Raw genomic sequence first — 72,089 nt, 5'->3', positions numbered from 1 at the left:
GGGCAAAATTCTATGGTTCTTGTAACCCTAACCCTAGCCAGACATTAAAAGGATGCCGATTTAACTACCATTTAACAGCATTTTTCAGCTTCATGAAAATTTGCCTAAACCAGACAGAATATTAAAGAAGATACATCTCCTAGAAGTTTTAGAAACCGTTTTGATAGTTTGAGACTGATTTTTTTTGGTTTGAGGAAAAAAATCATCTTTGATGTTTGGAGGGCTTCTGTGACACCCTGCTGGAATGCACATTTGAAGCCCTAGTTAGGGTTAGGGTTAGCATTCCCACAACAGGTAGAAGTTTTTTACTGTCAGTGCTGCATTCCGGGCCCCCAGTTATCTTTAGGATGAGTGATAATTTGCTCCTATCTGCACTTTTAGTTTTCTGACAGTTTTGGTCACCTCTTTGTATATTACCCTATCCAGTGATTTTACCCTAAACTGAGCCAGATGAAAACTGTAAAGAATACCTGTTCTAATGGGAAACTCTCTTAATTTTGTCATTTAAAGTGCAGCTAAAAGTGCAACAGCGGGCAAAATTCTATGGTTCTTGTAACCCTAACCCTAGCCAGACATTAAAAGCATGCCGATTTAACTACCATTTAACAGCATTTTTCAGCTTCATGAAAATTTGCCTAAACCAGACAGAATATTAAAGAAGATACTTCCCCTAGAAGTTTTAGAAACCGTTTTGATAGTTTGAGACTGATTTTTTTTGGTTTGAGGAAAAAATTCATCTTTGATGTTTGGAGGGCTCCTGAGACACCCTGCTGGAATGCACATTTGAAGCCCTAGCTAGGGTTAGGGTTAGCATTCCCACAACAGGTAGAAGTTTTTTACTGTCAGTGCTGCATTCCGGTTCCCCAGTTATCTTTAGGATGAGTGATAATTTTCTCCTATCTGCACTTTTAGTTTTCTGACAGTTTTGGTCACCTTTTTGTATATTGCCCTATCCAGTGATTTTACCCTAAACTGAGCCAGATGAAAAGTGTAAAGAATACCTGTTCTAATGGGAAAACTCTCTTCATTTTGTCATTTAAAGTGCAGCTAAAAGTGCAAGAGCGGGCAAAATTCTATGGTTCTTGTAACCCTAACCCTAGCCAGTCATTAAAAACATGCCGATTTAACTACCATTTAAAAGCATTTTTCAGCTTCATGAAAATTTGCCTGAACAAGACAGATTATTAAAGAAGATACATTTCCTAGAGGTTTTAAAAACCGTTTTGATAGTTTGAGACTGAGTTTTTGGAGTTTGAGGAAAAAATTCAACTTTGATGTTTGGAGGGCTTCTGAGACACCCTGCTGGAATGCACATTTGAAACCCTAGCTAGGGTTAGGGTTAGCATTCTTACAACAGGTAGAAGTTTTTTACTGCCAGTGCTGCATTCCGGGTCCCCAGTTATCTTTAGGATGAGTGATAATTTGCTCCTATCTGCACTTTTAGTTTTCGGACAGTTTTGGTCACCTTTTTGTATATTGCCCTATGCAGTGATTTTATCCAAAACTGAGCAAGATGAAAAGTGTGAAGAATACCTATTCTAATGGGTAGACTCTCTTCATTTTGTCATTTAAAGTGCAGCTAAAAGTGCAACAGCGGGCAAAATTCTATGATTCTTGTAACCCTAACCCTAGCCAGGCATTAAAAACATGCCGATTTAACTACCATTTAACAACATTTTTCAGCTTCATGAAAATTTGCCTGAACAAGACAGATTATTAAAGAAGATACATTTCCTAGAGGTTTTAAAAACCGTTTTGATAGTTTGAGACTGATTTTTTTTGGTTTGAGGAAAAAATTCATCTTTGATGTTTGGAGGGCTTCTGAGACACCCTGCTGGAATGCACGTTTGAAACCCTAGTTAGGGTTAGGGTTAGCATTCCCACAACAGGTAGAAGTTTTTTACTGTTAGTGCTGCATTCCGGGCCCCCAGTTATCTTTAGGATGAGTGATAATTTGCTCCTATCTGCACTTTAAGTTTTCGGAAAGTTTTGGTCACTTTTTTGAATATTGTCCTATCCATTGATTTTATCCAAAACTGAGCCAGATGAAAAGTGTAAAGAATACCTGTTCTAATGGGTAAACTCTCTTCATTTTGTCATTTAAAGTGCAGCTAAAAGTGCAACAGCGGGCAAAATTCTAAGGTTCTTGTAACCCTAGCCCTAGCCAGGCATTAAAAGCGTGCCGATTTAACTACCATTTAACAACATTTTTCAGCTTCATGAAAATTTGCCTGAACAAGACAGATTATTAAAGAAGATACATTTCCTAAAGGTTTTTAAAACCGTTTTGATAGTTTGAGACTGATTTTTTTTGGTTTGAGGAAACAATTCATCTTTGATGTTTGGAGGGCTTCTGAGACACCCTGCTGGAATGCACATTTGAAACCCTAGTTAGGGTTACGGTTAGCTTTCCCACAACAGGTAGAAGTTTTTTACTGTCAGTGCTGCATTCCGGGTCCCCAGTTACCTTTAGGATGAGTTATAATTTTCTCCTATCTGCACTTTTAGTTTACTGACAGTTTTGGTCACCTTTTTGTATATTGCCCTATCCAGTGATTTTATGCAAAACTGAGCCAGATGAAAAGTGTGAAGAATACCTGTTCTAATGGGTAGACTCTCTTCATTTTGTCATTTAAAGTGCAGCTAAAAGTGCAACAGCGGGCAAAATTCTATGGTTCTTGTAACCCTAACCCTAGCCAGGCATTAAAAATATGCCGATTTAACTACCATATAACAGGATTTTTCAGCTTCATGAAAATTTCCCTGAACAAGACAGAATATTAAAGAAGATACATTTCCTAGAGGTTTTAAAAACCGTTTTGATAGTTTGAGACTGATTTTTTTTGGTTTGAGGAAAAAATTCATCTTTGATGTTTGGAGGGTTTCTGAGACACCCTGCTGGAATGCACATTTGAAACCCTAGCTAGGGTTAGGGTTAGCATTCCCACAACAGGTAGAAGTTTTTTACTGTCAGTGCTGCATTCCGGGTCCCCAGTTATCTTTAGGATGAGTGATAATTTGCTCCTATCTGCACTTTTAGTTTTCGGACAGATTTGGTCACCTTTTTGTATATTGCCCTATCCAGTGATTTTATCCAAAACTGAGCCAGTTGAAAAGTGTGAAGAATACCTGTTCTAATGGGTAAACTCTCTTTATTTTGTCATTTGAAGTGCAGCTAAAAGTGCAACAGCGGGCAAAATTCTATGGTTCTTGTAACCCTAACCCTAGCCAGACATTAAAAGCTTGCCGATTTAACTACCATTTAACAGCATTTTTCAGCTTCATGACAATTTGCCTAAACCAGACAGATTATTAAAGAAGATACTTTTCCTAGAGGTTTTAGAAACCGTTTTGATAGTTTGAGACTGATTTTTTGGAGTTTGAGGAAAAATTCAACTTTGATGTTTGGAGGGCTTCTGAGACACCCTGCTGGAATGCACTTTTGAAACCCTAGCTAGGGTTAGGGTTAGCATTCCCACAACAGGTAGAAGTTTTTTACTGTCAGTGCTGCATTCCGGGCCCCCAGTTATCTTAAGAATGAGTGATAATTTTCTCCTATCTGCACTTTTAGTTTTCGGACAGTTTTGGTCACTTTTTTGTATATTGCCCTATCCAGTGATTTTACCCTAAACTGAGCCAGATGAAAAGTGTAAAGAATACCTGTTCTAATGGGTAAACTCTCTTCATTTTATCATTTAAAGTGCAGCTAAAAGTGCAACAGCGGGCACAATTCTATGGTTCTTGTAACCCTAACCCTAGCCAGGCATTAAAAGCATTCCGATTTAACTACCATTTAACAGCATTTTTCAGCTTCATGAAAATTTGCCTAAACCAGACTGATTATTAAAGAAGATACTTTTCCTAGAGTTTTTAGAAACCGTTTTGATAGTTTGAGACTGATTTTTTTTGGTTTGAGGAAAAAAATCATCTTTGATGTTTGGAGGGCTTCTGAGACACCCTGCTGGAATGCACATTTGAAACCCTAGTTAGGGTTAGGGTTAGCATTCCCACAACAGGTAGAAGTTTTTTACTGTCAGTGCTGCATTCCGGGTCCCCAGTTATCTTTAGGATGAGTTATAATTTTCTCCTATCTGCACTTTTAGTTTTCGGCCAGTTTTGGTAACCTTTTTGTATATTGCCCTATCCAGTGATTTTATCCAAAACTGAGCCAGATGAAAAGTCTGAAGAATACCTGTTCTAATGGGCAAACTCTCATTATTTTGTCATTTAAAGTGCAGCTAAAAGTGCAACAACACGCAAAATTCTATGGTTCTTGAAACCCTAACCCTGGCCAGACATTAAAAGTATGCCGATTTAACTACCATTTAACAGCATTTTTCAGCTTCATGAAAATTTGCCTAAACCAGACAGAATATTAAAGAAGATACATTTCCTAGAGGTTTTAGAAACCGTTTTGATAGTTTGAGACTGATTTTTCTTGGTTTGAGGAAAAAAATCATCTTTGATGTTTGGAGGGCTTCTGAGACACCCTGCTGTAATGCACATCTGAAACCTTAGCTAGAGTTAGGGTTAGCATTCCCACAAATGGTAGAAGTTTTTTACTGTCAGTGCTGCATTCCAGGTCCCCAGTTATCTTTAGGATGAGTGATAATTTGCTTCTATCTGCACTTTTAGTTTTCTGACAGTTTTGGTCACATTTTTGTATATTGCCCTATCCAGTGATTTTATCCAAAACTGAGCCAGATGAAAAGTTTGAAGAATACCTGTTCTAATGGGTAAACTCTCTTTATTTTGTCATTTAAAGTGCAGCTAAAAGTGCAACAGCGGGCAAAATTCTATGGTTCTTGTAACCCTAACCCTAGCCAGACATTAAAAGCATGCCGATTTAACTACCATTTAACAGCATTTTTCAGCTTCATGAAAATTTGCCTAAACCAGACAGAATATTAAAGAAGATACATTTCCTAGAGGTTTTAGAAACCGTTTTGATAGTTTGAGACTGATTTTTTGGAGTTTGAGGAAAAAAATTATCTTTGATGTTTGGAGGGCTTCTGAGACACCCTGCTGGAATGCACATTTGAAACCCTAGCTAGGGTTAGGGTAAGCATTCCCACAACAGGTAGAAGTTTTTTACTGTCAGTGCTGCATTCCGGGTCCCCAGTTATCTTTAGGATGAGTGATAATTTGCTCCTATCTGCACTTTTAGTTTTCGGACAGTTTTGGTCACCTTTTTGTATATTGCCCTATCCAGTGATTTTATCCAAAACTGAGCCAGATGAAAAGTGTGAAGAATACCTGTTCTAATGGGTAAACTCTCTTTATTTTGTCATTTGAAGTGCAGCTAAAAGTGCAACATCGGGCAAAATTCTATGGTTCTTGTAACCCTAACACTGGTCAGTTATTAAAAGCGTGCCGATTTAACTACCATTTAACAGCATTTTTCAGCTTCATGAAAATTTGCCTAAACCAGACAGATTTTTAAAGAAGATACATCTTCTAAAGGTTTTAAAAACCGTTTTGATAGTTTGAGATTGAGTTTTTGGAGTTTGAGGAAAAATTCAACTTTGATGTTTGGAGGGCTTCTGAGACACCCTGCTGGAATGCACATTTGAAACCCTAGTTAGGGTTAGGGTTAGCATTCCCACAACAGGTAGAAGTTTTTTACTGTCAGTGCTGCATTCCGGGTCCCCAGTTATCTTTAGGATGAGTGATAATTTGCTTCTATCTGCACTTTTAGTTTTCTGACAGTTTTGGTCACCTTTTTGTATATTGCCCTATCCAGTGATTTTATCCAAAACTGAGCCAGATGAAAAGTTTGAAGAATACCTGTTCTAATGGGTAAACTCTCTTTATTTTGTCATTTAAAGTGCAGCTAAAAGTGCAACAGCGGGCAAAATTCTATGGTTCTTGTAACCCTAACCCTAGCCAGACATTAAAAGCATGCCGATTTAACTACCATTTAACAGCATTTTTCAGCTTCATGAAAATTTGCCTAAACCAGACAGAATATTAAAGAAGATACATTTCCTAGAGGTTTTAGAAACCGTTTTGATAGTTTGAGATTGAGTTTTTGGAGTTTGAGGAAAAATTCAACTTTGATGTTTGGAGGGCTTCTGAGACACCCTGCTGGAATGCACATTTGAAACCCTAGTTAGGGTTAGGGTTAGCATTCCCACAACAGGTAGAAGTTTTTTACTGTCAGTGCTGCATTCCGGGTCCCCAGTTATCTTTAGGATGAGTTATAATTTTCTCCTATATGCACTTTTAGTTTTCGGACAGTTTTGGTCACCTTTTTGTATATTGCCCTATCCAGTGATTTTATCCAAAACTGAGCCAGATGAAAAGTGTGAAGAATACCTGTTCTAATGGGCAAACTCTCATTATTTTGTCATTTAAAGTGCAGCTAAAAGTGCAACAACAGGCAAAATTCTATGGTTCTTGAAACCCTAACCCTGGCCAGACATTAAAAGCATGCCGATTTAACTACCATTTAACAGCATTTTTCAGCTTCATGAAAATTTGCCTAAACCAGACAGAATATTAAAGAAGATACATTTCCTAGAGGTTTTAGAAACCGTTTTGATAGTTTGAGACTGAGTTTTTTTGGTTTGAGGAAAAAAATCATCTTTGATGTTTGGAGGGCTTCTGAGACACCCTGCTGGAATGCACATTTGAAACCCTAGCTAGGGTTAGGGTTAGCATTCCCACAACAGGTAGAAGTTTTTTACTGTCAGTGCTGCATTCCGGGTCCCCAGTTATCTTTAGGATGAGTGATAATTTGCTCCTATCTGCACTTTTAGTTTTCGGACAGTTTTGGTCACCTTTTTGTATATTGCCCTATGCAGTGATTTTATCCAAAACTGAGCAAGATGAAAAGTGTGAAGAATACCTGTTCTAATGGGTAAACTCTCTTTATTTTGTCATTTGAAGTGCAGCTAAAAGTGCAACAGCGGGCAAAATTCTATGGTTCTTGTAACCCTAACACTGGTCAGTTATTAAAAGCGTGCCGATTTAACTACCATTTAACAGCATTTTTCAGCTTCATGAAAATTTGCCTAAACCAGACAGATTTTTAAAGAAGATACATCTCCTAAAGGTTTTAAAAACCGTTTTGATAGTTTGAGATTGAGTTTTTGGAGTTTGAGGAAAAATTCAACTTTGATGTTTGGAGGGCTTCTGAGACACCCTGCTGGAATGCACATTTGAAACCCTAGTTAGGGTTAGGGTTAGCATTCCCACAACAGGTAGAAGTTTTTTACTGTCAGTGCTGCATTCCGGGTCCCCAGTTATCTTTAGGATGAGTTATAATTTTCTCCTATATGCACTTTTAGTTTTCGGACAGTTTTGGTCACCTTTTTGTATATTGCCCTATCCAGTGATTTTATCCAAAACTGAGCCAGATGAAAAGTGTGAAGAATACCTGTTCTAATGGGCAAACTCTCATTATTTTGTCATTTAAAGTGCAGCTAAAAGTGCAACAACAGGCAAAATTCTATGGTTCTTGAAACCCTAACCCTGGCCAGACATTAAAAGCATGCCGATTTAACTACCATTTAACAGCATTTTTCAGCTTCATGAAAATTTGCCTAAACCAGACAGAATATTAAAGAAGATACATTTCCTAGAGGTTTTAGAAACCGTTATGATAGTTTGTGACTGATTTTTCTTGGTTTGAGGAAAAAAATCATCTTTGATGTTTGGAGGGCTTCTGAGACACCCTGCTGTAATGCACATCTGAAACCCTAGCTAGGGTTAGGGTTAGCATTCCCACAAATGGTAGAAGTTTTTTACTGTCAGTGCTGCAGTCCAGGTCCCCAGTTATCTTTAGGATGAGTGATAATTTGCTCCTATCTGCACTTTTAGTTTTCGGACAGTTTTGGTCACCTTTTTGTATATTGCCCTATCCAGTGATTTTATCCAAAACTGAGCCAGATGAAAAGTTTGAAGAATACCTGTTCTAATGGGTAAACTCTCTTTATTTTGTCATTTAAAGTGCAGCTAAAAGTGCAACAGCGGGCAAAATTCTATGGTTCTTGTAACCCTAACCCTAGCCAGACATTAAAAGCATGCCGATTTAACTACCATTTAACAGCATTTTTCAGCTTCATGACAATTTGCCTAAACCAGACAGATTATTAAAGAAGATACTTTTCCTAGAGGTTTTAGAAACCGTTTTGATAGTTTGAGACTGATTTTTTGGAGTTTGAGGAAAAATTCAACTTTGATGTTTGGAGGGCTTCTGAGACACCCTGCTGGAATGCACATTTGAAACCCTAGCTAGGGTTAGGGTTAGCATTCCCACAACAGGTAGAAGTTTTTTACTGTCAGTGCTGCATTCCGGGCCCCCAGTTATCTTAAGGATGAGTGATAATTTCCTCCTATCTGCACTTTTAGTTTTCGGACAGTTTTGGTCACTTTTTTGTATATTGCCCTATCCAGTGATTTTACCCTAAACTGAGCCAGATGAAAAGTGTAAAGAATACCTGTTCTAATGGGTAAACTCTCTTCATTTTATCATTTGAAGTGCAGCTAAAAGTGCAACAGCGGGCACAATTCTATGGTTCTTGTAACCCTAACGCTAGCCAGGCATTAAAAGCATTCCGATTTAACTACCATTTAACAGCATTTTTCAGCTTCATGAAAATTTGCCTAAACCAGACAGATTATTAAAGAAGATACTTTTCCTAGAGGTTTTAGAAACCGTTTTGATAGTTTGAGACTGATTTTTTTTGGTTTGAGGAAAAAAATCATCTTTGATGTTTGGAGGGCTTCTGAGACACCCTGCTGGAATGCACATTTGAAACCCTAGTTAGGGTTAGGGTTAGCATTCCCACAACAGGCAGAAGTTTTTTACTGTCAGTGCTGCATTCCGGGTCCCCAGTTATCTTTAGGATGAGTTATAATTTTCTCCTATCTGCACTTTAAGTTTTCGGAAAGTTTTAGTCACTTTTTTGAATATTGCCCTATCCAGTGATTTTATCCAAAACTGAGCCAGATGAAAAGTGTGAAGAATACCTGTTCTAATGGGCAAACTCTCATTATTTTGTCATTTAAAGTGCAGCTAAAAGTGCAACAACACGCAAAATTCTATGGTTCTTGAAACCCTAACCCTGGCCAGACATTAAAAGCATGCCGATTTAACTACCATTTAACAGCATTTTTCAGCTTCATGAAAATTTGCCTAAACCAGACAGAATATTAAAGAAGATACATTTCCTAGAGGTTTTAGAAACCGTTTTGATAGTTTGAGACTGATTTTTCTTGGTTTGAGGAAAAAAATCATCTTTGATGTTTGGAGGGCTTCTGAGACACCCTGCTGTAATGCACATCTGAAACCCTAGCTAGAGTTAGGGTTAGCATTCCCACAAATGGTAGAAGTTTTTTACTGTCAGTGCTGCATTCCAGGTCCCCAGTTATCTTTAGGATGAGTGATAATTTGCTTCTATCTGCACTTTTAGTTTTCTGACAGTTTTGGTCACCTTTTTGTATATTGCCCTATCCAGTGATTTTATCCAAAACTGAGCCAGATGAAAAGTTTGAAGAATACCTGTTCTAATGGGTAAACTCTCTTTATTTTGTCATTTAAAGTGCAGCTAAAAGTGCAACAGCGGGCAAAATTCTATGGTTCTTGTAACCCTAACCCTAGCCAGACATTAAAAGCTTGCCGATTTAACTACCATTTAACAGCATTTTTCAGCTTCATGACAATTTTCCTAAACCAGACAGATTATTAAAGAAGATACTTTTCCTAGAGGTTTTAGAAACCGTTTTGATAGTTTGAGACTGATTTTTTGGAGTTTGAGGAAAAATTCAACTTTGATGTTTGTAGGGCTTCTGAGACACCCTGCTGGAATGCACATTTGAAACCCTAGCTAGGGTTAGGGTTAGCATTCCCACAACAGGTAGAAGTTTTTTACTGTCAGTGCTGCATTCCGGGCCCCCAGTTATCTTAAGGATGAGTGATAATTTCCTCCTATCTGCACTTTTAGTTTTCGGACAGTTTTGGTCACTTTTTTGTATATTGCCCTATCCAGTGATTTTACCCTAAACTGAGCCAGATGAAAAGTGTAAAGAATACCTGTTCTAATGGGTAAACTCTCTTCATTTTATCATTTAAAGTGCAGCTAAAAGTGCAACAGCGGGCACAATTCTATGGTTCTTGTAACCCTAACCCTAGCCAGACATTAAAAGCATGCCGATTTAACTACCATTTAACAGCATTTTTCAGCTTCCTGAAAATTTGCCTAAACCAGACAGAATATTAAAGAAGATACATTTCCTAGAGGTTTTAGAAACCGTTTTGATAGTTTGAGACTGATTTTTTGGAGTTTGAGGAAAAAAATTATCTTTGATGTTTGGAGGGCTTCTGAGACACCCTGCTGGAATGCACATTTGAAACCCTAGCTAGGTTTAGGGTTAGCATTCCCACTACAGGTAGAAGTTTTTTACTGTCAGTGCTGCATTCCGGGTCCCCAGTTATCTTTAGGATGAGTGATAATTTCCTCCTATCTGCACTTTTAGTTTTCGGACAGTTTTGGTCACTTTTTTGTATATTGCCCTATCCAGTGATTTTACCCTAAACTGAGCCAGATGAAAAGTGTAAAGAATACCTGTTCTAATGGGTAAACTCTCTTCATTTTATCATTTGAAGTGCAGCTAAAAGTGCAACAGCGGGCACAATTCTATGGTTCTTGTAACCCTAACCCTAGCCAGGCATTAAAAGCATTCCGATTTAACTACCATTTAACAGCATTTTTCAGCTTCATGAAAATTTGCCTAAACCAGACAGATTATTAAAGAAGATACTTTTCCTAGAGGTTTTAGAAACCGTTTTGATAGTTTGAGACTGATTTTTTGGAGTTTGAGGAAAAAATCATCTTTGATGTTTGGAGGGCTTCTGAGACACCCTGCTGGAATGCACATTTGAAACCCTAGCTAGGGTTAGGGTTAGCATTCCCACAACAGGTAGAAGTTTTTTACTGTCAGTGCTGCATTCCGGGTCCCCAGTTATCTTTAGGATGAGTGATAATTTGCTCCTATCTGCACTTTTAGTTTTCGGACAGATTTGGTCACCTTTTTGTATATTGCCCTATCCAGTGATTTTATCCAAAACTGAGCCAGTTGAAAAGTGTGAAGAATACCTGTTCTAATGGGTAAACTCTCTTTATTTTGTCATTTGAAGTGCAGCTAAAAGTGCAACAGCGGGCAAAATTCTATGGTTCTTGTAACCCTAACCCTAGCCAGACATTAAAAGCTTGCCGATTTAACTACCAGTTAACAGCATTTTTCAGCTTCATGACAATTTGCCTAAACCAGACAGATTATTAAAGAAGATACTTTTCCTAGAGGTTTTAGAAACCGTTTTGATAGTTTGAGACTGATTTTTTGGAGTTTGAGGAAAAATTCAACTTTGATGTTTGGAGGGCTTCTGAGACACCCTGCTGGAATACACATTTGAAACCCTAGCTAGGGTTAGGGTTAGCATTCCCACAACAGGTAGAAGTTTTTTACTGTCAGTGCTGCATTCCGGGCCCCCAGTTATCTTAAGGATGAGTGATAATTTTCTCCTATCTGCACTTTTAGTTTTCGGACAGTTTTGGTCACTTTTTTGTATATTGCCCTATCCAGTGATTTTACCCTAAACTGAGCCAGATGAAAAGTGTAAAGAATACCTGTTCTAATGGGTAAACTCTCTTCATTTTATCATTTAAAGTGCAGCTAAAATTGCAACAGCGGGCACAATTCTATGGTTCTTGTAACCCTAACCCTAGCCAGGCATTAAAAGCATTCCGATTTAACTACCATTTAACAGCATTTTTCAGCTTCATGAAAATTTGCCTAAACCAGACTGATTATTAAAGAAGATACTTTTCCTAGAGGTTTTAGAAACCGTTTTGATAGTTTGAGACTGATTTTTTTTGGTTTGAGGAAAAAAATCATCTTTGATGTTTGGAGGGCTTCTGAGACACCCTGCTGGAATGCACATTTGAAACCCTAGTTAGGGTTAGGGTTAGCATTCCCACAACAGGTAGAAGTTTTTTACTGTCAGTGCTGCATTCCGGGTCCCCAGTTATCTTTAGGATGAGTTATAATTTTCTCCTATATGCACTTTTAGTTTTCGGACAGTTTTGGTCACCTTTTTGTATATTGCCCTATCCAGTGATTTTATCCAAAACTGAGCCAGATGAAAAGTGTGAAGAATACCTGTTCTAATGGGCAAACTCTCATTATTTTGTCATTTAAAGTGCAGCTAAAAGTGCAACAACAGGCAAAATTCTATGGTTCTTGAAACCCTAACCCTGGCCAGACATTAAAAGCATGCCGATTTAACTACCATTTAACAGCATTTTTCAGCTTCATGAAAATTTGCCTAAACCAGACAGAATATTAAAGAAGATACATTTCCTAGAGGTTTTAGAAACCGTTATGATAGTTTGTGACTGATTTTTCTTGGTTTGAGGAAAAAAATCATCTTTGATGTTTGGAGGGCTTCTGAGACACCCTGCTGTAATGCACATCTGAAACCCTAGCTAGGGTTAGGGTTAGCATTCCCACAACAGGTAGAAGTTTTTTACTGTCAGTGCTGCATTCCGGGTCCCCAGTTATCTTTAGGATGAGTGATAATTTGCTCCTATCTGCACTTTTAGTTTTCGGACAGTTTTGGTCACCTTTTTGTATATTGCCCTATCCAGTGATTTTATCCAAAACTGAGCCAGATGAAAAGTGTGAAGAATACCTGTTCTAATGGGTAAACTCTCTTTATTTTGTCATTTGAAGTGCAGCTAAAAGTGCAACAGCGGGCAAAATTCTATGGTTCTTGTAACCCTAACACTGGTCAGTTATTAAAAGCGTGCCGATTTAACTACCATTTAACAGCATTTTTCAGCTTCATGAAAATTTGCCTAAACCAGACAGATTTTTAAAGAAGATACATCTCCTAAAGGTTTTAAAAACCGTTTTGATAGTTTGAGATTGAGTTTTTGGAGTTTGAGGAAAAATTCAACTTTGATGTTTGGAGGGCTTCTGAGACACCCTGCTGGAATGCACATTTGAAACCCTAGTTAGGGTTAGGGTTAGCATTCCCACAACAGGTAGAAGTTTTTTACTGTCAGTGCTGCATTCCGGGTCCCCAGTTATCTTTAGGATGAGTTATAATTTTCTCCTATATGCACTTTTAGTTTTCGGACAGTTTTGGTCACCTTTTTGTATATTGCCCTATCCAGTGATTTTATCCAAAACTGAGCCAGATGAAAAGTGTGAAGAATACCTGTTCTAATGGGTAAACTCTCTTTATTTTGTCATTTGAAGTGCAGCTAAAAGTGCAACAGCGGGCAAAATTCTATGGTTCTTGAAACCCTAACCCTGGCCAGACATTAAAAGCATGCCAATTTAACTACCATTTAACAGCATTTTTCAGCTTCATGAAAATTTGCCTAAACCAGACAGAATATTAAAGAAGATACATTTCCTAGAGGTTTTAGAAACCGTTTTGATAGTTTGAGACTGATTTTTCTTGGTTTGAGGAAAAAAATCATCTTTGATGTTTGGAGGGCTTCTGAGACACCCTGCTGGAATGCACATTTGAAACCCTAGTTAGGGTTAGGGTTAGCATTCCCACAACAGGTAGAAGTTTTTTACTGTCAGTGCTGCATTCCGGGTCCCCAGTTATCTTTAGGATGAGTTATAATTTTCTCCTATATGCACTTTTAGTTTTCGGACAGTTTTGGTCACCTTTTTGTATATTGCCCTATCCAGTGATTTTATCCAAAACTGAGCCAGATGAAAAGTGTGAAGAATACCTGTTCTAATGGGCAAACTCTCATTATTTTGTCATTTAAAGTGCAGCTAAAAGTGCAACAACAGGCAAAATTCTATGGTTCTTGAAACCCTAACCCTGGCCAGACATTAAAAGCATGCCGATTTAACTACCATTTAACAGCATTTTTCAGCTTCATGAAAATTTGCCTAAACCAGACAGATTTTTAAAGAAGATACATCTCCTAAAGGTTTTAAAAACCGTTTTGATAGTTTGAGATTGAGTTTTTGGAGTTTGAGGAAAAATTCAACTTTGATGTTTGGAGGGCTTCTGAGACACCCTGCTGGAATGCACATTTGAAACCCTAGTTAGGGTTAGGGTTAGCATTCCCACAACAGGTAGAAGTTTTTTACTGTCAGTGCTGCATTCCGGGTCCCCAGTTATCTTTAGGATGAGTTATAATTTTCTCCTATATGCACTTTTAGTTTTCGGACAGTTTTGGTCACCTTTTTGTATATTGCCCTATCCAGTGATTTTATCCAAAACTGAGCCAGATGAAAAGTGTGAAGAATACCTGTTCTAATGGGCAAACTCTCATTATTTTGTCATTTAAAGTGCAGCTAAAAGTGCAACAACAGGCAAAATTCTATGGTTCTTGAAACCCTAACCCTGGCCAGACATTAAAAGCATGCCGATTTAACTACCATTTAACAGCATTTTTCAGCTTCATGAAAATTTGCCTAAACCAGACAGAATATTAAAGAAGATACATTTCCTAGAGGTTTTAGAAACCGTTATGATAGTTTGTGACTGACTTTTCTTGGTTTGAGGAAAAAAATCATCTTTGATGTTTGGAGGGCTTCTGAGACACCCTGCTGTAATGCACATCTGAAACCCTAGCTAGGGTTAGGGTTAGCATTCCCACAACAGGTAGAAGTTTTTTACTGTCAGTGCTGCATTCCGGGTCCCCAGTTATCTTTAGGATGAGTGATAATTTGCTCCTATCTGCACTTTTAGTTTTCGGACAGTTTTGGTCACCTTTTTGTATATTGCCCTATCCAGTGATTTTATCCAAAACTGAGCCAGATGAAAAGTGTGAAGAATACCTGTTCTAATGGGTAAACTCTCTTTATTTTGTCATTTGAAGTGCAGCTAAAAGTGCAACAGCGGGCAAAATTCTATGGTTCTTGTAACCCTAACACTGGTCAGTTATTAAAAGCGTGCCGATTTAACTACCATTTAACAGCATTTTTCAGCTTCATGAAAATTTGCCTAAACCAGACAGATTTTTAAAGAAGATACATCTCCTAAAGGTTTTAAAAACCGTTTTGATAGTTTGAGATTGAGTTTTTGGAGTTTGAGGAAAAATTCAACTTTGATGTTTGGAGGGCTTCTGAGACACCCTGCTGGAATGCACATTTGAAACCCTAGTTAGGGTTAGGGTTAGCATTCCCACAACAGGTAGAAGTTTTTTACTGTCAGTGCTGCATTCCGGGTCCCCAGTTATCTTTAGGATGAGTTATAATTTTCTCCTATATGCACTTTTAGTTTTCGGACAGTTTTGGTCACCTTTTTGTATATTGCCCTATCCAGTGATTTTATCCAAAACTGAGCCAGATGAAAAGTGTGAAGAATACCTGTTCTAATGGGTAAACTCTCTTTATTTTGTCATTTGAAGTGCAGCTAAAAGTGCAACAGCGGGCAAAATTCTATGGTTCTTGAAACCCTAACCCTGGCCAGACATTAAAAGCATGCCAATTTAACTACCATTTAACAGCATTTTTCAGCTTCATGAAAATTTGCCTAAACCAGACAGAATATTAAAGAAGATACATTTCCTAGAGGTTTTAGAAACCGTTTTGATAGTTTGAGACTGATTTTTCTTGGTTTGAGGAAAAAAATCATCTTTGATGTTTGGAGGGCTTCTGAGACACCCTGCTGGAATGCACATTTGAAACCCTAGTTAGGGTTAGGGTTAGCATTCCCACAACAGGTAGAAGTTTTTTACTGTCAGTGCTGCATTCCGGGTCCCCAGTTATCTTTAGGATGAGTTATAATTTTCTCCTATATGCACTTTTAGTTTTCGGACAGTTTTGGTCACCTTTTTGTATATTGCCCTATCCAGTGATTTTATCCAAAACTGAGCCAGATGAAAAGTGTGAAGAATACCTGTTCTAATGGGCAAACTCTCATTATTTTGTCATTTAAAGTGCAGCTAAAAGTGCAACAACAGGCAAAATTCTATGGTTCTTGAAACCCTAACCCTGGCCAGACATTAAAAGCATGCCGATTTAACTACCATTTAACAGCATTTTTCAGCTTCATGAAAATTTGCCTAAACCAGACAGAGTATTAAAGAAGATACATTTCCTAGAGGTTTTAGAAACCGTTTTGATAGTTTGTGACTGATTTTTCTTGGTTTGAGGAAAAAAATCATCTTTGATGTTTGGAGGGCTTCTGAGACACCCTGCTGTAATGCACATCTGAAACCCTAGCTAGGGTTAGGGTTAGCATTCCCACAAATGGTAGAAGTTTTTTAATGTCAGTGCTGCAGTCCTGGTCCCCAGTTATCTTTAGGATGAGTGATAATTTGCTCCTATCTGCACTTTTAGTTTTCGGACAGTTTTGGTCACCTTTTTGTATATTGCCCTATCCAGTGATTTTATCCAAAACTGAGCCAGATGAAAAGTTTGAAGAATACCTGTTCTAATGGGTAAACTCTCTTTATTTTGTCATTTAAAGTGCAGCTAAAAGTGCAACAGCGGGCAAAATTCTATGGCTCTTGTAACCCTAACCCTAGCCAGACATTAAAAGCATGCCGATTTAACTACCATTTAACAGCATTTTTCAGTTTCATGAAAATTTGCCTAAACCAGACAGAATATTAAAGAAGATACATTTCCTAGAGGTTTTAGAAACCGTTTTGATAGTTTGAGATTGAGTTTTTGGAGTTTGAGGAAAAATTCAACTTTGATGTTTGGAGGGTTTCTGAGACACCCTGCTGGAATGCACATTTGAAACCCTATTTAGGGTTAGGGTTAGCATTACCACAACAGGTACAAGTTTTTTACTGTCAGTGCTGCATTCCGGGTCCCCAGTTATCTTTAGGATGAGTTATAATTTTCTCCTATATGCACTTTTAGTTTTCGGACAGTTTTGGTCACCTTTTTGTATATTGCCCTATCCAGTGATTTTATCCAAAACTGAGCCAGATGAAAAGTGTGAAGAATACCTGTTCTAATGGGTAAACTCTCTTTATTTTGTCATTTGAAGTGCAGCTAAAAGTGCAACAGCGGGCAAAATTCTATGGTTCTTGAAACCCTAACCCTGGCCAGACATTAAAAGCATGCCGATTTAACTACCATTTAACAGCATTTTTCAGCTTCATGAAAATTTGCCTAAACCAGACAGAATATTAAAGAAGATACATTTCCTAGAGGTTTTAGAAACCGTTTTGATAGTTTGAGACTGATTTTTTGGAGTTTGAGGAAAAAAATCATCTTTGATGTTTGGAGGGCTTCTGAGACACCCTGCTGGAATGCACATTTGAAACCCTAGTTAGGGTTAGGGTTAGCATTCCCACAACAGGTAGAAGTTTTTTACTGTCAGTGCTGCATTCCGGGTCCCCAGTTATCTTTAGGATGAGTTATAATTTTCTCCTATATGCACTTTTAGTTTTCGGACAGTTTTGGTCACCTTTTTGTATATTGCCCTATCCAGTGATTTTATCCAAAACTGAGCCAGATGAAAAGTGTGAAGAATACCTGTTCTAATGGGCAAACTCTCATTATTTTGTCATTTAAAGTGCAGCTAAAAGTGCAACAAAAGGCAAAATTCTATGGTTCTTGAAACCCTAACCCTGGCCAGACATTAAAAGCATGCCGATTTAACTACCATTTAACAGCATTTTTCAGCTTCATGAAAATTTGCCTAAACCAGACAGAATATTAAAGAAGATACATTTCCTAGAGGTTTTAGAAACCGTTTTGATAGTTTGAGACTGATTTTTTGGAGTATGAGGAAAAAAATTATCTTTGATGTTTGGAGGGATTCTGAGACACCCTGCTGGAATGCACATTTGAAACCCTAGCTAGGGTTAGGGTTAGCATTCCCACAACAGGTAGAAGTTTTTTACTGTCAGTGCTGCATTCCGGATCCCCAGTTATCTTTAGGATGAGTGATAATTTGCTCCTATCTGCACTTTTAGTTTTCGGACAGTTTTGGTCACCTTTTTGTATATTGCCCTATGCAGTGATTTTATCCAAAACTGAGCCAGATGAAAAGTGTGAAGAATACCTGTTCTAATGGGTAAACTCTCTTCATTTTGTCATTTAAAGTGCAGCTAAAAGTGCAACAGCGGGCAAAATTCTATGGTTCTTGCAACCCTAACACTGGCCAGGCATTAAAAGCGTGCCGATTTAACTACCATTTAACAGCATTTTTCAGCTTCATGAAAATTTGCCTAAACCAGACAGATTTTTATAGAAGATACATGTCCTAAAGGTTTTAAAAACCGTTTTGATAGTTTGAGACTGAGTTTTTGGAGTTTGAGGAAAAAATTCATCTTTGATGTTTGGAGGGCTTCTGAGACACCCTGCTGGAATGCACATTTGAAACCCTAGTTAGGGTTAGGGTTAGCATTCCCACAACAGGTAGAAGTTTTTTACTGTCAGTGCTGCATTCCGGGTCCCCAGTTATCTTTAGGATGAGTGATAATTTCCTCCTGTCTGCACTTTTAGTTTTCGGACAGTTTTGTTCACCTTTTTGTATATTGCCCTATCCAGTGATTTTATGCAAAACTGAGCCAGATGAAAAGTGTGAAGAATACCTGTTCTAATGGGTAAACTCTCTTCATTTTATCATTTAAAGTGCAGCTAAAAGTGCAACAGCTGGCACAATTCTATGGTTCTTGTAACCCTAACCCTAGCCAGGCATTAAAAGCATTCCGATTTAACTATCATTTAACAGCATTTTTCAGCTTCATGAAAATTTGCCTAAACCAGACAGATTATTAAAGAAGATACTTTTCCTAGAGGTTTTAGAAACCGTTTTGATAGTTTGAGACTGAGTTTTTTTGGTTTGAGGAAAAAAATCATCTTTGATGTTTGGAGGGCTTCTGTGACACCCTGCTGGAATGCACATTTGAAACCCTAGTTAGGGTTAGGGTTAGCATTCCCACAACAGGTAGAAGTTTTTTACTGTCAGGGCTGCATTACGGGTCCCCAGTTATCTTTAGGATGAGTTATAATTTTCTCCTATATGCACTTTTAGTTTTCGGACAGTTTTGGTCACCTTTTTGTATATTGCCCTATCCAGTGATTTTATCCAAAACTGAGCCAGATGAAAAGGGTGAAGTATACCTGTTCTAATGGGCAAACTCTCATTATTTAGTCATTTAAAGTGCAGCTAAAAGTGCAACAACAGGCAAAATTCTATGGTTCTTGAAACCCTAACCCTGGCCAGACATTAAAAGCATGACGATTTAACTACCATTTAACAGCATTTTTCAGCTTCATGAAAATTTGCCTAAACCAGACAGAATATTAAAGAAGATACATTTCCTAGAGGTTTTAGAAACTGTTTTGATAGTTTGAGACTGATTTTTTGGAGTTTGAGGAAAAATTCAACTTTGATGTTTGGAGGGCTTCTGAGACACCCTGCTGGAATGCACATTTGAAACCCTAGCTAGGGTTAGGGTTAGCATTCCCACAACAGGTAGAAGTTTTTTACTGTCAGTGCTGCATTCCGGGCCCCCAGTTATCTTTAGGATGAGTGATAATTTGCTCCTATCTGCACTTTTAGTTTTCGGAAAGTTTTGGTCACTTTTTTGAATATTGCCCTATCCATTGATTTTATCCAAAACTGAGCCAGATGAAAAGTGTAAAGAATACCTTTTCTAATGGGTAAACTCTCTTCATTTTGTCATTTGAAGTGCAGCTAAAAGTGCAACAGCGGGCAAAATTCTATGGTTCTTGCAACCCTAACCCTAGCCAGACATTAAAAGCATGCCGATTTAACTTCCATTTAACAGCATTTTTCAGCTTCATGACAATTTGCCTAAACCAGACAGATTATTAAAGAAGATACTTTTCCTAGAAGTTTTAGAAACCGTTTTGATAGTTTGAGACTAATTTTTTGGAGTTTGAGAAAAAATTCAACTTTGATGTTTGGAGGGCTTCTGAGACACCCTGCTGGAATGCACATTTGAAACCCTAGCTAGGGTTAGGGTTAGCATTCCCACAACAGGTAGAAGTTTTTTACGGTCAGTGCTGCATTCCGGGTCCCCAGTTATCTTTAGGATGAGTGATTATTTCCTCCTGTCTGCACTTTTAGTTTTCGGACAGTTTTGGTCACCTTTTTGTATATTGCCCTATCCAGTGATTTTATGCAAAACTGAGCCAGATGAAAAGTGTGAAGAATACCTGTTCTAATGGGTAAACTCTCTTCATTTTATCATTTAAAGTGCAGCTAAAAGTGCAACAGCGGGCACAATTCTATGGTTCTTGTAACCCTAACCCTAGCCAGGCATTAAAAGCATTCCGATTTAACAACCATTTAACAGCATTTTTCAGCTTCATGAAAATTTGCCTAAACCAGACAGATTATTAAAGAAGATACTTTTCCTAGAGGTTTTAGAAACCGTTTTGATAGTTTGAGACTGAGTTTTTGGAGTGTGAGGAAAAAATTCATCTTTGATGTTTGGAGGGCTTCTGAGACACCCTGCTGGAATGCACATTTGAAACCCTAGTTAGGGTTAGGGTTAGCATTCCCACAACAGGTAGAAGTTTTTTACTGTCAGTGCTGCATTCCGGGTCCCCAGTTATCTTTAGGATGAGTTATAATTTTCTCCTATCTGCACTTTTAGTTTTCGGACAGTTTTGGTCACCTTTTTGTATATTGCCCTATCCAGCGATTTTATCCAAAACTGAGCCAGATGAAAAGTGTGAAGAATACCTGTTCTAATGGGCAAACTCTCATTATTTTGTCATTTAAAGTGCAGCTAAAAGTGCAACAACAGGCAAAATTCTATGGTTCTTGAAACCCTAACCCTGGCCAGACATTAAAAGCATGCCGATTTAACTACCATTTAACAGCATTTTTCAGCTTCATGAAAATTTGCCTAAACCAGACAGAATATTAAAGAAGATACATTTCCTAGAGGTTTTAGAAACCGTTTTGATAGTTTGAGACTGATTTTTTGGAGTATGAGGAAAAAAATTATCTTTGATGTTTGGAGGGCTTCTGAGACACCCTGCTGGAATGCACATTTGAAACCCTAGCTAGGTTTAGGGTTAGCATTCCCACAACAGGTAGAAGTTTTTTACTGTCAGTGCTGCATTCCGGGTCCCCAGTTATCTTTAGGATGAGTGATTATTTGCTCCTATCTGCACTTTTAGTTTTCGGACAGTTTTGGTCACCTTTTTGTATATTGCCCTATGCAGTGATTTTATCCAAAACTGAGCCAGATGAAAAGTGTGAAGAATACCTGTTCTAATGGGTAAACTCTCTTCATTTTGTCATTTAAAGTGCAGCTAAAAGTGCAACAGCGGGCAAATTTCTATGGTTCTTGCAACCCTAACACTGGCCAGGCATTAAAAGCGTGCCGATTTAACTACCATTTAACAGCATTTTTCAGCTGCATGAAAATTTGCCTAAACCAGACAGATTTTTATAGAAGATACATGTCCTAAAGGTTTTAAAAACCGTTTTGATAGTTTGAGACTGAGTTTTTGGAGTTTGAGGAAAAAATTCATCTTTGATGTTTGGAGGGCTTCTGAGACACCCTGCTGGAATGCACATTTGAAACCCTAGCTAGGGTTAGGGTTAGCATTCCCACAACAGGTAGAAGTTTTTTACTGTCAGTGCTGCATTCCGGGCCCCCAGTTATCTTTAGGATGAGTGATAATTTGCTCCTATCTGCACTTTTAGTTTTCGGAAAGTTTTGGTCACTTTTTTGTATATTGCCCTATCCAGTGATTTTATGCAAAACTGAGCCAGATGAAAAGTGTGAAGAATACCTGTTCTAATGGGTAAACTCTCTTCATTTTATCATTTAAAGTGCAGCTAAAAGTGCAACAGCGGGCACAATTCTATGGTTCTTGTAACCCTAACCCTAGCCAGGCATTAAAAGCATTCCGATTTAACAACCATTTAACAGCATTTTTCAGCTTCATGAGAATTTGCCTAAACCAGACAGATTATTAAAGAAGATACTTTTCCTAGAGGTTTTAGAAACCGTTTTGATAGTTTGAGACTGAGTTTTTGGAGTGTGAGGAAAAAATTCATCTTTGATGTTTGGAGGGCTTCTGAGACACCCTGCTGGAATGCACATTTGAAACCCAACTTAGGGTTAGGGTTAGCATTCCCACAACAGGTAGAAGTTTTTTACTGTCAGTGCTGCATTCCGGGTCCCCAGTTATCTTTAGGATGAGTTATAATTTTCTCCTATCTGCACTTTTAGTTTTCGGACAGTTTTGGTCACCTTTTTGTATATTCCCCTATCCAGCGATTTTATCCAAAACTGAGCCAGATGAAAAGTGTGAAGAATACCTGTTCTAATGGGCAAACTCTCATTATTTTGTCATTTAAAGTGCAGCTAAAAGTGCAACAGCGGGCAAAATTCTATGGTTCTTGCAACCCTAACACTGGCCCGGCATTAAAAGCGTGCCGATTTAACTACCATTTAACAGCATTTTTCAGCTTCATGAAAATTTGCCTAAACCAGACAGATTTTTAAAGAAGATACATCTCCTAAAGGTTTTAAAAACCGTTTTGATAGTTTGAGACTGAGTTTTTGGAGTGTGAGGAAAAAATTCATCTTTGATGTTTAGAGGGCTTCTGAGACACCCTGCTGTAATGCACATCTGTAACCCTAGCTAGGGTTAGGGTTAGCATTCCCACAAATGGTAGAAGTTTTTTACTGTCAGTGCTGCATTCCGGGTCCCCAGTTATCTTTAGGATGAGTGATAATTTGCTCCTATCTGCACTTTTAGTTTTCGGACAGTTTTGGTCACATTTTTGTATATTGCCCTATCCAGTGATTTTATCCAAAACTGAGCCAGATGAAAAGTTTGAAGAATACGTGTTCTAATGGGTAAACTCTCTTTATTTTGTCATTTAAAGTGCAGCTAAAAGTGCAACAGCGGGCAAAATTCTATGGTTCTTGTAACCCTAACCCTAGCCAGACATTAAAAGCATGCCGATTTAACTACCATTTAACAGCATTTTTCAGCTTCATGAAAATTTGCCTAAACCAGACAGAATATTAAAGAAGATACATTTCCTAGAGGTTTTAGAAACCGTTTTGATAGTTTGAGACTGATTTTTTGGAGTTTGAGGAAAAAAAATATCTTTGATGTTTGGAGGGCTTCTGAGACACCCTGCTGGAATGCACATTTGAAACCCTAGCTAGGGTTAGGGTTAGCATTCCCACAACAGGTAGAAGTTTTTTACTGTCAGTGCTGCATTCCGGGCCCCCAGTTATCTTAAGGATGAGTGATAATTTTCTCCTATCTGCACTTTTAGTTTTCGGACAGTTTTGTTCACTTTTTTGTATATTGCCCTATCCAGTGATTTTACCCTAAACTGAGCCAGATGAAAAGTTTGAAGAATACCTGTTGTAATGGGTAAACTCTCTTCATTTTGTCATTTAAAGTGCAGCTAAAAGTGCAACAGCGGGCAAAATTCTATGGTTCTTGTAACCCTAACACTGGTCAGGCATTAAAAGCGTGCCGATTTAACTACCATTTAACAACATTTTTCAGCTTCATGAAAATTTGCCTAAACCAGACAGATTTTTAAAGAAGATACATCTCCTAAAGGTTTTAAAAACCGTTTTGATAGTGTTAGATTGAGTTTTTGGAGTTTGAGGAAAAAATTCAACTTTGATGTTTGGAGGGCTTCTGAGACACCCTGCTGGAATGCACATTTGAAACCCTAGCTAGGGTTAGGGTTAGCATTCCCACAACAGGTAGAAGTTTTTTACTGTCAGTGCTGCATTCCGGGTCCCCAGTTATCTTTAGGATGAGTGATAATTTCCTCCTGTCTGCACTTTTAGTTTTCGGACAGTTTTGGTCACCTTTTTGTATATTGCCCTATCCAGTGATTTTATCCAAAACTGAGCCAGATGAAAAGTGTGAAGAATACCTGTTCTAATGGGCAAACTCTCATTATTTTGTCATTTAAAGTGCAGCTAAAAGTGCAACAGCGGGCAAAATTCTATGGTGCTTGTAACCCTAACCCTAGCCAGACATTAAAAGCATGCCGATTTAACTACCATTTAACAGCATTTTTCAGCTTCATGAAAATTTGCCTAAACCAGACAGATTATTAAAGAAGATACTTTTCCTAGAGGTTTTAGAAACCGTTTTGATAGTTTGAGACTGATTTTTTTTTGGTTTGAGGAAAAAAATCATCTTTGATGTTTGGAGGGCTTCTGAGACACCCTGCTGGAATGCACATTTGAAACCCTAGCTAGGGTTAGGGTTAGCATTCCCACAACAGGTAGAAGTTTTTTACTGTCAGTGCTGCATTCCGGGTCCCCAGTTATCTTTAGGATGAGTGATAATTTCCTCCTGTCTGCACTTTTAGTTTTCGGACAGTTTTGGTCACCTTTTTGTATATTGCCCTATCCAGTGATTTTATGCAAAACTGAGCCAGATGAAAAGTGTGAAGAATACCTGTTCTAATGGGTAAACTCTCTTCATTTTATCATTTAAAGTGCAGCTAAAAGTGCAACAGCGGGCACAATTCTATGGTTCTTGTAACCCTAACCCTAGCCAAGCATTAAAAGCATTCCGATTTAACAACCATTTAACAGCATTTTTCAGCTTCATGAAAATTTGCCTAAACCAGACAGATTATTAAAGAAGATACTTTTCCTAGAGGTTTTAGAAACTGTTTTGATAGTTTGAGACTGATTTTTTTTGGTTTGAGGAAAAAAATCATCTTTGATGTTTGGAGGGCTTCTGAGACACCCTGCTGGAATGCACATTTGAAACCCTAGTTAGGGTTAGGGTTAGCATTCCCACAACAGGTAGAAGTTTTTTACTGTCAGTGCTGCATTCCGGGTCCCCAGTTATCTTTAGGATGAGTTATAATTTTCTCCTATCTGCACTTTTAGTTTTCGGACAGTTTTGGTCACCTTTTTGTATATTGCCCTATCCATTGATTTTATCCAAAACTGAGCCAGATGAAAAGTGTGAAGAATACCTGTTCTAATGGGCAAACTCTCATTATTTTGTCATTTAAAGTGCAGCTAAAAGTGCAACAACAGGCAAAATTCTATGGTTCTTGAAACCCTAACCCTGGCCAGACATTAAAAGTATGCCGATTTAACTACCATTTAACAGCATTTTTCAGCTTCATGAAAATTTGCCTAAACCAGACAGAATATTAAAGAAAATACATTTCCTAGAGGTTTTAGAAACCGTTTTGATAGTTTGAGACTGATTTTTCTTGGTTTGAGGAAAAAAATCATCTTTGATGTTTGGAGGGCTTCTGAGACACCCTGCTGTAATGCACATCTGAAACCCTAGCTAGGGTTAGGGTTAGCATTCCCACAAATGGTAGACGTTTTTTACTGTCAGTGCTGCATTCCGGGTCCCCAGTTATCTTTAGGATGAGTGATAATTTGCTCCTATCTGCACTTTTAGTTTTCGGACAGTTTTGGTCACCTTTTTGTATATTGCCCTATCCAGTGATTTTATCCAAAACAGAGCCAGATGAAAAGTTTGAAGAATACCTGTTCTAATGGGTAAACTCTCTTTATTTTGTCATTTAAAGTGCAGCTAAAAGTGCAACAGTGGGCAAAATTCTATGGTTCTTTAACCCTAACCCTAGCCAGACATTAAAAGCATGCCGATTTAACTACCATTTAACAGCATTTTTCAGCTTCATGACAATTTGCCTAAACCAGACAGATTATTAAAGAAGATACTTTTCCTAGAGGTTTTAGAAACCGTTTTGATAGTTTGAGACTGATTTTTTGGAGTTTGAGGAAAAATTCAACTTTGATGTTTGGAGGGCTTCTGAGACACCCTGCTGGAATGCACATTTGAAACCCTAGCTAGGTTTAGGGTTAGCATTCCCACAACAGGTAGAAGTTTTTTACTGTAAGTGCTGCATTCCGGGCCCCCAGTTATCTTAAGGATGAGTGATAATTTTCTCCTATCGGCACTTTTAGTTTTCGGACAGTTTTGGTCACCTTTTTGTATATTGCCCTATCCAGTGATTTTATGCAAAACTGAGCCAGATGAAAAGTGTGAAGAATACCTGTTCTAATGGGTAAACTCTCTTCATTTTATCATTTAAAGTGCAGCTAAAAGTGCAACAGCGGGCACAATTCTATGGTTCTTTTAACCCTAACCCTAGCCAGGCATTAAAAGCATTCCGATTTAACTACCATTTAACAGCATTTTTCAGCTTCATGAAAATTTGCCTAAACCAGACAGAATATTAAAGAAGATACATTTCCTAGAGGTTTTAGAAACCGTTTTGATAGTTTGAGACTGAGTTTTTTTGGTTTGAGGAAAAAAATCATCTTTGATGTTTGGAGGGCTTCTGAGACACCCTGCTGGAATGCACATTTGAAACCCTAGCTAGGGTTAGGGTTAGCATTCCCACAACAGGTAGAAGTTTTTTACTGTCAGTGCTGCATTCCGGGTCCCCAGTTATCTTTAGGATGAGTGATAATTTCCTCCTGTCTGCACTTTTAGTTTTCGGACAGTTTTGGTCACCTTTTTGTATATTGCCCTATCCAGTGATTTTATGCAAAACTGAGCCAGATGAAAAGTGTGAAGAATACCTGTTCTAATGGGTAAACTCTCTTCATTTTATCATTTAAAGTGCAGCTAAAAGTGCAACAGCGGGCACAATTCTATGGTTCTTGTAACCCTAACCCTAGCCAAGCATTAAAAGCATTCCGATTTAACAACCATTTAACAGCATTTTTCAGCTTCATGAAAATTTGCCTAAACCAGACAGATTATTAAAGAAGATACTTTTCCTAGAGGTTTTAGAAACCGTTTTGATAGTTTGAGACTGATTTTTTTTGGTTTGAGGAAAAAAATCATCTTTGATGTTTGGAGGGCTTCTGAGACACCCTGCTGGAATGCACATTTGAAACCCTAGTTAGGGTTAGGGTTAGCATTCCCACAACAGGTAGAAGTTTTTTACTGTCAGTGCTGCATTCCGGGTCCCCAGTTATCTTTAGGATGAGTTATAATTTTCTCCTATCTGCACTTTTAGTTTTCGGACAGTTTTGGTCACCTTTTTGTATATTGCCCTATCCATTGATTTTATCCAAAACTGAGCCAGATGAAAAGTGTGAAGAATACCTGTTCTAATGGGCAAACTCTCATTATTTTGTCATTTAAAGTGCAGCTAAAAGTGCAACAACAGGCAAAATTCTATGGTTCTTGAAACCCTAACCCTGGCCAGACATTAAAAGTATGCCGATTTAACTACCATTTAACAGCATTTTTCAGCTTCATGAAAATTTGCCTAAACCAGACAGAATATTAAAGAAGATACATTTCCTAGAGGTTTTAGAAACCGTTTTGATAGTTTGAGACTGATTTTTCTTGGTTTGAGGAAAAAAATCATCTTTGATGTTTGGAGGGCTTCTGAGACACCCTGCTGTAATGCACATCTGAAACCCTAGCTAGGGTTAGGGTTAGCATTCCCACAAATGGTAGACGTTTTTTACTGTCAGTGCTGCATTCCGGGTCCCCAGTTATCTTTAGGATGAGTGATAATTTGCTCCTATCTGCACTTTTAGTTTTCGGACAGTTTTGGTCACCTTTTTGTATATTGCCCTATCCAGTGATTTTATCCAAAACAGAGCCAGATGAAAAGTTTGAAGAATACCTGTTCTAATGGGTAAACTCTCTTTATTTTGTCATTTAAAGTGCAGCTAAAAGTGCAACAGTGGGCAAAATTCTATGGTTCTTTAACCCTAAACCTAGCCAGACATTAAAAGCATGCCGATTTAACTACCATTTAACAGCATTTTTCAGCTTCATGACAATTTGCCTAAACCAGACAGATTATTAAAGAAGATACTTTTCCTAGAGGTTTTAGAAACCGTTTTGATAGTTTGAGACTGATTTTTTGGAGTTTGAGGAAAAATTCAACTTTGATGTTTGGAGGGCTTCTGAGACACCCTGCTGGAATGCACATTTGAAACCCTAGCTAGGGTTAGGGTTAGCATTCCCACAACAGGTAGAAGTTTTTTACTGTAAGTGCTGCATTCCGGGCCCCCAGTTATCTTAAGGATGAGTGATAATTTTCTCCTATCGGCACTTTTAGTTTTCGGACAGTTTTGGTCACCTTTTTGTATATTGCCCTATCCAGTGATTTTATGCAAAACTGAGCCAGATGAAAAGTGTGAAGAATACCTGTTCTAATGGGTAAACTCTCTTCATTTTATCATTTAAAGTGCAGCTAAAAGTGCAACAGCGGGCACAATTCTATGGTTCTTTTAACCCTAACCCTAGCCAGGCATTAAAAGCATTCCGATTTAACTACCATTTAACAGCATTTTTCAGCTTCATGAAAATTTGCCTAAACCAGACAGAATATTAAAGAAGATACATTTCCTAGAGGTTTTAGAAACCGTTTTGATAGTTTGAGACTGAGTTTTTTTGGTTTGAGGAAAAAAATCATCTTTGATGTTTGGAGGGCTTCTGAGACACCCTGCTGGAATGCACATTTGAAACCCTAGCTAGGGTTAGGGTTAGCATTCCCACAAATGGTAGAAGTTTTTTACTGTCAGTGCTGCATTCCGGGTCCCCAGTTATCTTTAGGATGAGTGATAATTTGCTCCTATCTGCACTTTTAGTTTTCGGACAGTTTTGGTCACCTTTTTGTATATTGCCCTATCCAGTGATTTTATCCAAAACAGAGCCAGATGAAAAGTGTGAAGAATACCTGTTCTAATGGGTAAACTCTCTTTATTTTGTCATTTAAAGTGCAGCTAAAAGTGCAACAGTGGGCAAAATTCTATGGTTCTTGTAACCCTAACCCTAGCCAGACATTAAAAGCATGCGATTTAACTACCATTTAACAGCATTTTTCAGCTTCATGAAAATTTGCCTAAACCAGACAGTATATTAAAGAAGGTACATTTCCTAGAGGTTTTAGAAACCGTTTTGATAGTTTGAGACTGATTTTTTGGAGTTTGAGGAAAAAAATTATCTTTGATGTTTGGAGGGCTTCTGAGACACCCTGCTGGAATGCACATTTGAAACCCTAGCTAGGGTTAGGGTTAGCATTCCCACAACAGGTAGAAGTTTTTTACTGTCAGTGCTGCATTCCGGTTCCCCAGTTATCTTTAGGATGAGTGATAATTTGCTCCTATCTGCACTTTTAGCTTTCTGACAGTTTTGGTCACCTTTTTGTATATTGCCCTATCCAGTGATTTTATCCAAAACTGAGCCAGATGAAAAGTGTGAAGAGTACCTGTTCTAATGGGTAAACTCTCTTCATTTTGTCATTTAAAGTGCAGCTAAAAGTGCAACAGCGGGCAAAATTCTATGGTTCTTGTAACCCTAACCCTAGCCAGACATTAAAAGCATGCCGATTTAACTACCATTTAACAGCATTTTTCAGCTTCATGACAATTTGCCTAAACCAGACAGATTATTAAAGAAGATACTTTTCCTAGAGGTTTTAGAAACCGTTTTGATAGTTTGAGGCTGATTTTTTGGAGTTTGAGGAAAAATTCAACTTTGATGTTTGGAGGGCTTCTGAGACACCCTGCTGGAATGCACATTTGAAACCCTAGCTAGGGTTAGGGTTAGCATTCCCACAACAGGTAGAAGTTTTTTACTGTCAGTGCTGCATTCCGGGCCCCCAGTTATCTTAAGGATGAGTGATAATTTTCTGCTATCTGCACTTTTAGTTTTCGGACAGTTTTGGTCACTTTTTTGTATATTGCCCTATCCAGTGATTTTACCCTAAACTGAGCCAGATGAAAAGTGTAAAGAATACCTGTTCTAATGGGTAAACTCTCTTATTTTTGTCATTTGAAGTGCAGCTAAAAGTGCAACAGCGGGCAAAATTCTATGGTTCTTGCAACCCTAACCCTGGCCAGACATTAAAAGCATGCCGATTTAACTACCATTTAACAGCATTTTTCAGCTTCATGACAATTTGCCTAAACCAGACAGATTATTAAAGAAGATACTTTTCCTAGAGGTTTTAGAAACCGTTTTGATAGTTTGAGACTGATTTTTTGGAGTTTGAGGAAAAATTCAACTTTGATGTTTGGAGGGCTTCTGAGACACCCTGCTGGAATGCACATTTGAAACCCTAGCTAGGGTTAGGGTTAGCATTCCCACAACAGGTAGAAGTTTTTTACTGTCAGTGCTGCATTCCGGGTCCTCAGTTATCTTTAGGATGAGTGATAATTTCCTCCTGTCTGCACTTTTAGTTTTCGGACAGTTTTGGTCACCTTTTTGTATATTGCCCTATCCAGTGATTTTATCCAAAACAGAGCCAGATGAAAAGTTTGAAGAATACCTGTTCTAATGGGTAAACTCTCTTTATTTTGTCATTTAAAGTGCAGCTAAAAGTGCAACAGTGGGCAAAATTCTATGGTTCTTTAACCCTAACCCTAGCCAGACATTAAAAGCATGCCGATTTAACTACCATTTAACAGCATTTTTCAGCTTCATGACAATTTGCCTAAACCAGACAGATTATTAAAGAAGATACTTTTCCTAGAGGTTTTAGAAACCGTTTTGAAAGTTTGAGACTGATTTTTTGGAGTTTGAGGAAAAATTCAACTTTGATGTTTGGAGGGCTTCTGAGACACCCTGCTGGAATGCACATTTGAAACCCTAGCTAGGGTTAGGGTTAGCATTCTCACAACAGGTAGAAGTTTTTTACTATCAGTGCTGCATTCCGGGTCCCCAGTTATCTTTAGGATGAGTGATAATTTGCTCCTATCTGCACTTTTAGTTTTCGGAAAGTTTTGGTCACCTTTTTGTATATTGCCCTATGCAGTGATTTTATCCAAAACTGAGCCAGATGAAAAGTGTAAAGAATACCTGTTCTAATGGGTAAACTCTCTTCATTTTATCATTTAAAGTGCAGCTAAAAGTGCAACAGCGGGCAAAATTCTATGGTTCTTGTAACCCTAACCCTAGACAGGCATTAAAAACATGCCGATTTAACTACCATTTAACAGCATTTTTAAGCTTCATGAAAATTTGCCTGAACAAGACAGATTATTAAAGAAGATACATTTCCTAAAGGTTTTTAAAACCGTTTTGATAGTTTAAGACTGAGTTTTTGGAGTTTGAGGAAAAAATTCAACTTTGATGTTTGGAGGGCTTCTGAGACACCCTGCTGGAATGCACATTTGAAACCCTAGCTAGGGTTAGGGTTAGCATTCCCACAACAGGTAGAAGTTTTTTACTGTCAGTGCTGCATTCCGGGCCCCCAGTTATCTTAAGGATGAGTGATAATTTGCTCCTATCTGCACGTTTAGTTTTCTGACAGTTTTGGTCACCTTTTTGTATATTGCCCTATCCAGTGATTTTATGCAAAACTGAGCCAGATGAAAAGTGTGAAGAATACCTGTTCTAATGGGTAAACTCTCTTCATTTTGTCATTTAAAGTGCAGCTAAAAGTGCAACAGCGGGCACAATTCTATGGTTCTTGTAACCCTAACCCTAGCCAGACATTAAAAGCATGCCGATTTAACTACCATTTAACAGCATTTTTCAGCTTCATGAAAATTTGCCTAAACCAGACAGAATATTAAAGAAGATACATTTCCTAGAGGTTTTAGAAACCGTTTTGATAGTTTGAGACTGAGTTTTTTTGGTTTGAGGAAAAAAATCATCTTTGATGTTTGGAGGGCTTCTGAGACACCCTGCTGGAATGCACATTTGAAACCCTAGCTAGGGTTAGGGTTAGCATTCCCACAAATGGTAGAAGTTTTTTACTGTCAGTGCTGCATTCCGGGTCCCCAGTTATCTTTAGGATGAGTGATAATTTGCTCCTATCTGCACTTTTAGTTTTCGGACAGTTTTGGTCACCTTTTTGTATATTGCCCTATCCAGTGATTTTATCCAAAACAGAGCCAGATGAAAAGTGTGAAGAATACCTGTTCTAATGGGTAAACTCTCTTTATTTTGTCATTTAAAGTGCAGCTAAAAGTGCAACAGCGGGCAAAATTCTATGGTTCTTGTAACCCTAACCCTAGCCAGACATTAAAAGCATGCCGATTTAACTACCATTTAACAGCATTTTTCAGCTTCATGAAAATTTGCCTAAACCAGACAGATTATTAAAGAAGATACATTTCCTAGAGGTTTTAGAAACCGTTTTGATAGTTTGAGACTGATTTTTTGGAGTTTGAGGAAAAATTCAACTTTGATGTTTGGAGGGCTTCTGAGACATCCTGCTGGAATGCACATTTGAAACCCTAGCTAGGGTTAGGGTTAGCATTCCCACAACATGTAGAAGTTTTTTACTGTCAGTGCTGCATTCCGGGCCCCCAGTTATCTTAAGGATGAGTGATAATTTTCTCCTATCTGCACTTTTAGTTTTCGGACAGTTTTGGTCACTTTTTTGTATATTGCCCTATCCAGTGATTTTACCCTAAACTGAGCCAGATGAAAAGTGTGAAGAGTACCTGTTCTAATGGGTAAACTCTCTTCATTTTGTCATTTAAACTGCAGCTAAAAGTGCAACAGCGGGTAAAATTCTATGGTTCTTGTAACCCTAACCCTAGCCAGACATTAAAAGCATGCCGATTTAACTACCATTTAACAGCATTTTTCAGCTTCATGACAATTTGCCTAAACCAGACAGATTATTAAAGAAGATACATTTCCGAGAGGTTTTTAAAACCGTTTTGATAGTTTGAGACTGATTTTTCTTGGTTTGAGGAAAAAAATCATCTTTGATGTTTGGAGGGCTTCTGAGACACCCTGCTGGAATGCACATTTGAAACCCTAGCTAGACTTACGGTTAGCATTCCCACAACAGGTAGAAGTTTTTTACTGTCAGTGCTGCATTCCGGTTCCCCAGTTATCTTTAGGATGAGTGATAATTTGCTCCTATTTGCACTTTTAATTTTCTGACAGTTTTGGTCACCTTTTTGTATATTGCCCTATCCAGTGATTTTATCCAAAACTGAGCCAGATGAAAAGTGTGAAGAGTACCTGTTCTAATGGGTAAACTCTCTTCATTTTGTCATTTAAAGTGCAGCTAAAAGTGCAACAGTGGGCAAAATTCTATGGTTCTTGTAACCCTAACCCTAGCCAGACATTAAAAGCATGCCGATTTAACTACCATTTAACAGCATTTTTCAGCTTCATGACAATTTGCCTAAACCAGACAGATTATTAAAGAAGATACTTTTCCTAGAGGTTTTAGAAACCGTTTTGATAGTTTGAGACTGATTTTTTTTGGTGTGAGGAAAAAATTCATCTTTGATGTTTGGAGGGCTTCTGAGACACCCTGCTGGAATGCACATTTGAAACCCTAGCTAGGGTTAGGGTTAGCATTCCCACAACAGGTAGAAGTTTTTTACTGTCAGTGCTGCATTCCGGGCCCCCAGTTATCTTAAGGATGAGTTATAATTTCCTCCTGTCTGCACTTTTAGTTTTCGGACAGTTTTGGTCACCTTTTTGTATATTGCCCTATCCAGTGATTTTATCCAAAACTGAGCCAGATGAAAAGTGTGAAGAATACCTGTTCTAATGGGTAAACTCTCTTCATTTTATCATTTAAAGTGCAGCTAAAAGTGCAACAGCGGGCACAATTCTATGGTTCTTGTAACCCTAACCCTAGCCAGGCATTAAAAGCATTCCGATTTAACAACCATTTAACAGCATTTTTCAGCTTCATGAAAATTTGCCTAAACCAGACAGATTATTAAAGAAGATACTTTTCCTAGAGGTTTTAGAAACCGTTTTGATAGTTTGAGACTGATTTTTTTTGGTTTGAGGAAAAAAATCATCTTTGATGTTTGGAGGGCTTCTGAGACACCCTGCTGGAATGCACATTTGAAACCCTAGTTAGGGTTAGGGTTAGCATTCCCACAACAGGTAGAAGTTTTTTACTGTCAGTGCTGCATTCCGGGTCCCCAGTTATCTTTAGGATGAGTTATAATTTTCTCCTATCTGCACTTTTAGTTTTCGGACAGTTTTGGTCACCTTTTTGTATATTGCCCTATCCAGTGATTTTATCCAAAACTGAGCCAGATGAAAAGTGTGAAGAATACCTGTTCTAATGGGCAAACTCTCATTATTTTGTCATTTAAAGTGCAGCTAAAAGTGCAACAGCGGGCAAAATTCTATGGTTCTTGTAACCCTAACCCTAGCCAGACATTAAAAGCATGCCGATTTCACTACCATTTAACAGCATTTTTCAGCTTCATGACAATTTGCCTAAACCAGACAGATTATTAAAGAAGATACTTTTCCTAGAGGTTTTAGAAACCGTTTTGATAGTTTGAGACTGATTTTTTGGAGTTTGAGGAAAAATTCAACTTTGATGTTTGGAGGGCTTCTGAGACACCCTGCTGGAATGCACATTTGAAACCCTAGTTAGGGTTAGGGTTAGCATTCCCACAACAGGTAGAAGTTTTTTACTGTCAGTGCTGCATTCCGGGTCCCCAGTTATCTTTAGGATGAGTTATAATTTTCTCCTATCTGCACTTTTAGTTTTCGGACAGTTTTGGTCACCTTTTTGTATATTGCCCTATCCAGTGATTTTATCCAAAACTGAGCCAGATGAAAAGTGTAAAGAATACCTGTTCTAATGGGTAAACTCTCTTCATTTTGTCATTTAAAGTGCAGCTAAAAGTGCAACAGCGGGCAAAATTCTATGGTTCTTGTAACCCTAACCCTAGACAGGCATTAAAAACATGCCGATTTAACTACCATTTAACAGCATTTTTCAGCTTTATGAGAATTTGCCTAAACCAGACAGATTTTTAAAGAAGATACATCTCCTAAAGGTTTGAAAACCCGTTTTGATAGTTTGAGACTGAGTTTTTGGAGTTTGAGGAAAAAATTCATCTTTGATGTTTGGAGGGCTTCTGAGACACCCTGCTGGAATGCACATTTGAAACCCTAGTTAGGGTTAGGGTTAGCATTCCCACAACAGGTAGAAGTTTTTTACTGTCAGTGCTGCATTCCGGGTCCCCAGTTATCTTTAGGATGAGTTATAATTTTCTCCTATCTGCACTTTTAGTTTTCGGACAGTTTTGGTCACCTTTTTGTATATTGCCCTATCCAGTGATTTTATCCAAAACTGAGCCAGATGAAAAGTGTGAAGAATACCTGTTCTAATGGGCAAACTCTCATTATTTTGTCATTTAAAGTGCAGCTAAAAGTGCAACAGCGGATAAAATTCTATGGTTCTTGTAACCCTAACCCTAGCCAGACATTAAAAGCATGCCGATTTAACTACCATTTAACAGCATTTTTCAGCTTCATGAAAATTTGCCTGAACAAGACAGATTATTAAAGAAGATACATTTCCGAGAGGTTTTTAAAACCGTTTTGATAGTTTGAGACTGAGTTTTTGGAGTTTGAGGAAAAAATTCAACTTTGATGTTTGGAGGGCTTCTGGACACCCTGCTGGAATGCACATTTGAAACCCTAGCTAGAGTTACGGTTAGCATTCCCACAACAGGTAGAAGTTTTTTACTGTCAGTGCTGCATTCCGGTTCCCCAGTTATCTTTAGGATGAGTGATAATTTGCTCCTATTTGCACTTTTAATTTTCTGACAGTTTTGGTCACCTTTTTGTATATTGCCCTATCCAGTGATTTTATCCAAAACTGAGCCAGATGAAAAGTGTGAAGAGTACCTGTTCTAATGGGTAAACTCTCTTCATTTTGTCATTTAAAGTGCAGCTAAAAGTGCAACAGTGGGCAAAATTCTATGGTTCTTGTAACCCTAACCCTAGCCAGACATTAAAAGCATGCCGATTTAACTACCATTTAACAGCATTTTTCAGCTTCATGACAATTTGCCTAAACCAGACAGATTATTAAAGAAGATACTTTTCCTAGAGGTTTTAGAAACCGTTTTGATAGTTTGAGACTGATTTTTTTTGGTGTGAGGAAAAAATTCATCTTTGATGTTTGGAGGGCTTCTGAGACACCCTGCTGGAATGCACATTTGAAACCCTAGTTAGGGTTAGGGTTAGCATTCCCACAACAGGTAGAAGTTTTTTACTGTCAGTGCTGCATTCCGGGTCCCCAGTTATCTTTAGGATGAGTTATAATTTTCTCCTATCTGCACTTTTAGTTTTCGGACAGTTTTGGTCACCTTTTTGTATATTGCCCTATCCAGTGATTTTATCCAAAACTGAGCCAGATGAAAAGTGTGAAGAATACCTGTTCTAATGGGCAAACTCTCATTATTTTGTCATTTAAAGTGCAGCTAAAAGTGCAACAGCGGGCAAAATTCTATGGTTCTTGTAACCCTAACCCTAGCCAGACATTAAAAGCATGCCGATTTAACTACCATTTAACAGCATTTTTCAGCTTCATGAAAATTTGCCTAAACCAGACAGAATATTAAAGAAGATACATTTCCTAGAGGTTTTAGAAACCGTTTTGATAGATTGAGACTGATTTTTTGGAGTTTGAGGAAAAAAATTATCTTTGATGTTTGGAGGGCTTCTGAGACACCCTGCTGGAATGCACATTTGAAACCCTAGCTAGGGTTAGGGTTAGCATTCCCACAACAGGTAGAAGTTTTTTACCGTCAGTGCTGCATTCCGGGTCCCCAGTTATCTTTAGGATGAGTGATAATTTGCTCCTATCTGCACTTTTAGTTTTCGGACAGTTTTGGTCACCTTTTTGTATATTGCCCTATCCAGTGATTTTATCCAAAACTGAGCCAGATGAAAAGTGTGAAGAATACCTGTTCTATTGGGTAAACTCTCTTTATTTTGTCATTTGAAGTGCAGCTAAAAGTGCAACAGCGGGCAAAATTCTATGGTTCTTGTAACCCTAACCCTAGACAGGCATTAAAAGCATTCCGATTTAACTACCATTTAACAGCATTTTTCAGCTTCATGAAAATTTGCCTAAACCAGACAGAATATTAAAGAAGATACATTTCCTAGAGGTTTTAGAAACCGTTTTGATAGTTTGAGACTGAGTTTTTTTGGTTTGAGGAAAAAAATCATCTTTGATGTTTGGAGGGCTTCTGAGACACCCTGCTGGAATGCACATTTGAAACCCTAGCTAGGGTTAGGGTTAGCTTTCCCACAAATGGTAGAAGTTTTTTACTGTCAGTGCTGCATTCCGGGTCCCCAGTTATCTTTAGGATGAGTGATAATTTGCTCCTATCTGCACTTTTAGTTTTCGGACAGTTTTGGTCACCTTTTTGTATATTGCCCTATCCAGTGATTTTATCCAAAACAGAGCCAGATGAAAAGTGTGAAGAATACCTGTTCTAATGGGTAAACTCTCTTTATTTTGTCATTTAAAGTGCAGCTAAAAGTGCAACAGTGGGCAAAATTCTATGGTTCTTGTAACCCTAACCCTAGCCAGACATTAAAAGCATGCCGATTTAACTACCATTTAACAGCATTTTTCAGCTTCATGAAAATTTGCCTAAACCAGACAGTATATTAAAGAAGATACATTTCCTAGAGGTTTTAGAAACCGTTTTGATAGTTGGAGACTGATTTTTTGGAGTTTGAGGAAAAAAATTATCTTTGATGTTTGGAGGGCTTCTGAGACACCCTGCTGGAATGCACATTTGAAACCCTAGCTAGGGTTAGGGTTAGCATTCCCACAACAGGTAGAAGTTTTTTACTATCAGTGCTGCATTCCGGGTCCCCAGTTATCTTTAGGATGAGTGATAATTTGCTCCTATCTGCACTTTTAGTTTTCGGAAAGTTTTGGTCACCTTTTTGTATATTGCCCTATGCAGTGATTTTATCCAAAACTGAGCCAGATGAAAAGTGTAAAGAATACCTGTTCTAATGGGTAAACTCTCTTCATTTTGTCATTTAAAGTGCAGCTAAAAGTGCAACAGCGGGCAAAATTCTATGGTTCTTGTAACCCTAACCCTAGACAGGCATTAAAAACATGCCGATTTAACTACCATTTAACAGCATTTTTCAGCTTTATGAGAATTTGCCTAAACCAGACAGATTTTTAAAGAAGATACATCTCCTAAAGGTTTGAAAACCCGTTTTGATAGTTTGAGACTGAGTTTTTGGAGTTTGAGGAAAAAATTCATCTTTGATGTTTGGAGGGCTTCTGAGACACCCTGCTGGAATGCACATTTGAAACCCTAGTTAGGGTTAGGGTTAGCATTCCCACAACAGGTAGAAGTTTTTTACTGTCAGTGCTGCATTCCGGGTCCCCAGTTATCTTTAGGATGAGTTATAATTTTCTCCTATCTGCACTTTTAGTTTTCGGACAGTTTTGGTCACCTTTTTGTATATTGCCCTATCCAGTGATTTTATCCAAAACTGAGCCAGATGAAAAGTGTGAAGAATACCTGTTCTAATGGGCAAACTCTCATTATTTTGTCATTTAAAGTGCAGCTAAAAGTGCAACAGCGGATAAAATTCTATGGTTCTTGTAACCCTAACCCTAGCCAGACATTAAAAGCATGCCGATTTAACTACCATTTAACAGCATTTTTCAGCTTCATGAAAATTTGCCTGAACAAGACAGATTATTAAAGAAGATACATTTCCGAGAGGTTTTTAAAACCGTTTTGATAGTTTGAGACTGAGTTTTTGGAGTTTGAGGAAAAAATTCAACTTTGATGTTTGGAGGGCTTCTGGACACCCTGCTGGAATGCACATTTGAAACCCTAGCTAGAGTTACGGTTAGCATTCCCACAACAGGTAGAAGTTTTTTACTGTCAGTGCTGCATTCCGGTTCCCCAGTTATCTTTAGGATGAGTGATAATTTGCTCCTATTTGCACTTTTAATTTTCTGACAGTTTTGGTCACCTTTTTGTATATTGCCCTATCCAGTGATTTTATCCAAAACTGAGCCAGATGAAAAGTGTGAAGAGTACCTGTTCTAATGGGTAAACTCTCTTCATTTTGTCATTTAAAGTGCAGCTAAAAGTGCAACAGTGGGCAAAATTCTATGGTTCTTGTAACCCTAACCCTAGCCAGACATTAAAAGCATGCCGATTTAACTACCATTTAACAGCATTTTTCAGCTTCATGACAATTTGCCTAAACCAGACAGATTATTAAAGAAGATACTTTTCCTAGAGGTTTTAGAAACCGTTTTGATAGTTTGAGACTGATTTTTTTTGGTGTGAGGAAAAAATTCATCTTTGATGTTTGGAGGGCTTCTGAGACACCCTGCTGGAATGCACATTTGAAACCCTAGTTAGGTTTAGGGTTAGCATTCCCACAACAGGTAGAAGTTTTTTACTGTCAGTGCTGCATTCCGGGTCCCCAGTTATCTTTAGGATGAGTTATAATTTTCTCCTATCTGCACTTTTAGTTTTCGGACAGTTTTGGTCACCTTTTTGTATATTGCCCTATCCAGTGATTTTATCCAAAACTGAGCCAGATGAAAAGTGTGAAGAATACCTGTTCTAATGGGCAAACTCTCATTATTTTGTCATTTAAAGTGCAGCTAAAAGTGCAACAGCGGGCAAAATTCTATGGTTCTTGTAACCCTAACCCTAGCCAGACATTAAAAGCATGCCGATTTAACTACCATTTAACAGCATTTTTCAGCTTCATGAAAATTTGCCTAAACCAGACAGAATATTAAAGAAGATACATTTCCTAGAGGTTTTAGAAACCGTTTTGATAGTTTGAGACTGATTTTTTGGAGTTTGAGGAAAAAAATTATCTTTGATGTTTGGAGGGCTTCTGAGACACCCTGCTGGAATGCACATTTGAAACCCTAGCTAGGGTTAGGGTTAGCATTCCCACAACAGGTAGAAGTTTTTTACCGTCAGTGCTGCATTCCGGGTCCCCAGTTATCTTTAGGATGAGTGATAATTTGCTCCTATCTGCACTTTTAGTTTTCGGACAGTTTTGGTCACCTTTTTGTATATTGCCCTATCCAGTGATTTTATCCAAAACTGAGCCAGATGAAAAGTGTGAAGAATACCTGTTCTAATGGGCAAACTCTCATTATTTTGTCATTTAAAGTGCAGCTAAAAGTGCAACAGCGGGCAAAATTCTATGGTTCTTGTAACCCTAACCCTAGCCAGACATTAAAAGCATGCCGATTTAACTACCATTTAACAGCATTTTTCAGCTTCATGAAAATTTGCCTAAACCAGACAGAATATTAAAGAAGATACATTTCCTAGAGGTTTTAGAAACCGTTTTGATAGTTTGAGACTGATTTTTTGGAGTTTGAGGAAAAAAATTATCTTTGATGTTTGGAGGGCTTCTGAGACACCCTGCTGGAATGCACATTTGAAACCCTAGCTAGGGTTAGGGTTAGCATTCCCACAACAGGTAGAAGTTTTTTACCGTCAGTGCTGCATTCCGGGTCCCCAGTTATCTTTAGGATGAGTGATAATTTGCTCCTATCTGCACTTTTAGTTTTCGGACAGTTTTGGTCACCTTTTTGTATATTGCCCTATCCAGTGATTTTATCCAAAACTGAGCCAGATGAAAAGTGTGAAGAATACCTGTTCTAATGGGTAAACTCTCTTTATTTTGTCATTTGAAGTGCAGCTAAAAGTGCAACAGCGGGCAAAATTCTATGGTTCTTGTAACCCTAACCCTAGACAGGCATTAAAAGCATTCCGATTTAACTACCATTTAACAGCATTTTTCAGCTTCATGAAAATTTGCCTAAACCAGACAGAATATTAAAGAAGATACATTTCCTAGAGGTTTTAGAAACCGTTTTGATAGTTTGAGACTGAGTTTTTTTGGTTTGAGGAAAAAAATCATCTTTGATGTTTGGAGGGCTTCTGAGACACCCTGCTGGAATGCACATTTGAAACCCTAGCTAGGGTTAGGGTTAGCTTTCCCACAAATGGTAGAAGTTTTTTACTGTCAGTGCTGCATTCCGGGTCCCCAGTTATCTTTAGGATGAGTGATAATTTGCTCCTATCTGCACTTTTAGTTTTCGGACAGTTTTGGTCACCTTTTTGTATATTGCCCTATCCAGTGATTTTATCCAAAACAGAGCCAGATGAAAAGTGTGAAGAATACCTGTTCTAATGGGTAAACTCTCTTTATTTTGTCATTTAAAGTGCAGCTAAAAGTGCAACAGTGGGCAAAATTCTATGGTTCTTGTAACCCTAACCCTAGCCAGACATTAAAAGCATGCCGATTTAACTACCATTTAACAGCATTTTTCAGCTTCATGAAAATTTGCCTAAACCAGACAGTATATTAAAGAAGATACATTTCCTAGAGGTTTTAGAAACCGTTTTGATAGTTGGAGACTGATTTTTTGGAGTTTGAGGAAAAAAATTATCTTTGATGTTTGGAGGGCTTCTGAGACACCCTGCTGGAATGCACATTTGAAACCCTAGCTAGGGTTAGGGTTAGCATTCCCACAACAGGTAGAAGTTTTTTACTATCAGTGCTGCATTCCGGGTCCCCAGTTATCTTTAGGATGAGTGATAATTTGCTCCTATCTGCACTTTTAGTTTTCGGAAAGTTTTGGTCACCTTTTTGTATATTGCCCTATGCAGTGATTTTATCCAAAACTGAGCCAGATGAAAAGTGTAAAGAATACCTGTTCTAATGGGTAAACTCTCTTCATTTTGTCATTTAAAGTGCAGCTAAAAGTGCAACAGCGGGCAAAATTCTATGGTTCTTGTAACCCTAACCCTAGACAGGCATTAAAAACATGCCGATTTAACTACCATTTAACAGCATTTTTCAGCTTTATGAGAATTTGCCTAAACCAGACAGATTTTTAAAGAAGATACATCTCCTAAAGGTTTGAAAACCCGTTTTGATAGTTTGAGACTGAGTTTTTGGAGTTTGAGGAAAAAATTCATCTTTGATGTTTGGAGGGCTTCTGAGACACCCTGCTGGAATGCACATTTGAAACCCTAGTTAGGGTTAGGGTTAGCATTCCCACAACAGGTAGAAGTTTTTTACTGTCAGTGCTGCATTCCGGTTCCCCAGTTATCTTTAGGATGAGTGATAATTTGCTCCTATCTGCACTTTTAGTTTTTGGAAATTTTTGGTCACTTTTTTGAATATTGCCCTATCCAGTGATTTTATCCAAAACTGAGCCAGATGAAAAGTATAAAGAATACCTGTTCTAATGGGTGAACTCTCTTCATTTTATCATTTAAAGTGCAGCTAAAAGTGCAACAGCGGGCACAATTCTATGGTTCTTGTAACCCTAACCCTAGCCAGGCATTAAAAGCATTCCGATTTAACAACCATTTAACAGCATTTTTCAGCTTCATGAAAATTTGCCTAAACCAGACAGATTTTTAAAGAAGATACATCTCCTAAAGGTTTTAAAAACCGTTTTGATAGTTTGAGACTGATTTTTTTTGGTTTGAGGAAAAAATTCATCTTTGATGTTTGGAGGGCTTCTGAGACACCCTGCTGGAATGCACATTTGAAACCCTAGCTAGGGTTAGGGTTAGCATTCCCACAACAGGTAGAAGTTTTTTACTGTCAGTGCTGCATTCCGGTCCCCAGTTATCTTTAGGATGAGTGATAATTTCCTCCTGTCTGCACTTTTAGTTTTCGGACAGTTTTGGTCACCTTTTTGTATATTGCCCTATCCAGTGATTTTATGCAAAACTGAGCTAGATGAAAAGTGTGAAGAATACCTGTTCTAATGGGTGAACTCTCTTCATTTTATCATTTAAAGTGCAGCTAAAAGTGCAACAGCGGGCACAATTCTATGGTTCTTGTAACCCTAACCCTAGCCAGACATTAATAGCATGCTGATTTAACTACCATTTAACAGCATTTTTCAGCTTCATGAAAATTTGCCTAAACCAGACAGAATATTAAAGAAGATACATTTCCTAGAGGTTTTAGAAACCGTTTTGATAGTTTGAGACTGATTTTTTGGAGTTTGAGGAAAAAAATTATCTTTGATGTTTGGAGGGCTTCTGAGACACCCTGCTGGAATGCACATTTGAAACCCTAGCTAGGGTTAGGGTTAGCATTCCCACAACAGGTAGAAGTTTTTTACTGTCAGTGCTGCATTCCGGGTCCCCAGTTATCTTTAGGATGAGTGATAATTTCCTCCTGTCTGCACTTTTAGTTTTCGGACAGTTTTAGTCACCTTTTTGTATATTGCCCTATCAAGTGATTTTATGCAAAACTGAGCCAGATGAAAAGTGTGAAGAATACCTGTTCTAATGGGTAAACTCTCTTTATTTTGTCATTTGAAGTGCAGCTAAAAGTGCAACAGCGGGCACAATTCTATGGTTCTTGTAACCCTAACCCTAGCCAGGCATTAAAAGCATTCCGATTTAACTACCATTTAACAGCATTTTTCAGCTTCATGAAAATTTGCCTAAACCAGACAGATTATTAAAGAAGATACTTTTCCTAGAGGTTTTAGAAACCGTTTTGATAGTTTGAGACTGATTTTTTTTGGTTTGAGGAAAAAAATCATCTTTGATGTTTGGAGGGCTTCTGAGACACCCTGCTGGAATGCACATTTGAAACCCTAGCTAGGGTTAGGGTTAGCATTCCCACAACAGGTAGAAGTTTTTTACTGTCAGTGCTGCATTCCGGGCCCCCAGTTATCTTAAGGATGAGTGATAATTTTCTCCTATCTGCACTTTTAGTTTTCGGACAGTTTTGGTCACTTTTTTGTATATTGCCCTATCCATTGATTTTATCCAAAACTGAGCCAGATGAAAAGTGTGAAGAATACCTGTTCTAATGGGCAAACTCTCATTATTTTGTCATTTCAAGTGCAGCTAAAAGTGCAACAACAGGCAAAATTCTATGGTTCTTGAAACCCTAACCCTGGCCAGACATTAAAAGCATGCCGATTTAACTACCATTTAACAGCATTTTTCAGCTTCATGAAAATTTGCCTAAACCAGACAGAATATTAAAGAAGATACATTTCCTAGAGGTTTTAGAAACCGTTTTGATAGTTTGAGAGTGATTTTTCTTGGTTTGAGGAAAAAAATCATCTTTGATGTTTGGAGGGCTTCTGAGACACCCTGCTGTAATGCACATCTGAAACCCAAGCTAGGGTTAGGGTTAGCATTCCCACAAATGGTAGAAGTTTTTTACTGTCAGTGCTGCATTCCGGGTCCCCAGTTATCTTTAGGATGAGTGATAATTTGCTCCTATCTGCACTTTTAGTTTTCGGACAGTTTTGGTCACCTTTTTGTATATTGCCCTATCCAGTGATTTTATCCAAAACAGAACCAGATGAAAAGTTTGAAGAATACCTGTTCTAATGGGTAAACTCTCTTTATTTTGTCATTTAAAGTGCAGCTAAAAGTGCAACAGTGGGCAAAATTCTATGGTTCTTGTAACCCTAACCCTAGCCAGACATTAAAAGCATGCCGATTTAACTACCATTTAACAGCATTTTTCAGCTTCATGAAAATTTGCCTAAACCAGACAGAATATTAAAGAAGATACATTTCCTAGAGGTTTTAGAAACCGTTTTGATAGTTTGAGACTGATTTTTTGGAGTTTGAGGAAAAAATTATCTTTGATGTTTGGAGGGCTTCTGAGACACCCTGCTGGAATGCACATTTGAAACCCTAGCTAGGGTTAGGGTTAGCATTCCCACAACAGGTAGAAGTTTTTTACTGTCAGTGCTGCATTCCGGGTCCCCAGTTATCTTTAGGATGAGTGATAATTTGCTCCTATCTGCACTTTTAGTTTTCGGAAAGTTTTAGTCACCTTTTTGAATATTGCCCTATGCAGTGATTTTATCCAAAACTGAGCAAGATGAAAAGTATAAAGAATACCTGTTCTAATGGGTAAACTCTCTTCATTTTGTCATTTAAAGTGCAGCTAAAAGTGCAACAGCGGGCAAAATTCTATGGTTCTTTAACCCTAACCCTAGCCAGGCATTAAAAACATGCCGATTTAACTACCATTTAACAGCATTTTTAAGCTTCATGAAAATTTGCCTGAACAAGACAGATTATTAAAGAAGATACATTTCCTAGAGGTTTTTAAAACCGTTTTGATAGTTTAAGACTGAGTTTTTGGAGTTTGAGGAAAAAATTCAACTTTGATGTTTGGAGGGCTTCTGAGACACCCTGCTGGAATGCACATTTGAAACCCTAGCTAGGGTTAGGGTTAGCATTCCCACAACAGGTAGAAGTTTTTTACTGTCAGTGCTGCATTCCGGTTCCCCAGTTATCTTTAGGATGAGTGATAATTTGCTCCTATCTGCACTTTTAGTTTTCTGACAGTTTTGGTCACCTTTTTGTATATTGCCCTATCCAGTGATTTTATCCAAAACTGAGCCAGATGAAAAGTGTGAAGAATACCTGTTCTAATGGGTAAACTCTCTTCATTTTGTCATTTAAAGTGCAGCTAAAAGTGCAACAGCGGGCAAAATTCTATGGTTCTTGTAACCCTAACCCTAGCCAGACATTAAAAGCATGCCGATTTAACTACCATTTAACAGCATTTTTCAGCTTCATGACAATTTGCCTAAACCAGACAGATTATTAAAGAAGATACTTTTCCTAGAGGTTTTAGAAACCGTTTTGATAGTTTGAGACTGATTTTTTGGAGTTTGAGGTGTAGCGGCGAGGCTTAATAATAAGGCAGAATTAAGTGTTTCTGAGCTTTCCCAAATTAGGCCTCATTTCTCTGTTCATCTCTGTGGTGCAGCCACAGAGAAACCATTCATGCAAGGTGATTTAAGGTCCAAGGACAGCTCCCAAAGGGGGATGCACTTAGCTAAGCCTGGCTATCATGATCAATGGTCACCCATTGGCGCCTATCTGTCTAGGGAGTGCCAGTTGGACATCTGGACTGCATTACTAAGTGTCAGGACTAAGTGACTCATATCTCACCTTGATCAACCAATCAGGGACTGGTAGGGCCGAGTAACCCACGTGGGACTCTGATGCCCATGGAACTTTCAGCCAATCAATGAGCTGAAGTTCCTCCAGGTAAAAACAGGCAACACAGAGAGCCTGAGAGATTCAGATTCAGATTCAGATTCAACAAGATTCTGTGAGAATTCCAGGGCAGGACGGCCCAGGAGCAGAAGGCTCCCAAGGGCAGGACATTCTCGCAGCGCGCCTCCTGACCATCCTGAGACTCAGCCCGGACAACCACGGAACGGCCAGTGTGTCCGAGTGCCAGAACTTTCCTTTGTTCTAAGAGTCTAGAGTGGAGGTTGCCAGAGAGTAACCAGCAGCAGGCCTCGTGAACAGGTCGGAACTGTGGACAGCTGAATCACTATTCAGAACTAGCTCTTCATCAGGAATGAACCGGTCCTCTTCCTGACTTGCTGGGACCCACAGTCATCTTTTCTCCTGTGCACAAACTTTGCTAGTTAAAGCCAACAATGAGCATCAGCAGCGCACCGTCGCAAGCCGCACAGCACAGCCTGGCACCGAGCCAGAGAGCGCGGATTGGACAGCAACAGCCTGCAACTGTTCCTTTGTGCCCGCAGGAGATCTGAATCCCCAAAGATTGGATGAGTATTCAACTTCAATGCATTACAGCTCGAGAATTCAATTGTTATCCCAACCAGTTGCTATCAATTTAATTCCTAAGAGTTATGTACTTGTTTGAGTATCTAATGTAGAAGTTGTAACCAAGTTCACTTTACGAAACGGTCTTAATGAATGATATACTGAACGTATTTCCTCTTGATGTGTAACTCTTTGTAACTGATTGAATATATATCTTTTGTATTCTGATAACCCTCTCGATAAGATCTGTTAGGTTTATATGCATATTCTATGTATTAATAAATGTATCCTCGTGTATTAGTACCTGTGTGTGCGCGTTGTTTGAGTTATGTCGCATGGTTGGATTCTAAAGCCACCAAAAGAATCAACTTTGTGATTTACTGCTACAATTAAAAATTGTCTCAGTAAATGCCCAAACCCTACAGAACTGGTGCCTTCAGAGAGCCACTATGATTACATATTTGGCGTCCCTGAACCGGCATAATCTACAGAGGAAAAATTCAACTTTGATGTTTGGAGGGCTTCTGAGACACCCTGCTGGAATGCACATTTGAAACCCTAGCTAGGGTTAGGGTTAGCATTCCCACAACAGGTAGAAGTTTTTTACTGTCAGTGCTGCATTCCGGGCCCCCAGTTATCTTAAGGATGAGTGATAATTTTCTCCTATCTGCACTTTTAGTTTTCGGACAGTTTTGGTCACTTTTTTGTATATTGCCCTATCCAGTGATTTTACCCTAAACTGAGCCAGATGAAAAGTGTAAAGAATACCTGTTCTAATGGGTAAACTCTCTTCATTTTGTCATTTGAAGTGCAGCTAAAAGTGCAACAGCGGGCAAAATTCTATTGTTCTTGTAACCCTAACACTGGTCAGACATTAAAAGTGTGCCGATTTAACTACCATTTAACAGCATTTTTCAGCTTCATGAAAATTTGCCTAAACCAGACAGATTTTTAAAGAAGATACATCTCCTAAAGGTTTTAAAAACCGTTTTGATAGTTTGAGACTGATTTTTTTTGGTTTGAGGAAAAAATTCATCTTTGATGTTTGGAGGGCTTCTGAGACACCCTGCTGGAATGCACATTTGAAACCCTAGCTAGGGTTAGGGTTAGCATTCCCACAACAGGTAGAAGTTTTTTACTGTCAGTGCTGCATTCCGGGCCCCCAGTTATCTTAAGGATGAGTGATAATTTTCTCCTATCTGCACTTTTAGTTTTCGGACAGTTCTTGTCACTTTTTTGTATATTGCCCTATCCAGTGATTTGATCCAAAACTAAGCCAGATGAAAAGTATAAAGAATACCTGTTCTAATGGGTAAACTCTCTTCATTTTGTCATTTAAAGTGCAGCTAAAAGTGCAACAGCGGGCAAAATTCTATGGTTCTTGTAACCCTAACACTGGTCAGGCATTAAAAGCGTGCCGATTTAACTACCATTTAACAGCATTTTTCAGCTTCATGAAAATTTGCCTAAACCAGACAGATTTTTAAAGAAGATACATCTCCTAAAGGTTTTAAAAACCGTTTTGATAGTTTGAGATTGAGTTTTTGGAGTTTGAGGAAAAAATTCAACTTTGATGTTTGGAGGGCTTCTGAGACACCCTGCTGGAATGCACATTTGAAACCCTAGCTAGGGTTAGGGTTAGCATTCCCACAACAGGTAGAAGTTTTTTACTGTCAGTGCTGCATTCCGGGTCCCCAGTTATCTTTAGGATGAGTTATAATTTTCTCCTATCTGCACTTTTAGTTTTCGGACAGTTTTGGTCACCTTTTTGTATATTGCCCTATCCAGTGATTTTATCCAAAACTGAGCCAGATGAAAAGTGTAAAGAATACCTGTTCTAATGGGCAAATTCTCATTATTTTGTCATTTAAAGTGCAACTAAAAGTGCAACAACAGGCAAAATTCTATGGTTCTTGAAACCCTAACCCTGGCCAGACATTAAAAGCATGCCGATTTAACTACCATTTAACAGAATTTTTCAGCTTCATGAAAATTTGCCTAAACCAGACAGAATATTAAAGAAGATACATTTCCTAGAGGTTTTAGAAACCGTTTTGATAGTTTGAGACTGATTTTTCTTGGTTTGAGGAAAAAAATCATCTTTGATGTTTGGAGGGCTTCTGAGACACCCTGCTGTAATGCACATCTGAAACCCTAGCTAGGGTTAGGGTTAGCATTCCCACAAATGGTAGAAGTTTTTTACTGTCAGTGCTGCATTCCAGGTCCCCAGTTATCTTTAGGATGAGTGATAATTTGCTCCTATCTGCACTTTTAGTTTTCGGACAGTTTTGGTCACCTTTTTGTATATTGCCCTATCCAGTGATTTTATCCAAAACTGAGCCAGATGAAAAGTTTGAAGAATACCTGTTCTAATGGGCAAACTCTCATTATTTTGTCATTTAAAGTGCAGCTAAAAGTGCAACAACAGGCAAAATTCTATGGTTCTTGTAACCCTAACCCTAGCCAGACATTAAAAGCATGCCGATTTAACTACCATTTAACAGCATTTTTCAGCTTCATGAAAATTTGCCTAAACCAGACAGAATATTAAAGAAGATACATTTCCTAGAGGTTTTAGAAACCGTTTTGATAGTTTGAGACTGATTTTTTGGAGTTTGAGGAAAAAAATTATCTTTGATGTTTGGAGGGCTTCTGAGACACCCTGCTGGAATGCACATTTGAAACCCTAGCTAGGGTTAGGGTTAGCATTCCCACAACAGGTAGAAGTTTTTTACTGTCAGTGCTGCATTCCGGTTCCCCAGTTATCTTTAGGATGAGTGATAATTTGCTCCTATCTGCACTTTTAGTTTTCTGACAGTTTTGGTCACCTTTTTGTATATTGCCCTATCCAGTGATTTTATCCAAAACTGAGCCAGATGAAAAGTGTGAAGAATACCTGTTCTAATGGGCAAACTCTCATTATTTTGTCATTTAAAGTGCAGCTAAAAGTGCAACAACAGGCAAAATTCTATGGTTCTTGAAACCCTAACCCTGGCCAGACATTAAAAACATGCCGATTTAACTACCATTTAACAGCATTTTTAAGCTTCATGAAAATTTGCCTGAACAAGACAGATTATTAAAGAAGGTACATCTCCTAGAGGTTTTTAAAACCGTTTTGATAGTTTAAGACTGAGTTTTTGGAGTTTGAGGAAAAAATTCATCTTTGATGTTTGGAGGGCTTCTGAGACACCCTGCTGGAATGCACATTTGAAACCCTAGCTAGGGTTAGGGTTAGCATTCCCACAACAGGTAGAAGTTTTTTACTGTCAGTGCTGCATTCCGGGCCCCCAGTTATCTTAAGGATGAGTGATAATTTCCTCCTATCTGCACTTTTAGTTTTCGGACAGTTCTTGTCACTTTTTTGTATATTGCCCTATCCAGTGATTTGATCCAAAACTAAGCCAGATGAAAAGTATAAAGAATACCTGTTCTAATGGGTAAACTCTCTTCATTTTGTCATTTAAAGTGCAGCTAAAAGTGCAACAGCGGGCAAAATTCTATGGTTCTTGTAACCCTAACACTGGTCAGGCATTAAAAGCGTGCCGATTTAACTACCATTTAACAGCATTTTTCAGCTTCATGAAAATTTGCCTAAACCAGACAGATTTTTAAAGAAGATACATCTCCTAAAGGTTTTAAAAACCGTTTTGATAGTTTGAGATTGAGTTTTTGGAGTTTGAGGAAAAAATTCAACTTTGATGTTTGGAGGGCTTCTGAGACACCCTGCTGGAATGCACATTTGAAACCCTAGCTAGGGTTAGGGTTAGCATTCCCACAACAGGTAGAAGTTTTTTACTGTCAGTGCTGCATTCCGGGTCCCCAGTTATCTTTAGGATGAGTTATAATTTTCTCCTATCTGCACTTTTAGTTTTCGGACAGTTTTGGTCACCTTTTTGTATATTGCCCTATCCAGTGATTTTATCCAAAACTGAGCCAGATGAAAAGTGTAAAGAATACCTGTTCTAATGGGCAAATTCTCATTATTTTGTCATTTAAAGTGCAACTAAAAGTGCAACAACAGGCAAAATTCTATGGTTCTTGAAACCCTAACCCTGGCCAGACATTAAAAGCATGCCGATTTAACTACCATTTAACAGAATTTTTCAGCTTCATGAAAATTTGCCTAAACCAGACAGAATATTAAAGAAGATACATTTCCTAGAGGTTTTAGAAACCGTTTTGATAGTTTGAGACTGATTTTTCTTGGTTTGAGGAAAAAAATCATCTTTGATGTTTGGAGGGCTTCTGAGACACCCTGCTGTAATGCACATCTGAAACCCTAGCTAGGGTTAGGGTTAGCATTCCCACAAATGGTAGAAGTTTTTTACTGTCAGTGCTGCATTCCAGGTCCCCAGTTATCTTTAGGATGAGTGATAATTTGCTCCTATCTGCACTTTTAGTTTTCGGACAGTTTTGGTCACCTTTTTGTATATTGCCCTATCCAGTGATTTTATCCAAAACTGAGCCAGATGAAAAGTTTGAAGAATACCTGTTCTAATGGGCAAACTCTCATTATTTTGTCATTTAAAGTGCAGCTAAAAGTGCAACAACAGGCAAAATTCTATGGTTCTTGTAACCCTAACCCTAGCCAGACATTAAAAGCATGCCGATTTAACTACCATTTAACAGCATTTTTCAGCTTCATGAAAATTTGCCTAAACCAGACAGAATATTAAAGAAGATACATTTCCTAGAGGTTTTAGAAACCGTTTTGATAGTTTGAGACTGATTTTTTGGAGTTTGAGGAAAAAAATTATCTTTGATGTTTGGAGGGCTTCTGAGACACCCTGCTGGAATGCACATTTGAAACCCTAGCTAGGGTTAGGGTTAGCATTCCCACAACAGGTAGAAGTTTTTTACTGTCAGTGCTGCATTCCGGTTCCCCAGTTATCTTTAGGATGAGTGATAATTTGCTCCTATCTGCACTTTTAGTTTTCTGACAGTTTTGGTCACCTTTTTGTATATTGCCCTATCCAGTGATTTTATCCAAAACTGAGCCAGATGAAAAGTGTGAAGAATACCTGTTCTAATGGGCAAACTCTCATTATTTTGTCATTTAAAGTGCAGCTAAAAGTGCAACAACAGGCAAAATTCTATGGTTCTTGAAACCCTAACCCTGGCCAGACATTAAAAACATGCCGATTTAACTACCATTTAACAGCATTTTTAAGCTTCATGAAAATTTGCCTGAACAAGACAGATTATTAAAGAAGGTACATCTCCTAGAGGTTTTTAAAACCGTTTTGATAGTTTAAGACTGAGTTTTTGGAGTTTGAGGAAAAAATTCATCTTTGATGTTTGGAGGGCTTCTGAGACACCCTGCTGGAATGCACATTTGAAACCCTAGCTAGGGTTAGGGTTAGCATTCCCACAACAGGTAGAAGTTTTTTACTGTCAGTGCTGCATTCCGGGCCCCCAGTTATCTTAAGGATGAGTGATAATTTCCTCCTTTCTGCACTTTTAGTTTTCGGACAGTTTTGGTCACCTTTTTGTATATTGCCCTATCCAGTGATTTTATGCAAAACTGAGCCAGATGAAAAGTGTGAAGAATACCTGTTCTAATGGGTAAACTCTCTTCATTTTATCATTTAAAGTGCAGCTAAAAGTGCAACAGCGGGCACAATTCTATGGTTCTTGTAACCCTAACCCTAGCCAGGCATTAAAAGCATTCCGATTTAACAACCATTTAACAGCATTTTTCAGCTTCATGAAAATTTGCCTAAACCAGACAGATTATTAAAGAAGATACTTTTCCTAGAGGTTTTAGAAACCGTTTTGATAGTTTGAGACTGATTTTTTTTGGTTTGAGGAAAAATTCAACTTTGATGTTTGGAGGGCTTCTGAGACACCCTGCTGGAATGCACATTTGAAACCCTAGCTAGGGTTAGGGTTAGCATTCCCACAACAGGTAGAAGTTTTTTACTGTCAGTGCTGCATTCCGGGCCCCCAGTTATCTTTAGGATGAGTGATAATTTGCTCCTATCTGCACTTTTAGTTTTCTGACAGTTTTGGTCACCTTTTTGTATATTGCCCTATCCAGTGATTTTATCCAAAACTGAGCCAGATGAAAAGTGTGAAGAATACCTGTTCTAATGGGTAAACTCTCTTCATTTTGTCATTTAAAGTGCAGCTAAAAGTGCAACAGCGGGCAAAATTCTATGGTTCTTGTAACCCTAACCCTAGCCAGGCATTAAAAACATGCCGATTTAATTACCATTTAACAGCATTTTCAGCTTCATGAAAATTTGCCTGAACAAGACAGATTATTAAAGAAGATACATTTCCTAGAAGTTTTAAAAACCGTTTTGATAGTTTGAGACTGATTTTTTGGAGTTTGAGGAAAAAAGTCAACTTTGATGTTTGGGTTAGCATTCCTACAAAATCTAAAATACAATCCTCATTTCAGTATCTATGTAAACATACAGTCTGTTAACTTCATCATCTTCATCAAAAGTATGCCTAATTAGGAAGTGTTCTTGTTATCAGTGTATTCCTTAGCTTTCCCAAAATTATCCTCTTCTTACCAACATCTCTAGTCTTTTATCCTGCAATAACTCAGCCAACACTTAAATCCCCAAAAGCTGCTTGTGTTAATTTCTTTAAATCACAAATATCATGTGTAAATACTGGCCATTTAATACTCTGCATTGTGGGATAATAGTTTATTTTAAAAGGAACTAGAGAAACTAAGAACTAGAGAAATTAAGAAAGGCTTTTTTTCCTAGAATTAATAAATGCACATCCTCTTCACTGGGGAAATTAAATCCACACTGAGCAATCTTCAATATGTTCAGAATATGACAGCGAGAATCCTATCAGGGATGCATTACACCTGTTTTCAAGTCCTTGCACTGGTTACCTATCAGGTTTCGAGTCAACTTCAAATTCCTCATCCTCATTCTGTACCTACAGTATATGGCTTATTATCTGTCTACTCCCCTCCTTTGTCCGTCTGACTCTGGTCTTCTAGCTGTCCTCAAGAACATCTACATTCTGTGGGTGACAGGGTCTTCTCTAGCTGCACCCCTTAGCTCTCAATTTGTATTCCCAGTGATATCAGTCACGTACCCTGAGTGCATTTAAATCTAACCTCAGAACCTTTCTTTTCAGAAGACTTAGTGTCTGTATCTGCTTCATTTTCTAATTTTGGTAGCACCTCTAACTGCTTGTCTTTCTTATATGTATTTACTTTGTAATCTGTGGTCCTTTTATCTGTTTTTACATCTACTGTATTGCTTTGAGATGCCACCTTTAATGGTAATATATAAAATAAAGTTTTTTATTATTGTTATAGGGAAACATGATCAGATTTTCCCTGGTTCAGAAAAAAAGATCTAAAGTATACTAGTTTGTCACTCTTCTCATTCCCTTTGCTAAATGACTTTTCATACTAATCTGATCAATCTAACTGCCAGTTTTCTGTGCTTTCTCTATCCTGCTAGATTTGCAATTATTCTGAAAATGTTCATCTTGAAATAACTCATTTCTAAATACCCTTTTCACTGTTAACATCTTATAGCAACTCTGCGACAAAATATACACTTAGCTCAACCTGACAGTTCATCCTGCTACCAACATTAAATAAAACCAATCTTAAGATTTCTATATTTATGTCTTTATTTAGTGGTTTCATTAGTGACAAAGGCTAAACTTTCTTGGAAAAATGTCTTTTAAGTGTTGCGGAAAGAACTGACTTGCTTTAACAAAATATGTTTACAAGTCCTTTCACCTGGCAGTTTACCTAAATGCCCAACTATCTGAGAAGCCCTCCATGAAACCATAGTTGCTATTAATTCATTTAGGGCTCACTGACAGAATTGCTGTTTTTTATGCATGCTAATTTCTGATTCCTCACTCTGTTTCATGTTTATAGATAAGACTATTGATCGCGAAGGGAAATTGACGTACATGTTTACATGTTCTTTTGTAACATACACCTTTTTGTGATTTTTTTGTATATCTAAGCAAGTGTTCCTGCATCCCTCTTCTGCACTATAGGCATGGCTTTTATTCTGTTTGCTCCATTTCTAAAACTTTTTGCTCATGTGCATTTTTGTATTTTTTTACACCTCTAGCACTTTAACGTCCTGAATTTTCATTTGCCTTAATTTGTAGAATGAATTTGAGTTTTAGCCTTAAAAATCTTAAGTTTTCACTATCTTTTGTTTCTTGTCCTACAACTGTTATTATTGATCACCATGACTTCATTCAGCCTTTCCTGAACGTCTATGACAGGCAGAGAGAGTGCTGTTTCTGGTGCGATCTTTTGCAGCTGACATTTCACTGTTTTAAACGAACAAGAAATTAGATTGCTCATAAATCACTTATTCTATATAAATACAGCGTAATTGCCCTCCGAAAATCCTCTTTTTCTTGTTCGTTTTAGAGACCTTGATCGAAACTGATTTTAGATGTCAGAAAGGATTTATTTTCTCTGTATTTCCTACTTTGTCGAGATTTTAACTTTATATTTAGGCTCAGATTTCAACTATAAATCGTACACTAATTAATAGCAGTAAATGCTGATGTTTTGCTCCCTCTTACCACAAAAATATATATGTTTTGTAGCTGGGATGAACTTTATTTCGTACGCGTAGCTACTGCGATTTGGACACGAAGCGGTTAAAGATGGCGGCAAATCAGGCACCCAGAGAGGGGGGGGGGTGTCTTCTCGCCTCCATAACTAAAATGCCAAATAGAAGTGGCTTAAGCGACATACACAGTCGTGTAACTGACAGTTTGAGGTAGCCTATCGTGTAAATTTCGCTTTGTTGCTGATAGGTTAAGCTTTCGAAACTCTGCCCCAAAGTCATGTGACTGATTTTTCGCCCTGTTTCGTTGGTTAAACGCAATGAACACAAGCACCACCATGGTAACTGGGATGTGTAGTTTTTAATTCCGTTTGAATTATAACTGTACGTACTGTCTTCATATTTGGCCAGGGCTTTAAAGAGAAGGCGCGCCAAAAAATGTCGGTGCCGTCGTCTCCGCTTTAAAGGTACAACCGTGCTGAAGAATTTGACCTCGGAAGTTTGCCCAGCGCACTTCAAGTACTGCACCTTCTCACACGTGTAGCCAGCTGCGTTGAGCCGTGGTTATATGATGTCATCTTTTATTTTATTATTTTATTTTGTGAACTTCCCCCAGATGAGTTCCGTTTTTCTGTATGGAGTTGGCTTTGCGACAGCCCTTGGGGTTTGTGAAGGTGCCCCTGGGGTCACAGGCGGCTCGTTTCTCTGGGGAGCCCTCAGACGTGCTGTGGCCGCCAGTCGGGTGAGACGCCATCACTGTCTCTCTTCAGCGAGCTCCTGCCACTGGATTTGAATCCGTTTCTTTTCTGTTTGAAACTGACTAGTGTGGTGTGATATACTGGTGAGCTGTGCTGCCCGTGATGGTTTCTTGCTGAAGGAGAGAGTCGGGTGTCTGGTCTGAGGGGCTGTGGCGAGATGATCACGTGCCGGAGTGGAGTGGCGTGGGGGGGCGACACGTGCTCCTGCATGTGAGCGTGCCAGCGGCATTTTTTATAATTTATTTTTATTACAGATTCGAGTAGTGACATTATATATATATATTATTTCTGTAGTAGTACAGTTGTGTGCCAGATGAATCGCGGTAATGCACGAAGGTGATGTTTAATGCCTCACACGGTGTTGACCCACATGTTGTGTTTTGCTGAGCAGGAGAGAGAGAGACATTCAGCGTGTGTGACGCCAACAGGTTTTCTGTTCTAGAGGCTCTGTCATCCGTTGTGTTATAATTGTTTTCTTTCTTATTTAGTATTTCAGGTGTGTCGATTTTATGAACCAAATGTTAACGTACAACACGGGAAAAGGTGCATTGTAGAGTAAGATAACGGATATCGGCTTGTATCGTGGAGAGGACGTATAATGTGCTGAAAGATGGGAAGAGAAAGGGGCGATTTCTGCGCGCATTCTAATCATTGTGATTGATTTGATATTGATCTGATATGTGTGGTCATGTGAATGTACATAGATAGTGGGTATGGTGTTAATAATATATGATATGATATAATTACTTGTATATATCATATATCATTCTTTCTATTTTTATATATGGTAATCCTTCTAAATATTATGATTCTGTTTCCCGAAAGCATCGTAGCGCTAAGAACATCGTAAACTCGCTCTTAAGCTCGATCGTTTATTGACGAGTGTTTCCCAAAACCCATCGTAACTGAAGTAGCACGTTAAATCCTTCGTCATCTACGTGCTCCCCGACCCGCTCGTTCATCACTAAGTGCTTCTTAAACTGGCCTCCTCCTGCCCACCCTGAGCGCCAGAGATCGCCAGACAGAGCACAGTCACTTCACGGCAGGGGCATCCTCTGGGAATACAGGACACTAAGAGTTTATATGAAGGACTTTGATATTGTGTTGTACTGTGTCAGAGGAAATTCGAAAAAAGAACATTTATTTATACAGTGATTAATTTATGAGTCATCCTGGGTATATTTCATATTCATTTTTATACTTGACTAGATGATATTATTTTCAGTATGAAATGCAGCAATGCATTATTTTAGTGAAATCATTGGGCCTAACATGTATTTATAATGTAGCGCCACGCAGGGCGCTTTAGTCATGCGCACGCAAGGCGGGTTCTACCGGACTGTATAGCGGGACGGAGGCTGGGATACAGTCTCTTCCCTTCAGGTGTGTGTGTGTTAGTGAAGGTGCAGCGCTGTAACCCCTGTCCCTGTGTGTGTACCTTTCCCGATTCGAGTTAATAAATGTGTTGTTCAGCCCCATTCCTGAGTCCCACGCCTGCTCCATTCCGTACCCAAACCCGCGGTCGATACCGCGTAGTTCCAACACCGTTTGATGTTCTGTCGTGATTGTTGACGGTAAAGCTTAGATCTACTTGTTTTTAAATTTGATTATAGGTCCTGTATTTGTTGAGTGACACATGCCAAGCTTAGTAGTTAATGTTTCCATTGAGTTCCAGTACACCCAATAACTATAAATAACAGTTTTTTCTTATGAAATATTGTGATTCTTAACTATGGCCAAAAAATATTGCTTTAAATCAAGGACGTCGTGCGGGACGCATACACTGTCCACGCAGTTAATCTTGGTTTTCTTTTACGGCATGTCAGTCATATCTTTTCTTTGCTCTTTGAAACAATAAGGTCCCTTTTTGTGCCTATCTAGATGCTTTTGCTTAAATTATGATGTCAAGTTTACTTCATATTCCTTTTCACAACTTTATTTTATCCCACTGAAGGACAAAAACCGACACCATATAATGAAAGAATTGTCAATTGATTGTTTACATAAGTACATACGTACATCGTAAAGTTGCTTGAAAGTCTCTAAGATTAGTTGTTTTCGGGAAACTCACCCCTGTTCTTTATCCTTCTGCTCTCACTGTGTTTAGTACCACCATCTACTGTCTCCTATAACTGTCCGTGGAGCCTGAATTACGTACTGTGCCTATGTCTGCAAAACACCTTTTCTAGTTAATGCTACAGTACTTCACTTTCTCGGGCGTGATTTTTTTAGGTAAAATCCAGGCTAGCAGGCTTGTTTTGTGATCTTCCTAAGATTGTTGAGCGCGGTGTCAAAATGTTTCCATATGAAAGGCAGTGACGTCACCATCCTGAGGTGCGTGTGGTAGATCTGTGATGTGGTTGAGCGTGAATTGTGGTGAGCCTCTGATTGAGGGAAAAAAAGACCATGTTCAAAAAATCCTAAAAAGAGATTTAAAGTTTCACATAACAAGGCATGAGGTGTGCTGGCAGCTGTGGGACGCAGTGGTGGCCTGGCACAGTGAGGTGCCCTGGCAGCTGTGTGGTGTGACTCAGTGGTGGCCTGGCATGGTGAGGTGCGCTGGCAGCTGTGTGGTGTGACGCAGTGGTGGCCTGGCATGGTGATGTGCGCTGGCAGCTGTGTGGTGTGACTCAGTGGTGGCCTGGCATGGTGAGGTGCGCTGGCAGCTGTGTGGTGTGACGCAGTGGTGGCCTGGTATGGTGAGGTGCGCTTTCAGCTGCGTGTGGTCTGACGCAGTGGTGGCCTGGCACGGTGAGGTGCGCTGGCAACTGCGTGATGGAGTGGTGGCCTGCCACAGTGAGGTGCACTGGCAGCTGTGTGGTCTGACGAAGTGGTGGCCTGGCACAGTGAGGTGCGCTGGCAGCTGTATGGTGTGACGCAGTGGTGGCCTGGCATGGTGATGTGCGCTGGCAGCTGTGTGGTCTGACGAAGTGGTGGCCGGGCACGGTGAGGTGTGCTGGCAGCTGTGTGACGCAGTGGTGGCCTGGCACAGTGAGGTGCACTGGCACCTGTGTGGTTTGACGTAGTGGTGGCCTGGCACGGTGAGATGCCTTGGCATCTGTGTAATGAAATGGTGGCCGGGCAGAGTGATGTGCACTGGCAACTGTGTGTTGTGATGCAGTGGTGGCCTGGCACGGTGAGTTGCGCTGGTAGCTGTGTGGTATGACGCAGTGGTGGCCTGGTACGGTGAGGTGTGCTGGCAGCTTTGGGACCCAGTGGTGGCCTGGCACTGTGAGGTTCGCTGGCAGCTGTGTGGTGTGACTCAGTGGTGGCCTGGCACTGTGAGGTGCAATGGCAGCTGTGTGGTGTGACGCAGTGGTGGCCTGGCATGGTGAGGTGTGCTTGTAGCTGTGTGGTGTGACTCTGTAGTTGCCTGTCATAGTGAGGTGCTCTGGCAGCTGTGTGGTGTGACACAGTGGTGGCCTGGCACGGTGAGGTGCGCTGGCAGCTGTGTGATGCAGTGGTGGCCTGGCACGGTGAGGTGCACTGGGAGCTGTGTGATGTGACGCATTGGTGGCCGGGTACTTTGAGGTGCGCTTGCAGCTGTGTGGTGTGATGCAGTGATGGCCTGGCACGGTGAGGTGCACTGGCAGCTGTGAGATGTAGTTGCTTCTGGGCACAGTGAGGTGCACTGGCACCTGTGTGGTTTGACGTAGTGGTGGCCTGGTATGGTGAGGTGCGCTGGCAGCAGTGTGATGCAGTGGTGGCTGGGCATGGGAGGTGTGCTGGCAGCTGTGTGATGCAGTTGTGGCCTGGTACGGTGAGGTGTGCTGGCAGCTGTGTGGTGTGACGCAGTGGTTGCCTGTCATGGTGAGGTGCTCTGGCAGCTGTGTGGTGTGACACAGTGGTGTTCATCAGGCACTAGTTCATCAGTGAAAAGACAACTGGCATTTTTCCTTCCCCCTACATTCTCAGAGCAGAATCGAATTTAATATTAGCATAATTTATTACAGTGCTAAGTTTAATATTATTTATTACTAATAGTTTATGCTAACACCTAACTTTCTTAACGCGAGAAGTACTAATGTAAGTACCTACTGTACTGTACTTAAGTACTACCATAAGAAGTACTGCTGTATGCAACAACAAAAAAAAGGAGTGGTGAAACAGCCCTACTCATACAGTATCAGTATCAACAGACATTGTATCAGTATCAGTTCTTGCTTTGTGCTGGGTTTAGCAGTTTTCCAAACATAGTCTATCAGCGAATGCCATACTATCTCTATTGGATTTAAATCTGGAGATTCGGCTGGAGTTTTCACCCAGTTCACTCGTTCTGCTATAAGCCTCGCCCTTGCTGCTGTGTGTTTCGGATCGTTGTCTTGAAAGAGACTGTGCCTTGATCCAATGTGCTCCCTGATATATGGGGCGGCATGCTGTGTGACCCCGACTTCCTCGAAGAATTCCCGATCCATAATTCCTTCAAAATAAGATTGTTTTTCAAGCAATGTAATGCAAGGTGCTTTCTAACGTTGGGCAATGTGTTTTTTCTCGAAATTTTGTTTCGAGAGACTAGATAAGTAAAGTGTTTTTCATATGTCACTGTTGTGAATGTCTGTGGAGTGTCTGTGGAGTGTATCTTATTAGCCTGTCCTGACTGGTGGAGCTCATCCAGCTGTGTCTGGATATCTTGGTCAAATATTCGGGTAGTATGTATTGTCTGTTTAGGGTTCTGTAGCATTCCACACGGCTGGGCAGCTTGTTCCCCCCTCCCTCCCCTCTCTGTGTACAGTAGAGCCTCCTGTCTTGCCTGGTAGAGCTCATCCAGCTGTGTCTGGCTAATATTAAAGCCAGTACTTTAATATTGTTTTCTGTATGTTTATCAATAGTGGGTACTGCCTTAATTCGGTCCTGCACCCGTTGTTAGGTGTTTTTTAGGTGTTGTTAGGGCTTCAACCAAATATGAACACATGGCTGAAAATGTATACAATTCTAATATTTCCTTTTTTCCCATTGAAGGTATAACATATGTGGTGTGAGAATGAGGTCCTCATTTAAGTGCATGAAACTCAGGCACTGGCGCAACAAACTGAACAAAGTTCAAGGGGGTATACGCTTTCTGTAGACACTTTATTTCCTCTTTTTCCATACTTTAAGAAATGATTTGGGAAACCTGTGGGACACTGGAGGTCATTATACATGAGCCTCTTTCTGCACCTTTTAAGCCATTGAAACCTAGTTGCCTTGTTAAAAGGTCTAATATTACAGTAGGTGTGGTTTCTGTCTCCTAATTTCTAAGAATGATCAAATTGGGGAATAAGTTGTAGGGAATACCACTCTTGCACTTCTAAGAAAAGACTATCTCAAATGAAACTCGCTATAGAAAGACATCTTGTTGAAAAATTCTTTATTTTTTGTAATTTCTAAAGAAAAAACATTCATCAAGTCCTTCACAAATGTTTTGTTTGTGACTTTCTCTGTCGTTCCCTTTCACACTCAACTGAACTATGTGTTATGTCTTGTAAACGTAATCAAATATTTCACTTAGGTGTGTGGGTTAACACAAACTCATATTGTATGAAACATTCAGTTTTTCATTCACGTTTTTTCTAACAATTGCATCCATGCTAGGACTACAGTAAACAACACTTTTTACTAAAGTAAATGAAATTGTTCATTAAACAAGACACATTGTTTTAAATGTATGCAATACGACGACACTAAAAACAACACTGAAACTTTTCATTGAAATACTGTACAAGATTGTGCATATTCAATGGTTTCTCCTGGTGCTTTTTCTCATCAGTCTTTTCATATTCTTGTTCTCTACTCAGGTGTCTTCTTTTCCTTTGGTGATGTCTGCTGTACACACATGGTATCATACACTTGAGCAAAGTGTGAAAACACCGTTTGTTCTTCTCCTAAAATAAAGATGAACATTGACAAAAGTCAGAAGCACTCTTTTCTTTGACAGACGAACAAAACAATGCAAGAATAACCATACTCTCTGTTCCTTACTCATTTCTACCTACCTGTTTGACCACTTTGTCTGCTTCAGTCAGGACAGGGTCCTGGTGCTGACTCTGAGCAATCTGAGAAGAGCTCTCTGTGATCTTCTCCCCTACATTGGCTACATTGTGCTGTGTTTGAAATCCAGGTATCGCCTCCGGTAAGTTTCTCTGTCCTTTTTGGGACTTGAAAGGGTAGAATCATTTTGTGACTACATTTCATTGATATGTTCTGGTTTGTGTTTGATTACTGTAGGCGTTCAAGTACTTTCTTTTTGTTCTAGATTGGCAGTGTTTGAGATGGTAGGAACTTGTCATATTCTCAACTTATTTTCACTATGAGACTCTGAATGCTCTGTAAACATACTATTTTAGCAATTCTTAGAAATCTGAAAGCAGTGTTACCTGTATCATTTTTTGTCTTGGTAGTAGTATTGCAGCTCCAACATCAGCACTTAAATAATGGTTTGTGATCTTACTTGTCCTTGGAGTTAGTATACTCCTGAGAAGTAAAGAGAAATCTTACGTAAGCATTAGTTATGTTTCATTTTTGAAAGCAAAGGACGTGTCAAGTACTTTGAAGGCATTTGTTGATACTTTTAAGCACTTTCGTTGATTATTATTATCCTTCAATTAGTTATTACAAGTCCAACATTCTCTAGATGATCTCACTCCATATTTAGAATGTGGGAATACAGTTGTTTTAAGGAAATGCCACTGAATAGATAGTAGCTGCACTCTACAAAGATGAATTTGCTAATTAATCAGTCAGGGACACAGCTTATACTTCAGTAGTCTTAGATCATTTAATGATGATTATTGTACGTTATAACTAAGAAAATCCCCATATCCTGTTCATTGCCCCTTTTTCAGTCATGTGGATTGACTTATGCCTGAAGTGGTTCATTCTCACCTTGACATCTCATAGAACAACTGAATCTCTACCAAGGGTGAATGTGTCCTTCCTCTTAATGTCTAAGTCGTCTTGTCTTGTCGTCTGTGAAGGCAACAGCCCTCTTCCCTGGGATAGAACTAGATGATATTTAGACACGTTATTTGACTTCTCCATTGCTCACATTGATGTGGATATGATTGTAATGCTCTGTTTTGTGGGCTTCCCAAGTGTTGTAACAGAAGAAATAAGGTTCTTGATCCCGAGATGAAGTAAAACAAATGAGTTTATTGCATGCAAGGAACAATAAAGCCGAAGTCTTGTTTCCCGCAAGAAACAACAAAACCGCAGTATTGTTCAACGTACTGTTACAAACTTTTGGGTTATATAGTGTTTTCTTCTCCGTTTCTGACGTCACTCGGTCTGATGGTAAAGAGGGGGGTTCATGGTATTTGGCCAGTTTACGATGTTCTGGACAAATGGTCAGTTTAAGATTACACCCAGGGGGGTTCCTAGCTTGCATCTGCAATCCTTATCAGTTAACCCCCTTTCCTGCCATAAACCCCAGCTTGTGACTTAGAAGTCTAAACCCCCTACAGAAAGGATTAAATTCAAACCCCCGTCTTCACATCTTTCTTCACAAGAAAACAATAAATCCCTTACTACTTGTTCGAAATGCAGTAGCTCAGATCCTAACAAAGTTATTTCTCCAATGTTTAGGAGGATATCGCCATAATAAGGGCATGCTTGTCATATGCTAAAAGAATAGCTTATAACAGGAAAGGCAAAGTCTGTTTTTTTTAAAAAGCTCCTTTAAAGCCTGTGTCCCAGAAGGTCCATTTATGTTGAGCTGTGAAAGTGCTTTACAGTAAAAACCTTGTGTAAATGGTTAAAAGCAATGATCCAGGGACCAAAGGTGATTCAGGAGCCTAGAACCAATATTTGTGTGCTCGGTGCAGTCGGATGTTGAAATTTGTTCCCCGTTTTTGAAAAAGTCCCACTGTATGCTGTTCCTTTTATTTACAATAAGAATCTAGGAACCTCTAGAAGAAATCAACTGCAAAGTGACATGACTGAGAGCCTCTTGAGTCCTGCAGATACAGGGTACCTCATAATTTAAATGAAATCAAATGTGTACTGTACGTGTAAAACTGAAGCTGACCAAACAACCATCCCCTTTTCTGCAGAGCGTGTTTAATTGTACTGTTTCAGCACATCAGTTTTTTTTTAAAAAATTTAAATAAAGCCTTTAGACAATTAGGAGGTACTGGTATTCACAAGGTAGAAGGTGGTGTTTTCAGAGGCCTAAAGGGAAACTGTTATACCTAATGATTAAATACTTGATGAGACATTTTTTTACTGCATTGTTTATGTATGATCTGTATATTTTCAGCTGAGATAAAATAAGATGTTTGCATCTAAATAACTGGACCTCAAATAGCAGACCTTATGAGCAATACTGTGTGTATTTATTTAAAATATTTACAGCTCCTCTGGAAAGTTGTTGGGGGAAAATAACCTTACTCGCACCAAACAAATTAATACAGATGCAGCCATTCAAAATGCGCGGGCGATACCGCATTATTTTCCGGTACGCTGTACGCAATCTACCGCAAGCTACCGGTAAATACCGCGAGTTACCGGTAAATACCGCGAGTTACCGTAAATTCTCCTATAATACGACAAGCAAAATAATAGTATCCGGAATTTCTGCAAGGTGGAGCTAATAAAGCTCAACCTCTCATGTTTGAGCTGTCGCCATCAAAGTCTTTAACGGAGATATTACTTATAGTATTAATAATGAATGACCTTGGACAAGCTGTAAGTGTAAACTCAAAGTATTGCCCTGGTCAACATTATTTTTTTCATTGACCGAAGTAACACCACAGCATTTCGCAATGACGCATTTTTTTCCAGTCATGCAAAGTACAGTCATTTTTGAGAATCGATTCACCATGCCTTTCACGTGCTCATAAAAGAGATTGATTTAGGAACATAAACATATTACCGTATGCAAACTGTACTGTATACAGTATGTATATGTATATTTAATGTCTTAACTGTGCCTGTTTAAGTATTGAATATTCATATCTAATTTTACCACTGAAGGGAAATCTTAGTGCCTGAGCATAAAAAGAATAGTAGCATACTGCAACGCATGTGAAGGCCATAAACGATATTAATTTTGGAACATAAACATACAGTATATGGCTGGTCTCGGTACTTTAAAGAAAACATACACGAAACATGGTTTCATTATGATCAGAATTGGTCTTGAGATATTTTTAACTTGATTCATAGTTTTTGAGAGGTATGTCTTAACACCGATACTACAGTACGTAAATACTGCTCACGTATATGTTTATAGGTTTATATTATGCATTTCATACGGTCAAATTACTTTTGAGCAACTAAGAAGAAGCGTTAAACGGTATGCATTTTAGTTTCGTTTTGTGCTGGGACTCTGCTTTTAACAATGTCCCCGTGGATTGATTAGAGATATCAAGTACATACAAGTCATTTTTTAAATGTTGTAATTCGTCTTGTAAAAATGTTACGAGTACATCATCTATCAACAATTACACAGGTTCTGTTTCCATATTGCGGATTTTAGTTACGTAACATTATTTTCTAGATTTCACGTTGTAAATATATGATTTAGGAAAACAGAGCCGCAAAGAAGTACATTATGGGTTGTTGTTTTGTTTTTTTTGCAGTTTTATCTAGAACAAGCGATGCTTGAACCTTTGTCTGATTCTTGTGAAACTATCCACACGACAGTTAAGTACCTAGGAGTACGCTGGGCAAACGTTCCGAGGTCAAATTCTTCCAGCACGGTTGTACCTTTAAAGCGGAGACGACGGCACCGAAATTTTTTGGCGCGCCTTCTCTTTAAAGCCCTGGCCAAATATGAAGACAGTACATACAGTTATAATTCAAACGGAATTAAAAACTACACATCCCAGTTACCATGGTGGTGCTTGTGATCATTGCGTTTAACCAACGAAACAGGGCGAAAAATCAGTCACATGACTTTGGGGCAGAGTTTCGAAAGCTTAACCTATCAGCAACAAAGCGAAATTTACACGATAGGCTACCTCAAACTGTCAGTTACACGACTGTGTATGTCGCTTAAGCCACTTCTATTTGGCATTTTAGTTATGGAGGCGAGAAGACGCCCCCCCACCCTCTGGGTGCCTGATTTGCCGCCATCTTTAACCGCTTCGTGTCCAAATCGCAGTAGCTACGCGTACGAAATAAAGTTCACCCCAGCTACAAAACATATATATTTTTGTGGTAAGAGGGAGCAAAACATCAGTATTTACTGCTATTAATTATTGTATGATTTATAGTTGAAATCTGAGCCTAAATATAAAGTTAAAATCTTGACAAAGCAATGTAGGAAATACAGAGAAAAGAAATCCTTTCTGACATCTAAAATCAGTTTCGATCAAGGTCTCTAAAACGAACAAGAAAAAGAGGATTTATATATAGAGGATTTATATATAGAATAAGTGATTTATGAGCAATCTAATTTCTTGTTCGTTTAAAACAGTGAAATGTCAGCTGCAAAATATCGCACCAGAAACAGCAATCTCTCTGCCTGTCATAGACGTTCAGGAAAGGCTGAATGAAGTCATGGTGATCAATAATAACAGTTGTAGGACAAGAAACAAAAGATAGTGAAAACTTAAGATTTTTAAGGCTAAAACTCAAATTCATTCTACAAATTAAGGCAAATGAAAATTCAGGACGTTAAAGTGCTAGAGGTGTAAAAAAATACAAAAATGCACATGAGCAAAAAGTTTTAGAAATGGAGCAAACAGAAAAAAAGCCATGCCTATAGTGCAGAAGAGGGATGCAGGAACACTTGCTTAGATATACAAAAAAATCACAAAAAGGTGTATGTTACAAAAGAACATACAAACATGTTCAATGTACATCAATTTCCCTTCGCGATCAATAAAGTCTTATCTATAAACATGAAACAGAGTGAGGAATCAGAAAATCAGCATGCATAAAAAACAGCAATTCTGTCAATGAGCCCTAAATGAATTAATAGCAACCATGGTTTCATGGAGGGCTTCTCAGATAGTTGGGCATTCAGGTAGATTGCCAGGTGAAAGGATTTGTAAACATACTTTGTTAAAGCAAGTCAGTTTTTTCCGCAACACATAAAATACATTTTTCCAAGAAAGTTTAGCCTTTGTCACTAATGAAACCACTAAATAAAGACATAAATATAGAAATCATAAGATTTTTTTTATTCAATGTTGGTAGCAGGATGAACTGTGCTAAGTGTATATATCACTCCAAGAAATATAATGAACATAAATATATTTTGCCAATCTTTTCATAGTAATCCAAACAACTCTGCGTGTATCTGACATTTGTAATATTTATCTACTGCAGTATAACTCTTCTGGCAAGGCGATTGGTATTGTACCTTGAAAGAAAACTGATTGGAAATGTCATGTAAACAATTTGTAAACTCATAGTATTGCCCTGGTCTATGTTTCTCAGAATTTGAGACAGAGAGGTCAATCTCTGCAATCCGAGCTGAGGGCATTTCTTGGAATGGAAAGGTAAGAGCAACTTTGGTAAGAGTTCTTTGATATTCTCTTAAGACTCTTCGCCAGATTTTACGATGAAAAATGTAAATAATAATAACAAACATTATTTGATATAGTGCCTTGAAAGGTGGCTTCTTTACAGAATGACAAAACCAACTACAATAAATAATACACAAGATATGCATGATGACAATACACAGTTAGAGGAGACAGTAGATGGTCATTGTCAGTGTACTCTGAAGGTAGTTTTCCAATTTTTTGGAACGGGGTAAAAGAGGCCACCTCTACTAGAATCTTTGTCTAACCAAAAATGTAACAAAGTATAATAATAAGATTAAAAAAAATAATAATAAACTTTATTTATAGAGCACCTTTCATACAAATAGCGCTTTGTTGCTTTAAAAACCAAGTGTAAAAATAAAATATTAAAATTGAGAGATATACTTTCTGTTGTAAAGGAAAATACAGCAATACAGTAAAGCAACATACATGTCAATTAAATAAATAAAACTTAGGAAAGTCGTAATAAAATAAGAACAATTAAAGAGAACTTAAAAGGAAAAGAAATAGAACAAAGAACCACTTTAACTAAAAGCAACATTTTCAAATGTTTTTTAAAACAATGTACCGACCTTGACTGCCTAATAAAAAGTGGAAGTGAGTTTCATAATTTAGAAGCATAAAAACAAAAAGCAGCCTCTCCACTCTTTCTGCATTTCACATGTGGTATTTGCAGTAGGCCAGTATGTGGAGATCTCAGGTCACGTATAGGAACATATGAAGACAGACATTCAGTAAGGTACAGACGTGCTAGGTCGCTTAAAGCTTTAAAAACAAGTAAAAGAACTTTCAAATTTATCCTAGATAATACAGGTGACCAGTGAAGTTTTTTCAAAACAGGAATGATATTCTCTTTCTTGTATTTGTTAGGATCTGTGCTACTGCATTTCGAACAAGTAGTAAGGGATTTATTGTTTTCTTGGGAAGCCCACAAAACAGAGCATTATAATCATATCCACCTCAATGTGAGCAATGGAGAAGTCAAATTAACGTGTCTAAATATCATCTAGTTCTATCCCAGGGAAGAGGGCTGTTGCCTACACAGACGGCAAGACACAAAACGCTCAACTGTGCAAAACACGCATAAGGACATCAGTCAGGAGGAACAAGGTAAAGTGTTTTTACTTCTTCACCATGGTCATGTAGTTTCACTCCAAGCACTGTCATATGAAATAACTGGGGAAACGACCTCCCCAACATTTTGGGTTGTTGCATTTTGCTTCAATGAATTTTAACCATTGCTTTTAGACATTAAGAGGAAGGACACATTCACCCTTGGTAGAGATTCAGTTGTTCTATGAGATGTCAAGGTGAGAATTAACCACTTCAGGCATAAGTCAATCCACATGACTGAAAAAGGGGCAATGAACAGGATATGGGAATTTTGCTAGTTATAAAGTACAATAATCATCATTACATGATCTAAGACTACTGAAGTATAAGCTGTGTCCCTGACTGATTAATTAGCAAATTCATCTTTGTAGAGTGCAGCTACTATCTATTCAGTGGAATTTCCTTAAAACAACTGTATTCCCACATTCTGAATATGGAGTGAAATCATGTAGAGAATGTTGGACTTGTAATAACTAATTGAAGGATAATAATAATCAACGAAAGTGCTTAAAAGTATCAGCAAATGCCTTCAAAGTACTTGAGACGTACTTTGCTTTCAAAAGTGAAACATAATTAATGCTTACGTAAGATTTCTCTTGACTTCTCAGGAGTATACTAACTCCAAGGACAAGTAACATCACAAACCATTATTTAAGTGCTGATGTTGGAGCTGCAAGAGCTGCTTTCAGATTTCTAAGAATTGCTAAAAGAGTATGTTTACAGAGCATTCAGAGTCTCACAGAGAAAATAAGTTGAGAATATGACACGTTCCTACCATCTCAAACACTGCCAATCTAGAACAAAAAGAAAGTACTTGAACGCCTGCAGTAATCGAACACAAACCAGAACATATCAGTGCATGACAAGGAAATGTAGTCACAAAATGATTCTACCCTTTCAAGTCCCAAAAAGGACCGAGGAACTTACCGGAGGCGATACCTGGATTTCAAACAGAGTACAATGTAGCCACTGTAGGGGAGAAGATCACAGAGAGCTCTTCTCAGATTGCTCAGAGACAGCCCCAGCACCCTGTCCTGACTGAAGCAGACAAAGTGGTCAAACAGGTAGGTAGAAATGAGTAAGGAACAGAGAGTATGGTTATTCTTGCATTGTTTTGTTCGTCTGTCAAAGAAAAGAGTGCTTCTGACTTTTGTCAATGTTCATCTTTATTTTAGGAGAAGAACAAACGGTGGTATCACACTTTGCTCAAGTGTATGATGCCATGTGTGTACAGCAGACATCACCAAAGGAACAGGAGACACCTGAGTAGAGAACAAGAATATGAAAAGACTGATGAAAAAAAGCACCAGGAGAAATCCATTGAATATGCACAATCTCGTCCAGTATTTCAATGAAAAGTTTCAGTGTTGTTTTTAGTGTCGTCATATTGCATACATTTAAAACAATGTGTCTTGTTTAATGAACAATTTCATTTACTTTAGTAAAAAGTGCTGTTTACTGTAGTCCTAGCATGGATGCAATTGTTAGAAAAAACCTGAATGAAAAACTGAATGTTTCATACAATATGGGTTTCTGTTAACCCACACACCTAAGTGAAATGTTTGATTACGTTTACAAGACATAACACATAGTTCAGTTGAGTGTGAAAGGGAATAAAAGAGAAAGTCACAAACAAAACATTTAGAAATTTCTTTAGAAATTACAAAAAATAAAGAATTTTTCAACAAGATGTCTTTCTATAGCGAGTTTCATTTGAGATAGTCTTTTCTTAGAAGTGCAAGAGTGGTATTCCCTACAACTTATTCCCCAATTTGATAATTCTCAGAAATTAGGAGACAGAAACCACACCTACTGTAATATTAGACCTTGTAACAAGGCAACTAGGTTTCAATGGCTTAAAAGGTGCAGAAAGAGGCTCATGTATAATGACCTCCAGTGTCCCACAGGTTTCCCAAATCATTTCTTAAAGTATGGAAAAAGAGGAAATAAAGTGTCTACAGAAAGCGTATACCCCCTTGAACTTTGTTCAGTTTGTTGCGCCAGTGCCTGAGTTTTATGCAATTAAATGAGGACCTCTTTCTCACACCACATATGTTATACTTTCAATGGGAAAAAAGGAAATATTAGAATTGTATACATTTTAAAGCCATGTGTTCATATTTGGTAGAAGCCCTAACAACACCTAAAAAACACCTAACAACGGGTGCAGGACCGAATTAGGGCAGTACCCACTATTGATAAACATACAGAAAACAATATTAAAGTACTGGCTTTAATATTAGCCAGACACAGCCGGATGAGCTCTACCAGCCAGGACAGGAGGCTCTACTGTACACAGAGAGGGGAGGGAGGGGGGAACAAGCTGCCCAGCCGTGTGGAATGCTACAGAACCCTAAACAGACAAAACATACTACCCGAATATTTGACCAAGATATCCAGACACAGCTGGATGAGCTCCACCAGTCAGGACAGGCTAATAAGATACACTCCACAGACATTCACAACAGTGACATATCATAAACACTTGAATTACTTATCTAGTCTCTCGAAACAAAATTTTGAGAAAAAACACATTGCCCAACGTTAGAAAGCACCTTGCATTACATTGCTTGAAAAACAATTTTATGTCGAAGGAATTATGGATCGGGAATTCTTCGAGGAAGTCGGGGTCACACAGCATGCCGCCCCATATATCAGGGAGCACATTGGATCAAGGCACAGTCTCTTTCAAGACAACGATCCGAAACACACAGCAGCAAGGGCGAGGCTTATAGCAGAACGAGTGAACTGGGTGAAAACTCCAGCCGAATCTCCAGATTTAAATCCAATAGAGATAGTATGGCATTCGCTGATAGACTATGTTTGGAAAACTGCTAAACCCAGCACAAAGCAAGAACTGATACTGATACAATGTCTGTTGATACTGATACTGTATGAGTAGGGCTGTTTCACCACTCCTTTTTTTTTGTTGCATACAGCAGTACTTCTTATGGTAGTACTTAAGTACAGTACAGTAGGTACTTACATTAGTACTTCTCGCGTTAAAAAAGTTAGGTGTTAGCATAAACTATTAGTAATAAATAATATTAAACTTAGCACTGTAATAAATTATGCTAATATTAAATTTGATTCTGCTCTGAGAATGTAGGGGGAAGGAAAAATGCCAGTGGTCTTTTCACTGATGAACTTGTGCCTGATGAACACCACTGCGTCACACCACACAGCTGCCATCGCACCTCACCGTGCCAGACAACCACTGCGTCACACAACACAGCTGCAAGCGTACTTCACCGTGCCAGGCCACCACTGCGTCACACAGCTGCCAGCGCACCTCACCATACCAGGCCACCACTGCGTCACACCACACAGCTGCCAGCGCACCTCAAAGTACCCGGCCACCAATACGTCACACCACACAGCTGCCAGCGCACCTCACCATGCCAGGCCAGCACTGAGTCACACCACACAGCCGCCAGTGCACCTCACCGTGCCAAGCCACCACTGCGTCACACAGCTTCCAGCACACATCACCGTACCAGACTACAACTGCGTCACACAGCTGCCAGCGCACCTCACCATGCCCAGCCACCACTGCATTACACAGCTGCCAGCGCACCTCACCATACCAGGCCACCACTACGTCAAACCACACAGGTGCCAGTGCACCTTACTGTGCCCAGAAGCCACTACATCTCACAGCTGCCAGTGCACCTCACCGTGCCAGGCCACCACTGCGTCACACCACACAGCTGCAAGCGCACCTCAAAGTACCCGGCCACCAATGCGTCACACCACACAGCTGCCAGCGCACCTCACCGTGCCAGGCCACCACTGCGTCACACCACACAGCTGCCAGAGCACCTCAGCGTTCCAGGCCGCCACTGAGTCACACCACACAGCCACCAGCGCACCTCACCGTGCCCGGCCACAGCTGCGTCACACAGCTGCCAGCGGACC

Source organism: Lepisosteus oculatus, unplaced genomic scaffold (genome assembly GCF_040954835.1).
Source record: "Lepisosteus oculatus isolate fLepOcu1 unplaced genomic scaffold, fLepOcu1.hap2 HAP2_SCAFFOLD_37, whole genome shotgun sequence".
Taxonomy (NCBI): Eukaryota; Metazoa; Chordata; class Actinopteri; order Semionotiformes; family Lepisosteidae; genus Lepisosteus; species Lepisosteus oculatus.
The sequence above is the reverse complement of the archived record's forward strand: the minus strand, read 5'-3'. Positions refer to the sequence as shown.